The sequence below is a fragment of the Lycium ferocissimum genome, chromosome 3 (assembly GCF_029784015.1).
Source record: "Lycium ferocissimum isolate CSIRO_LF1 chromosome 3, AGI_CSIRO_Lferr_CH_V1, whole genome shotgun sequence".
In the NCBI taxonomy this organism is placed as follows: Eukaryota; Viridiplantae; Streptophyta; class Magnoliopsida; order Solanales; family Solanaceae; genus Lycium; species Lycium ferocissimum.
In genome coordinates this window covers 5,221,729-5,293,817 of record NC_081344.1, presented here as the reverse complement: position 1 = coordinate 5,293,817, position 72,089 = coordinate 5,221,729, and the positions used below count along the sequence as shown (strand labels likewise).

The following is a 72,089-nucleotide window of genomic DNA, read 5'->3' as shown; positions in this document are numbered from 1 at the left end:
AAATTATGGTATCGTCGGTTCTACATTTTTCTAGTACACCCTTATGATTTGATTATAAATGATTGAACATGGGATTAGTTAAACACTAAAAATTAAGAATTAGAAACGAATAATTTCTATCACTAAACGGTAAAAATCTTTCATTAATTTTATTTAACAAGGAATAATAAGAAAACCGGATTAGCAATTTGGCGAAAATTTTATAGCTTATTTTCTTTTGTAGTGACAACATTAAGAGAGAAGCTTTTTGAAAATAAAACAAAGAACAGTGAGATTGAGTTAGGCATATTTAAGAATTATATCACTATACAAGAAAATAGCCATTAGCGATGGATAACTTATGCCGCTAAACAACAAAAAAATCTTTACTAATCTTAATTAACGATGAATTATTGACATATTATCAGGAAAAAAAATATTAGACAGATTAGCAATAATTTCGATAATTCTTTGATAGTGTATGAAAGAAAAAATTTCCTTTAGAAAACAGAAAGAAATGAATAGAGGTAGTCTTGTAACTGGTAAGAGGTCCTAAATCAATAGACTCGAAATAGGCGATTTTTGTTTTCGTTCCTCTACTTTTATTCGTTTCGTTTTTACTAATGAAATATGGTATCCAAATTTATTAGGTAAAGATCGGTAGAGGAGAACAAGTTGGTGACAAAAATTCCTTAAAAATTAATTTTCATATATCTTGGACTACGAGGACTCCAATAGTGCTTCTAGTTTCCATTCCATTCTCTTACTATTTTTTGTCCTACTATATACACACTTAAGATTTAAAATAAAATATAAATTTATATCCAAATTCACTGATGAAAATTTTACACAAGGCACTTTAGAGACAGTAGGTTATTGTATATTATTCACTTACATTCACTAGAAACAATTACCTTCCGCTGTCTTTTTTAAGTAACTTAATTGTATAATAAAATTTCTGTTGCCATTGAATAAAAATTGAACTCGTAACATCCCTTACATATAAAGGAAGATTTAGAATTCTAAGACTCTAAGTTGATGGGTTCTTAAAGTTCGATCTATTATACTTTTGAATTTTTGAGTTCTACAATATCTAATACAGTATTATTTAGTAAAACTTTAATACTTTTTCACATATATTTATCTATATTTCGCGTCAAAAGTGTGCTTTATATCTGCCACGGCTTACATTCATATGAGCCATGGTGGAAAAATGAGGGGGCCTTTCAAGTTTAGTGTCACAAATTAGGTCATGTGTACTAATTTTAAGTACACATGAAGCTAGAAATCCCCTTGTTGATTTTGGAAAAGAAGAACTAATATTTTGTTGCTGGAAAAAGCAAGAAGCAGCACAGAGAAGCCCCCACAAATGCCATTTTAATGTTTTTTTTTTTTCTGGTGTCACTTAACAAATCTAAGGCCCCGTTTGTCCATAGATAAAAAAAAAAAAAAAATTACTTTTTTTTAAAATTTTGGAGTTGGAGTTGGAGTTGTGTTTGGCAATAGTTTTTGAAATTGTAGTTTTTTATGAAATATAGTTGTAAAAAAGTGAAAAAAGTGAATTTTTAAAAAAAATAAGTTTTTTGAGTTTGTGATATTTCGGAATACAACTTGAAGTTGTATTCAAAATTCTCATGATCAAACGCTGATTCCGAAAAAAAAGTGAAAAAAAATTTCGAAATAAAATAAATAATTCTTATGGCCAAACGGTGCTAAGTAAATGCGCAGTCCCCACAGGAATTTCATATACTTGACTTTATCATTGTAATGTCCAGATTCTAAAAGTAAAAAGGTTTACTTTTGGGTTCTGACACACACTGATTCACACATATTCCTTGGAAAATTTCAATTATTTGTAGTACTTGTAAGAGAACTTTAACAAACAACATCTTCGTCGAAGTTTGAGCTCTCTGATTATCATCATAGTATTACACACAAATTCAGAAATTTCCTTTAAAGTGTTGGCCATCTCATCCAATGTATGAGTTACACGTGATTCCAAGTAAGATTTTTCTTTTTCGTTTTCTTGACCTATTCTATTGGTGTACACTCTCTCGCAATTTATATGACACATTTTGTTTTAATCTGACACAAAAAGAATCTCAATGTCTCGTAATTTAAAAAAGAGTTAATTCTAAAATAATTTTTTATTTTGAATGAGATAATTTATTATCACATAAATATGATTTTAGATAATAAGTTTTAAAAGTCTCTTGTTCGTTTTTAACTTGGTGCACAATTAAACAGTGACCCATTAATTGGAACGGAAGGAATAATTTTCAACTCTCTTATTATCATTTCCTGTGGGGAAAAAAAAAGGGTGTGTGTGTGGTGGTGGTGGTGTGTGGGGGAGGGCGGCGAGGGGGGTGGATTTTGGGGAGGAAAAGACTGAGAAATGATGTGAAATGTCCAAACAAAGTCTAAGTTGGATGGCGAAAAAGTAGATATGGAAAATGAAAGGAAGGATAGAGGGGAATCAAATGTGAGTCATATAGGTGTACCTCATTAGTCTTTTTCACACATTTAGTGCCTTTCTGAGTCCATTAAGATAGCAGAAAAAAGGGCCCTTCTTTTTTGACATTTGAGGACTTTGAATCATATAATTAGGTGTTGTTAGATATCATGAAAAAGGAGACTTTACATAATACTCAATTAAAATGCATTGTAAAGTTATGTCAAATAACTTCATAACACGAAATGCGAATGTCTTTCTTTTTTCTTTTCTTTCTTAGCGTCCAATTTCAGAAGCTCACTATTGATAACACGATCAATCCAGATTTGCGCCAGCAAGAATCACAAAAGAAATAAACCGCTTTTTCCCTGTAAAATTGTTTATATTCAGCACTCGAACTCAAAGTTTCTTGCTAGTTGAGGGGAGATATTTTATTTATTAACCACTACACTCCACACTTCTAGGAGGGTGTGTGTGATCGATAAATTAGACAGTTGAGCTATTATTTTAGGGTTTGTTATTTTTCTCTTGTAGTTTTTGAAGCAGAATTGAGGGTGTGTTTGGTATATGACAGAAGATGTTTCCAAGAAAATATTTCTCGGGAATTAAGTGATTTTCCTATTATTATTTTTTTTATTTTTTTTTTGTGTGTGTGTTTGGAAGGCTAAGTTGGAAAATGTCATTTTAAGAGCATTTGATGTTCAAAGCAAAATACAATGAGGTTTTTGAATTCGGAGTGCGAACTTCATGGTGGTGGGGGTAGCAGGGGCAAGGGTAGAGGAGGTGAGGGTGTGGCTTTGGGATAGCTAGGGGGGTAAGGTGGTGGAGGAGGAGAGGGGGGGGGGGGGGTAGGGGGGTATGTGGGGGTGGGTGGATAGTGCAGGGGTGTGTTTGCCGATGTGTTGGTGTATTTTTATCGAAAATGTTTTCCCTCAAATTTCTAAGGAAAATATTTTTGTTGTTGTAAAGTTGTTGAATGGTCTTAGGGTTTGTTCATTGGGGGAAAATTACACTCTATGTCTATTGGGATAAAATATTTACATGCTTTATGTCACACCCCAACGAGAAGCATGACGGGCTCCATCCCATAGGCCGGAAACCACCTGGCATAACAGTTACCATAATTATCATATAATATGACTGACTCGCACGCAGAATATATATATATATATATATATATATATATATATACATAACACACACACACACACACAAAGTATCGCGCCGGCAAGGCTATCACGAGAATATCAAAACCAAAACAAGGCCGACAAGGCCAGACATAATATCTACCTACCCCACTATGTCTATGAGCCTCTAAGAGTGTACATATGAACATATATCATGCTAACATAAACGTACCAAAAGATAGCAAGTCCGGAGTAGTGGCGACTGCTAACACCGTGAAGCCGGGAAGTCCTCTGCGCGGCGCTCTCCAATAAATACGGGACCGCGGACGAAATGCGCGCGTCCGTGCAATGGACGATCGGTATGGATAAAAATACTGAGTATGTAAGGCAGGGAGGTAATGACATAAGCAAGACTTACTATAACATAAATGATGATAGGAGAAACCTGGACATCTAGAAATTTCACGAGATGCAATGCATGATAAAAAATCATTTTTATACATACATATGTATAGTATCACGCCAGGCCATTTAGGCTCGGTGTTATATATATAGTATCCTGCCCGACTATTAAGGCTTGGTGTTATCATCATATCGTCGTCATCCCGGCCCTTTCGGGACGGTGCCGGCCGGCCGACTATAGTGCGTGTATATATATATATATATATATATATATATATATATATATATATATATATATATATATACACACACACACACACACGCACACACGCACACACACACGCATGGGCCTTTCGGAGTGACATAAGGTCGGTAACCTCCGAATAAATTATATATATATATATATATATGTATGTATGTATGTATACACACACACACGCGAAGTGAGAGTCAATAAACTGACATTGGGCCTTTCGGAGTGACATAAGGTCGGTAACCTCCGAATAAATTATGGAATTCGTATCGAATCCAAAGAAATAACTTAATGATGATAAACATGATAATATTTCAAGAATCAATCAAATAATTAAGGCATTAAGATTGAAATACATAGCATAGGAATGGAGTGAATTTGTTATGGAATGCTCATGTTCATGTTCTAGTTGGATTCGTGCCAAAGAAAGAGGGAAACGAACACCTTACATACCTTATTCGTCAAGCCACCACTCAAAAGGATCCTTTATTTCGATGCTTGCCTTTCACCCGAACCTATATTCAAAAATATATCCTTAATCATACCTCCATTATGTTCATACATCAACTTAGATGAGTTGTATATCGAAGGATAATTCGGGTTACGAGAATTCGGGCAGCATTTCCCCTATATAATCTGCTTCCTCCACTCCTCAAAACAACTCCCAAAACCACAATAAAATACCATTATTATCCTCATAACAAGATTATGCTCAAAACATGCTAATAATTATAGCTCAAGTTAATTTACAACTCAAGATACCATCAAATGCATATTTGAACTTTTAATTCCTCCAATTTTCTTCTCCTCAAATCCTTACATAATTACCAAACAAACTCATAAACATGAAACTAAGATGAAATCTTACCTCAAAATTCAATAACACTTCAATTCTATGGTTACTTCACCATAACAATACTCACTCAAGCATCTTCAAGAAGAGGAGACAAGGATAGACCTTACTTGGAAACCCCAATCACTTTAATCTTCACTTTGATCTTTGATTTAGGCTTGGAAATATGTTTGAATATGTTTTGTTGCGGTTTCTAGAGCTCTTTAGAACTTGGAAGTGTGTTTAAAATGATTAAAATGAAGAGGGGTCATCATACTTAAATTCTGGAAATTTCCACCGACCTTGACTTATATGGTTCGTATAATATTATACGGTCCGTATTTCCGGTCGTATAATATTATATGGACCGTATAATCCGACTCGTATCTCAGGTTTGTAATCTACCAGTTGCATTGGAAAGGAGACTTTCTGAACTTCAATTTACATAGTTTATGGATTCCGTAATTCCTTATATTCTAGGAGATATGCCTCTCTCAAGTTGGACCAAAATTTCTGTCCAAAATCCTGCCAAGTTTTTCCAAAATTTCGACAAACTTAATTTCTTCGATTCGCTTGATCCCGAAACCTTTAGACATTTGCTTAGCACTTATTAAAAGTATTCCTTAACCTTATGAGGGTCCCATGACCCGTCCGAGTTCACGGTAGTTTACTTACGATGTAAGTGAGGCAAAAATGTCGAGGTGTAACACTTTAGCCCATAATTATATACTTCTATACAAGTTGATACACTATGTATAATGGTTTCCCCTAGGTATAATATTGTATAATACCATTGTATATTGGGGTATGTGGTGTAATATTTTATGTTGGGCCGTATATTTTTGAAAATTTCCCTATCTCTTTTCTCGTGTAACTTTGAAGCAGAATTGGAAGTTATTGCAATCTCTAGCGCTTTTGGTTGCTCGCTGCAAATTGAATGTATACTTGAGGAAAGTTTTAATTTTTGCAATGCTCCTATCTGCTATTGAGGTGGAAGTGTAGAAACTTTATTCGCAAAGAACTTAAGAAAATTTCTGGTCCTAGTTACAGATTAGGTGAATGTAGGTGTCGTGAATTTTGTTGGATTGATTCGTGTTGTAAATATTTTTGTATGTCAATTAATATCTTGGAGAGCAAGGAAGTTTCTTGGTCACCAAGTAAATTACTTGGCCACCAAGTTCACTAAACTTGGCCATCAAGGATTTCCTATTATAAATAGGAAGTTCATTTACTCATTTGTAGATCAATTGAAAGACAATAAAATATCTCTCTCTCTCCTAACTTTTATATATCTTTGTGAATATTATTTTTATAACGCGTTATGTGCGATTGTTTCTTTTCTTGAGGATTAATAGCTCCACCATGCACAATTCACTTTGGAACTTCTGCGTTTACCGTATAAGGTATTGTATTCAATTCTTTATATTAATTTAGATTATTAAAAGTGCAAGGATATTTCATGGTTGGACTCTTAAGAGGTCCACGATGTGCTCCAAATTTTCTCATCCATTACACAGACTTTGGATTATATAAGAACATGAGCACCATTATCAATATGCTCAAGGAAAAAATAACAAGCATTTTCAAAACAAAATTTCTTCAAAGACAGTTTAGTTTTTCCCTGTTATCCATGGCACAACGGTTTGAATTAAGCTTGCAAAGGAACCAAAATATATATGATACTACCTGACTATTTTGTGCCCACAAAATTTATTAATGGGAGAAGGTACAATTTGCAGTTTTTGTTTGCTCCCATTTGAGGTATATTATTGTTTTCTCTTTGTGATACTTTGGCCTAACTATAAAGTTTTCTTTGTCTGATTATTTGAGGTTGACATCTCCATATTAGCTATAGGAAGAGAATTAGAGAAAGGTATTTTATCTCATATAACCTTTCGCTAGTTATCGCTCAAAATTATTTACGCGAAATATTATTTTTCAACAATACAAGAATTGATGCAGTGGTGATACTTATATTTAGTCCATTGAATAACATTTTAGTGGTTATGCCTATAACAACATAATTGCTATACAAGTCAGACATGCATATTGTAAGGATAATAATCACTATTCTCCTTGAGTTCCGATGAAATTAACATTCCAAGCATATTAGAGATAAATGCTGTCGGTTTAAAAAAAAAAAATTGCTTTTCTAACTTGTAGTGTTTGGGTCACATGACTATGTCGGATATGTACCCATGTACCTTCTTGGAATTTAAATCACTTGTAAGCTTTATAAAAATATTGGGTTAGCATTAAATTGTTTAGATATTTGATATTATTTTGTTGAAGTATGAAAGAGATATTTTCTCTCTCTTATGTTCAATTTGTATCACTTATTTTCCTTTGTTACTGTGTCCATGAATGATTATTATTAACTTGAACTCTAATAGAGTTTATAAAAGTGTTGGACCCAAGAATGGTTATATTTCAAATGTCTTGGTGAAACTTAACTTAACTTACTTATGTATATAATCATGATGTGGTTGAGGGTAAGATGGTGGATTCAAGTTCCATCACAATAAGAGGGTAAGATATCGGGTTAGAGTCCTGGTGCACCATGATGATAAGATGTTGGGTTTAAGTCCCAGCGAATTATGGCCTAACACCCTTTATATGTGTAAGGCGTTGGTTTTGAGTCTCAACGTACCATATTGATGATATAATGATGATTGCGGAAAAATAATATATCCTTTTGATGAAACAAAATTATGAAGTCCATCCCACTGAATTTGCTCCATTTCCTGAAGAGAATGTGGTAGCAATATATGATAAGTATGAAAGATGACAAAATAATTATAGTGTCCGTATGAATGAACGTGGACCTGGCAAGGGACAAAATAATCGACATCATTATGATAATTATAAAAGGAAAAACACTATGGGTTCTCAAAATGATCCTTCAAAAGGTGAAGATGATATTTGCCTCACTGTCGTACGAAATGTCGTGAGCACGCAATTGTTGTGTGACCTAATTTGATAAATTATATAAATCCTCCATCAAAAGAAAGGAATACAAAGTGGAGGCGTACTTGACCCTTCAAAGCAATGTTGAGGTGGGTCATATAAATATGATAAATTCCCAGGCATGACATTAAGCTTATAATGAAAATTTATGAAGTACATATTCCTTGAAGACAATGTGACGTATGATAAGCATTGTGAATGCTGACCCATTCTTGAAAGTGAATGTGGCGAGATTTGATAAAAGATATGGATAAAGGCGTTCTTATGTATGGTTATGCTAATACCACAACTCACCTCTAGGGGAGGTTTGAGAGAAATCATTATTGTGGTATAAGTAATCATATCATCTTGTCGATAATGATCATTGAGGGGAAAAGGTTAAAGAGAAATGAGTCTTGCCTATAATAATTTGACCAAAAATGATATAAATTTCTCCTTTAAAGGCTATGTTCACCATATGGATGGTGTTATGAAATATGTCGTCTAGAAGAGCCAATTTATTACTACATTGGAGGAATTAAATTGATTATCAAGAAAACATTAAACTGTAGTAAGTCTCAAAGAAACTTATTCAGTTTCAAAGGTATTGGCCAAAGTGGGCATTCATATTGAGACTACAAATGATGGAAAGATTTAAATATCTTCATATTACTACAGTCATAGCGGGTAAGAAGTATAAATGTGAAAGATTACCCTGCTTCCCTCTTGTTTGTACTACACAAACATGAGCATGATGATGGAATAACATGCGATAGTAAACTAGAAGTTTATTGAAATAAATATCAGTTGGCATAATCGGTTGGCCATTCCGGTTCTAATGTGATACAAAAATAATTGAGAATTCACGTGATTATACATTGAAGAAATAAAAGATATTCTTTAAGAATTCTCTTGTGCTACTTGTTCTCATGATAAATTGAAAATTATACCAGCTAAAGTTGGGATTGAATCCCGCAATAATTCTGGAACATAAAAAGGTGAATGTGTGCCCGTTCACCTGCCATGTGGACCGTTTGCTATTATATGATTTTAATAGATGCATCTATGTTATGGTCACATGTGCATTTGGTATCAACTTGCAATTTAATTTTTGTGAGGTTATTTGCTCATATTATTAAATTAAGAGCATGATTCCAAACTATGAAATTATATTGATAATGCTGGTTTACATCCAAATTGGTTAAGAAGAAACTGCATGCCTCTAATGATAGCTAAACAATTGGTTATGAGAACAAACCTCCCAAATAGAGTTTTGATATGAGATGTGTTATTTAATATGTAGCAGCTTGTATGCATCAAACCAACAAGGTTCCCCTATTACAATTGGTTCAAGGTCAGGAACCAAATAATTCCCATCTAAAAATATGAATGTGTGGTATATGATTCAATTGCTCCACCATAACACACAAAGATGGGTCCCAAATAAGGTTGGGGGTAAATTTTAGATTTCCTAACATAGGGGGAGAGATGATAAGCAGCTGAAAATAAATAAATTATGTATAATGAATTATCACTAGTATGATCCTCGTTTCAAATATAATTCAAGTTAAGCTGACGCATTTGCTGACCAAAGTGAAAATCATATTCGGTACCAGTAAATTCTCCTAACTAGAATTAAAGTCCATGAAGGATAGAGTCTATGGCACGCCTAAAGCGTGATAGACCAATCGATTCCAAAGGTAAGTCTCCTTGAAGAAGGAGAGGAGCAAATGATCAATATGGCCATAATAATGAGGCAAGTGCTTTATGTCATGCCCTATTTTTAACGGATTAAAACTAGTTCACAACTTATAGGCTATGTTTTTCCTGGTTTTGCAAATTTTCGTAGTCGCCACCTAATTTTGGGAAATATTAGGAAATCATTTGAAAAATGTAAACTCCATTTTTAGTCTTTGAAACACTCAGTGAGATTCTAGATAAGGGTTTTATTTACCCCGAGGGGAAGGTGTTAAACATCCCTCAGAGCCTATCCGAGGACAGTCTTTAAACTTAGCTTAATTAACACTAGAGGGGGATTATTTAATTGTTTCTTATTTAATATTACCTATTTTAAATAACTGCTAAAGGAACTAATATCCAAAGATAATTTGTACAAATAGCATTTTTTTAAAGTCACGATCACGTAAATAAATATATGTGCGTGTACAAATGATTAGTGGGGAATATAGATGCACATATGTAAAAAATGATGTATGTGTATGTTTATTTGTAAAGTAAGTCGTTTAGTATGCATGAGATGTAAACATATATACATATTCATGACGTAATTTTGTATAAAATAGTGTAAAAATGGGAGGATTAGTATGTATATTTTTTGAGAAAATAATGTACATATAGGATATTTAATTCCTACGTAAGGTGGTATATAATGTTTCAAAAATAGTCATTTGTGATATGAGAGTATTATATGTGTATAAACGTGATGTAAAGATGATTAAAGAGTTAATAAAAGTAAGATAGAATAGATATATATGTGTGGAAAAATAAAGTATGTACCTTGGAGCTCTCGTAAAATAACTAGAATCACTATACGGGACTCTAATAAAAGTATTGTATAAACTTGAAAAAATTATTCCTGCTCACATGTTAGTATCAAAGAATGTAATTCTAAAGATGGTCAGTTTGCAACTACTGCTTTTACCCATAAAAATCTACATTTTTATCCCTTTAAAACTTGCGTTTTACACTTCCAAAAATTCACCTCTTAGCACTTTGCAAAAACCTATATTTGGAACTCTTATTTCTTCCGCAATCTTTTGAAAAGAAAAGAAAAGTATGTCTCTTCCTTTGTAAAAATAACTGGTTGCAACTTAAGAAAAGTTAACTAAAAGGAACTGAAGGACATTCATAAGCGTTATCAGAAATACACCTAAATTGAAAATTATACCAAAGGGGATGGGGGGTAAGCAACTAAACTTACTGTTATACTTAACCATTTTTTTTTTTCGCAAGTTCGTAAACAAACAAGAAATAAATATGCTACAAATACGATCCAAAAAAGGTGTTAGTCAATAATATATATATATAAACAAACAAGAAATAAATATGCTACAAATACGATCCAAAAAAGGTGTTAGTCAATAATATATATATATATATATATATATATATATATATATATATTAACACAAAGATAAGAAATTTAAAGAAGAGGAAGAAGGACGGGGACGCTTGACACGAACGGTTATTGTTAGGCAAAAGCACGCAAATGTAGCTACTGGACACCTTAGATCTGGGCAGAGGGCGAGTTGTATCACAACTCCAAGTGCACTCCCATGTGTGTTCATGAAAAACAAAAGAAGAAAAGGATAAGGAGTAGAAATTTAATTTCAAGCAATTGAAACAAAATCGTACCATGAAATTAGTATTGCACGGATGTATAGATATTTTTTCAGTAAAAAAAAAAAAAAAAATCATAAAAGCTAAAACACATATTCATGGATAGAAAAAAACAGAAAACCTCATAGAGGGACGGAAACATAGTCTAGGTCCTTGAATATTTGACCGATCTCTTAATAAAATGCCATACGTACCACTAGACCAATTATCCAGCTCCTATTTGTGGGGTGTAAAAGCTAAGAGAATGGCTCTATATACACTCATTAACATTTTTTTTTTTAGAACACATGAATGATTTTTTTTTTTCTTCCAGCAAAACACACAAGTCTAGGTCAATCAATGCACTTAAAATAACTTGAGGTGGATACAGTCATAATTCAAAACGAAATTCTTCCAAAGAACTTTAGCTAAAGTTTAAGACTAAAATCTGAAAGAGACTAAGATCTTAAATCATGGCAGATTATCCCATTTTAACACTAAGGTCTCTTTGAATATAAAGAAAGAAAAGCTCTTACTCCAAACAAGTTCTAGGACTTATATAAGAAAAGGTATACAAACAGAAAGAGATTCACACATGCCAGAAAATAGTGAAAAAGTTTCCATGGTTTTCATTACTCCTCATGTACCAATTAACATACGAAACTGATGTAGTAGATAAGAACAGTGAATCAAACACCAATATTCGCTTAACAAGGGGGTAAGCTATTGGTTGAATTATGACAGCTCCCTAAGCAAACTTTATTAAACTAAAGAGAAAATTGATGCATGAACTAGGGAAAAAAAAAACTAACACAAATGAATTGGAACGAGTCAATCAAGCCAATCTCTTTATGCTTACTGGAGAATTATACACAAAAATGAACTTTTGGTTCATGAGACATAAAGGAAACAGGGGAACTAACTTAAAGAAAGGCAAGCTAGTGAATTCATCAAGGGAGCAACATTTGTTTCTGGAAACTGAAACTGGAAATATGCTTGAACTGAAAATTTTAAGCATAACTTGATAAAAATCTATATAGCGATTAACATTTGTATAACTCTAACATGCTTGGAGAACAAAGAAAGTCACTCATTATATATAATTTCATGTTTTTGGAACTAAAAGGCTCAAAGGAAGAAGTAAAACGGGCTGACACATTAGGCAATACTCAATCTCATACTAATCTAAGCTTGAACATAAGCTAAATCTCATAACATAAACTTATCGATGAATGCACGAGGATTTCATTAACAATTACAAAGCTGGTATTTAACCAAACAAACATTTTCTATCGAGTTGAACACACTGGAAAAAAAACAGCAAAGGGAAATAAACTCATGCTTTTCACTCAAATTTAAAGGAAGCTAAACATCTAAACCTGTAAACTTAATCATGCTGAATTCCTACAAAAATCAGAACGACGCTAACAAACATGAAATCGAGTTCATTAACTCATACTCACACAGAATTTAAATAGGCAGAAAACTTAACTAGAAAATAGCCAAAAACGACACAGCCAAACAGAACCGGAAAAATTAAGAAAGAAGAAGGAGAATTTCTGCTCAAACAAGAACTTAAACACTCAGATTTTTAACACACACTAATTGACTAATAAACCAACTGACTTTTAGCGAGAAATGAAGAAAAGCTAAATATGGAAAAAAAAAGTGCAGGAAATGCTAATTAACTCATACTTTGCAATGGAGATGACAGGAGGAAATAAAATGGAAACTAACAAAGCATTAAATTAACTCATGTTTTCTATTCAAATGGAGTAACAACAGTGACATGAAAATAGGATAGACTAACCAGTGAACATATTCTCATGTTAAATAGCAGGTAAAACGCTCTATTCTACGGTCACGAAACAAAACACACATTCACATTTTAATATCTAATGAGCATGATATCTGCTAGTAGAGGAGAGACAGAGTCTCTTAATAATTTATTCGAGCATTTTATTTCTTCAAAATAACATGTAGACTAGGCTAAAAAAATAACTGGCAACATATTCTTGCATCTCAACACACTCAAAAAATCCAGATTTAAAAGAGTAGAGCAGAGAGCGAAAACACTAACCTCTTTTGGGCAATGAAGTAAAGACTTATAAGCGATAAGGTTGCCCCAACGACAACAAGTTTCAACTAATGCAAACTTATATAAATCAGTGGTTTCCTTCCTAAACGCCCTTAGTTTGTATTAGCCTTTTACATGATGATTTTCGTAATGGAATGGCAAATGCACAGATTATGATGAGCACACCAAACAGATATTTAGTTGCGATGCGATTATTCACATAGTCGATAGGTTACATAGTTATTACTATTAAGTGTCATTAGTTTACGTAACCATTTCATCTACTATTTTTGGAACAAGAACAAACCCAAAATGTGCAGAACACAAAATGAACTAGCACAGATAACCAAACGACTACATTTAAATTCTATAAACTGAGAATGAAATGAGGAGAAGTTTTCATATATGTCCAGATTCCAACTCAAAATATACTCAAACAAGAATTATCATATCACCTTAACGATGGTTTATTATAAATTTCTGTGAAAAAGAAGCAAAATCTCTTTAAAATATTTACATGAATATACGAGAAGACGACAACAAGCAAATACTAAATCAGCGTATAAACTCATATTACACTCTCACAAATCAGTAGACTTCTCTTATTAAATTGATAATTTCTATCAGTCATCCTTCCCACTGATTTATGTTAGAAATAGGATATCACTGATCAAAAAAATGACTAAAACAGAGGATCAGCCAAGCGACGAGGTTAAGCACATATTCGATGAAATTAGTCGTTTCACGCTAATTTTCAACAACAAGGAGAACGCATATTCCAGCAGCCAACTAAACCAAATAAATGACAAGAAATGGCAAAAACGACTACATTTCTACTTCTACTAAAATAAAGACGAAGAGAAGATAAGTGTGATTACCTTCTTCGGGACAGCGAACTGGGGCTATTATCGTCGTCGAGTCTTCGAATCCGCTCGAAGTTGTCCTTGCTCAGCCAAGAACTTTTCAGAGATGATTTCGACAATCAAAAAAACAAACTTAAGAGTAAAAAATAAGATTTTCTGAGAACCCAAGTTTTTTAGCAAAAGGAATTTTATGAGAAGGAAAACTATAAAAAAAAATAGAGATTTTTTGTGGTTCTTCAACCTTGTTCTAAAATGGCTCACTAAGGGTTCTGTTAGGTAACAAGCTGAGGGGGGTTTCAACATGCTTCTTCAAGAAGTTGAAAATTTGGATTTCAAAACAAAAAAAGAGGGAAAAGGTGACGGGGTGGCGGCAATGGCAGCGTTGGGGGTTGTGTTTAGTTGAAGAGGAGAAAGGGAGATGGGTGATGGGAGAAAAGGCGATTGATGAGGACAGTGGCGTCGCTGACCACTTTAATCCAGCGATCCGACGGCGTGGTGGTGGTGAAGTGACGGAAGAGGAGAAAGGGGCTGGTTTGGTTAGGGCTGTTGGTTGAAGGAGAAGGGGATTGTTTGGTTAGGGCTGTTTAGAGACTTAGGTGTAGGGGTTTGGGCCGGGTCGGGTAGTGGGGAATTGGGCTAGGGACATTTTTATGAAATTTTTAAACATTTCTGCCTTTTAACTCTTTCTAACAACCTATAACTACATATTCTATATTTACAATGTCGCAACTAAAATATGGTTCTCTATATTTATCTGGTAATATTCCGCATATGAATAATGGCATAAAAGGGGTTTTTAAATACGACAGCTAGTTTCTTGTGATCATATTTATGGGAAACAAAATGCTGTTTCAATTTTAATTAGAATCGGTTATATTGTTGTGATTCACGCAAATATCCTCCCATTCCATATCCGATTCCATATCTCATTCACAAAATAACAAATTCAAACAAATTAATTCGAAGCAGTCACAATCATATTTTTAACCAAAAATAAAAAGGTTGAAAAACCTTTGAAAAATAACAATATCAAAACGGTGGAACATAGCTCGATTATCGCACTTAATATATATTTGATTTCAAATGTTGAGTTCATAATTGAGGTAACGATTTTTTTCACCGTAAACTTTTTTTTTTTTTTGTTCGTCTTTTCCAAATTGCTTTTAGCTAAATTGAATTTAACACATTGCCGTATTCGAAAACAACAATGGGATAATGACAAAGCTGTGAATCACAAGCGTTGATCCGTCATTACTATTTTGGAACGATCAAAGGTAACTGCTTTTGTGAATTACAAAATTGATCTATTGTGTTCATTGATAATTGCAATTACGATGAGTTAGTTTGTACGATTATAAATCAATTAGGCGTGAATCTTTAGGAAAACTATTTCAATAAAATATACCGTTGAAGGCGATTAACCAATTGAAATACACAACGATATGGGAGTTCGTGTGTACGTTGAGCTTAAGAGAGAAACGAGTTTTGAGGATGTATCCCACGTGCGTTAGTATTAATGATTTGGATGTTGAGGATTGTGCAAACCGGTAATCGTATTATTGGAGATGATGTCTTGCAAATTGGATATAGCGAGAATCGGGATAGCAAGTTTGTGATTCTACCGTAAACACCGTTGTTTGTTTGGGAATGATAACAATTTGATAATTTCGAAACCCAAGCGAAAAGAGTTTTGTCGATCAAATTTACCAGGATAGGAAACTTTGAAAATTGCGGTGACGAAATACGCGATTCGTGAAAGATTCGATTTCAAAACAGAGAGATCGAATGCTATAAGGTATGATTTTCTAAACGTATACGGTATCGAAAGTGCGGATGTATTTTTGTTATATTTGTACCGTATTTATATGATGCGTTAACTTATTTGAAGATAATCGTTAATTTTAAAAATGTTTGATGCAATATATTACGATATATTTTTTATATATTTATCTTTATTTAATTGATTCAATATGTACTATTTGAATTGTATTATGTAGCTACACTCTGTCTTTGGTCGTAATGTAAATAAATTCAGAAAGGCCGAGAATCGGGGGATTCGAAATGTTCAGGTTATTTCGATGACGAACATACATGTCGGTTGAAGGATAAGGTGTATTCATGTGCTGTGCAACAAGTTGGTTTGTTCGAGAAGCGGTTGGAAGTGCTAAAATAACTAACCATAAAAAGGAAGGTCACGCTTGGGATATAATAGATGATGTTAAAAATGGTCGGCGTAGATGTTTCTTATATGATGGTACGATAGCCAGAGAAGGCTATAAAAGATTTCGCAGGTGATCCTACTTATCTTACAAGAAGTTGCCGCATATATATACATACTTGATAAAACGTATCCCGGGATCGTTTCGTTAAAATGCATAAATCACTTAAAACGAGTTTATGTATTTGTTCGTAGCACTCAAAGCATTCATAAAGGATTCGAGTGTTGTAGACCAAATAGTTGTGGATGGTGCACACCTTAAATCAACGTATAATGGTACATTTGTGCTTCCGCAAGTACTTTGGATGGAGCAGTATGTGTAATTCTATTCTACGAATGTTTTTTTTTATAAATACAACATTATGCATATTGATTTGCAAATAAAGTCGCTAAAAACATACACTGGATGTATTGTCGGGTGTAAATTCTCAGGAATATTATATGATGAAATACACTCGTAAATACGAGGTAAATATATTGTAAATATATACCGTTGTTTTATAACGTATGGTGCTAAAAATACAATAAGAGATCAAATTCAGCTTGAAATATGTTTTGAATATATATAAATATAAACTCGATTTTTGTAGGTAATATCCTACTACTCACCGTATGGTGTGATAGATTCGAGAATAATAAGTCGTGACGGGTTCTTGAACTGCTCAAGCAAAGCATGTGTTAGGCAAAATATGTGTGTCGTGTCCGATAGACATGAAAGCATAATACACGCAGCTTCTAAGGTGTATCCCATCGTTCCTCATTTGCCTGTACGTGCATTTGTGGAAAACGTGACAAAGCAATATACAACAATGTGCCGAGGTGTCGAGTCCTATATTTTATTCACTAGCGAAAGCATACAAACAAAGATGAGTTCAATAAATCACGGAGAAGATTGGGAATGTCGATATTCGGCAAAACGATACCTAGAAGATGCCGAAAGAGATAAATGGTCTAGGCTTTATTCAATTGTTAATAGGGATGATGGACAATGACTTCGAATATAGCCGAATGTATTAATGGAAAACTGTTGTGCAAGAGAGTTACATATTTTTGATTTCCTTGAAGAAGCGAGGAAGATGTTTAGATGGAATCGCACAAATAGAAATGGTACCTATACATTCACAACACCGATTTATGTATATCAAGAGACGTTGTCGATCAACGAGTACAAATCAATACGAATGAGGGTAACTTTGTTTGCAAATAATAAAATTTAATCTACATTTTTACTATATGTAATGTATATTTATATATATTCCTAATATGGTAAAACCGCCGTAATGCTTGTTTATTTGTTAAATGGTTCTCGGTGTCAAGCGTCAACCGAATACGTACACAAGGGAATCTACGGACCGAGGCGTTTCATAATAGATTTGAAGAAGAAAACTTTGGCATAGCCTAGGATGTTCCAACTAGACGAGATACCGTGTTCTCATGTACGTGCGTATCAAGAATAAAAATTTGACCGCCGATGTATATTGTTCGATTTATTCAAGCTTTAAAATGTCAGGGAACACATATGACGTGCCGCTGATCCTCTTCCCGCGAGACCGAGTGGAATATTCCTAAAAGTGTATCAGATGAAGTTGTTATGCCACCGATGTATAAGAGACCCCCTGGGAGGCCAAAAAAGAAGAGGGACAAGCCATTACAGGAGTTGATGATTGGTAAACGCAAATTCGGCGGTAAATGGGACGTCTTGGTCATAATAGGCGTTCGTGTGATAATCCGCCGCTCAATAAGAAGAATAAGTCCATTTTGATTTTATTTGTTAAGACAATTCTACTTTAAATTTCGCTAAAAAATAAAAATGAATTCATCTTCGAATTCATATCGTTCTAGTATGATTGTATTTCACATCGTCGAACATCCGATGTTTTTCAATGTAATGCTATATTGGTGGTTAAATGGTATTTGGAAAGTCTACTCTATGTTAACTTATTAGACCTTTGTTTTGGATTTATGATTTAATAGTTGTATTTCGTATATATTTTGGCTATATTTTAGTTTCTATTTTGTAGATCCGGTAGATAATACTTATTCGTTTCATCGTTAACTATATTTGATATATATTTTACATATATTTGAAGTGTATTTAGTTGAAATTTTAAATTTTGTAACAAATCGTAATTTTAAAAATGATCTTATGGAATATATCCTTCGTATATATCGTATTTAAAATGGTTATATATACTACTTTGTTAAATTAATACATTTCGATATATAATTTATGCATTGAAAAGTGATAGCATACGTATTATAAAACCATGGTTAATATTAATCATCCTAAAAAGATTGCCGCACATGAAACAACATATTTTTGTACCTGGGGTTAAATTTTGCCCCTCAATACATACCGAGGTTCGGGGTTCGAACCCCGAAATTTCTGTGCATAATAAAAAAATAATTTCGCAAGAATTTATGCAATCCTGAGGCAAAAAAGTAACATACTTGAACATTTTTTTTTTTTTTAACTTTTCAAGGCAACAATATAAAAGTATGCCCATAAGGCATAGTTCCTTAAGGAAAAATTTTGCCCCATAAGGCAAACTACAATTATGCCTCGAGGAAAAGTTATCCGGCATAAAAGACCTTGCCTCGAGACATTTTTTTTTTTTTTTTTTAACATGAAACTTTTGGTTATACCTTAATTAAAAGTCTTCATAAGGCGTAATTCCTTAAGGAAAAGTTTTGCAAAGGCAAAACTAAATTATGTCCCCTCCGGCATAACTTTAGTTTTTCCTTACTATGCTATTGTTGAGACATTTTTTTTTTTTTAAACTTTTCAAGGTACACTTTAGTTAAGGCATACTTTTGGTTATACCTTAATTAATGGCATAATTCCTTAAGGAAAAGTGGGCAAAACTAAATTATGCAAGATGCCCCCTCCGCATAACTTTAGTTTTTCCCTAAAGTTATGTCGTGAGGGGGCAAGACTTTGCCTCGAGACATTTTTTTTTTTTTTTAAACTTTTCAAGGCACACTTTTGGGGCTAAGCTGCACACACTTTTGGTTATGCCTTAATTAAAAAGTCCGTCCCCAAAAAGGCATAGTTCCTTAAGGAAAAGTTTTGCTCCATAAGGCATAACTAAACTATGTCTTGAGGAAAAGTTATGCCCTCCCAAGATAACTTTTAGTTTTTCGTTATCACTTGACGCACACTTGTTGTTATTTCTTTATTTTATGCTTGAGCGGGGTTCGAACCCAAAACCTCGTATCCAAGCTAAGGGCAAAACTTAAAGACCACAAATATGAGGGCAAAATTTAAAGACCGCAAATATGAGGGGAAAAATTTAAAGACCACCCCAAAAGAATGGCAGGCGAATCGGTGCCGTATCTGAAAAACATGAAGAACAAAGTCGCAACCAACTATGCTATTGTTCAACATGAAAATGAAAAAACACAAATGAATTGGTGGCCTAATCAAGATCTCTTTATCAACCGCATCATAATCAACCGAATTGGTCTTGGAGGTCGCTCGTTATCCCTTGACGGCATTGGTTTGACTTATCCCATGCATAGTCGCATAAAAGGGCGCCGTATCTCATACGGAGTAACTTTGCATCGAATTCGGTTGGGATGATCGCACTTCGAGCTCGAATTCGGCGAAGGGCGGCCACATACACACCACAATCCCCGGAACAAAAATGATCAAAAAATTTACTTATCAAAAAACCACGAAAAAAAAGATGTATTTATTGTGTTTTTTATCGAAGAGATTCTTACATGCTAGATGGAGCTTGTTGCGGGAGATCTACATTCACAATGTCAAAGTTGTTTCGGTTTGTTCTCTATTTCTCGTAAGAAGGATGTGTGCAAAATCTATATCCGCCTTCTTCTCATAGAAATCGGCCATTTGTATCGTGTGTCACCAGAGTAGCCAACATTTTCACTCCGACTCTAACGACAGCATCATGCCCCGTGTACTCGGTATGAGTTGTATACGTAGATGGACTCCGTTTGTAAAAAGAAAAAATAAGAAAAAAACAAACATATAAAATTTGTAGAAAAATGAATGATCTTTTCATTGGATGAGAAGACGTTTTTCGTTGAATGATATCACAACCAAAATCCGGGATTTTCCTCTTTATGTTGACGTGAATTAGTACGTTGTCAACGGTATACCATGGTACATTAGCCAACAACTGGTGCCGTTAATGTACTCACACGGATCATCTTCCTTACTGGGCGACACATGTGGATGAATCGTGTTTTCCAAGATTTGTAAATTTCAAAGAACTAAAGTGTGAAAATACAAATGCTGGTGAATCTATAGTTGTTGTTATTGTGATACTTCCTTCTTGCGTAGGTAGTAGAAAAATAACATCAATATGCTCGTAAAAACATCAATTCAAAGACTATAATCAACACTATGTTCAAAACAAATATTGCTGTATATATAGTAAATATAGTGCAATATACTCTTATATATAGTAAAAATACAATTAAATATACCGACAAGATCGTCGAACTAGTAAATTAATGTCTCAGATATTAAATATAGTGCAAGTATAATGATGACAATATTCTATAAATACAAGTTGTGACAATAAGTACCTCAACCTACTCCCTCAACTTAAAACTATAAAAACATGGTTCAAATGAATTTAAAGGCATCAAGAAAACAGATACACATATACACATATATAACATCGCTTTAAAAGTTAAAAAAGTTTCGATTAAATATAGAGAAAATATATGGTAAATATGTTCGGAAATATATTTTTAAAATATATGTCAAATATTGTAAAAAATATACTCTAGATACATCACATTGTAATTCTATTATAAAACATAAAAAAATTAGATAACAAGCGAAAAGATATCAAAACCTCATCACCCAAAGTTGCCCATCCATAGATAACAAGAGAACCAGTTTTTGTCGGCTACGGTTGTAACGCCTAAATGAAACCGAAGTTCGGCATCCGCAAGATCGAGTCCTTCCTTGTTCTTTCTGTAATGATTTTCATTTGGCTTCCTGTATATCAACAATGGAAAGAACATACGTTAAGTTTATTGATAATTGAATTCTGGCAAAATAAAAAAACAAGTTGTGACAATAAGTACCTTTTTTGTCATGCGATTTCAATAGATCGTTCTCAAGCCACTTTTGATATTCTCGAAGAAACGAAGTATCTAACGGGGCATTTATAGGTGGTCAACAAATGGGTGTTTTTTTCTCGATAAATGCAAGGATCGATATTTTGGCGAAGAACCCGCCGAGCTAAAATTGGGACAATAAGGGACAAAGTTATATTTGTTGGTTTCCTTTCTCGGCAAAGACTGATGGACAATGATGCGTTTTTCGAGCTCAAAAGCGTTAGCCTCACCACTTGAGCTTTGCCCGCATTTGGTCGTACGGAACTTGTTGTCCACGTTCATCACTTGAATCGTCAACCAACTATCGGTTGTACTCCAACTTGTTGTTCGCCATTAGTTGAACTTTTGTCCGGTTGTTGGTTGTACTCCAAGTTGGATTGGTATCCGAGAATCGGTGAATCATCCACCGAGACATGGTTACCGGTTATTGTCCACATTCCGAGGAGTCCTTAAACTTGACAAATCGGTTTGATCATCGCGTGGTACCGGAGGAGGACCGAGAGGAATAACACATGCTAAAGGGCAGCTGATTAGCAAGTCCGCTACCATTTCGATGCGGTAAATTCAAACATTAGCATTCTCCATATCGCCGATTTCCGAGATTCCGAAAATAAAAAAACAAAAAAAAAAACGACTGGTGTTTGTCAATTATTGCTTATCAAAACGACATTTCAGTACTTAAAAGCCACATTTCAGTACTTACATCAAAATTTAAATGGATTGGTGTTATGGGCACTCCATCCCGTTTTTGCGTCACTTTTAACTCCGATTTCTTTATCCACATCAACAAATAAACCGATCATTAATTGGCAACCCACTCCCCAACCTAAAACAATAAAAACATGGTTCAAATGAATTTAAAGGCATCAAGAAACGTAGATACATATATACACATATATAGTACCGCTTTAAAAGTTAAAAGTTTCGCTTAAATATAGAGAAAATATATGGTAAATATGTCCGAAATATAGTAAACGTAAAACCGTAATAAGTAATATGTTGAACATAATAATCAAAATACAATTAAAATACAACACAACATATATGAAAAACTAATATTAAAATATCAATCCAAAACAAATATATAATCGCTAGTATATATAAATACAATCATAACAAAAATAGCACAAATAGATACATCAAAAAGGACACTACTAACAAATCACCATGTGAAAACTATATATGTAAATACACTATAGGTAATACAAAACACAGCTAAAAATCCAATATTTTCACTTTGAATAATATCTTTAGCAAATATAGAAAAGTGAAAGAAAAAATGAGTACCACCGGATGACTCTCACGCGCTGTTGGCACCACCACCTTGATTCTTCGTTGAAAGCTTTACCGTACCGCCACTTTGATTGCCTTGATAAATCCCACCATCACTATGTAAGTCTGCCTTTTAACATCGTGTCACGACCTTTAAAATTTTCCAAAAGAAAATATAAAGTCTTCCAATAAATATATCAAAATAACTTAAAAGTAAATAATTTCCATTTTTAGTGTTGATTTTTACCTTATCTCGGTGTTTGATTGCCCTTTATTGCATCTAACAACTTTTTGAAGTAGTTATCCATGTAGTCAAACACCTAAGGCTTTGAAAGATAAAAAATAGAATTAGAATCGTTAATTACTTGACACAAGCAATATGAAGTAAAAAAAACATATTGAAAACAAAACGCCTACTTCTTTCTTGAAAATCCGAATCTCTTCCCTTATCGTTTAAACTCATCCGTTCGGTGCCGTAAGCGCATCTTGTTTCCTTGTCCCTTTTATCCCGCATTCCTTCCGTGATGGTTGTTTCACGTAAGGAGGAAATCGCAAACCGGAACCGCGTCCGTTTCTTGCCTCGCGGGGGAATCGAATTGGCACCCCGTCGTTCATTTGCCACCGGACGGACGCGGTGGTGTGGTACTAAAATCATCGTAATCCTTGTCTACCAAATCAGTATCATGTACACCATCAACTCCATGTTTGACGTCTGGTATGTCATGTGCAAACAGAGGCAATTTAAGAGTTTCCAACTCATGGGGTGTTGGCACAACTTCCTCAAATCTACGGAAATCGTGAACAACAAAATATAGAAACTATATTACCGTATATATCTACATTGGTAACATACTAAAAAAATGAGGAAAATATAGTCAAAATATATTGATCACAAATGACTTATTTCATAAATATAGACAAAATATAATCAAAATATAGCATGTAAAACAAACATATTAAAACAATTAAATGGTAAAAGACACAAAATTGTTAAAAGACCGTTTTACCGGATTTTTATCGTCTCCGAACATGCCATCCATCAATTTCTTGAATTCGGGTTTTCCTTCCGTAGTTCGCTTACCAAAATTCTAGAATTAAATTCCCGTCTTAACCGCAATGGTGGACGGGACTTTTGAGCAACATTCATACAACCATACTCGCATAGCAAGCCGCAAACCATGAATCCTATAATATTTCTTAAAAACCAAAGCATATTTCTCATTCGATGCTTACAACCAACTCTCTAAACGAATCTTTACCCCAAGGATACTCATTATATCTTCCGTCCTCTACAACATCAAAATGGATCCTTGGTATGTTTGTTGAGTTCGCCTCACCACAATGTACCCACGTATTTATGAAATACAATATTGCCATCTTGACCGCGTCATCCCCTTATCATCCCGCTTGTTGAAACACTCAATAAGCTCGTGTCTTTTAACCGGCAATTGATTCTCCCCGATTTCTACCAAAATAGTCCACCATAAGCCTATTCTTGGTTTTGAGTTATCATAAACAAAATCATTTTCATCAGACACAATCTAGCCCGTTGATCAGTGCAAATTCTCTAAGGCCAAAACGCAGAACTTTACCATTTATTTCAAATGTAAAGCACCTATATGTATTGCCCCTAAGTTCTTGACCATAAAGCACCGAAAAAAATCCGTGCTTGTACATCCAATTGCCGCATTCCGAGATATTTACCAAAACAAGAATTCCTAAACATATCCATCCGTGGATCTCGTTAGTTTGCCTCTAATATCTTGCATTACATTAACATTCGTGTATCTACACATAGATGGTGCCACAGCAGGGTGCTTGGTAACCAAAAATTTAGATACCTGAAACAACATGCCAAAAAACACGTACGATTAACATATATTGACTAAATGTACTTAAAAATATACACAAAATAATCAACAAAATAATAACCGAATGTACTTAAAAATCTTAAAAATCAACGTAATAATCGTCAACAAAATATACACAAAAATAACCGAATGTACTTAAAAATCTTAAAAATCACGAGTATGGTGAAGAAAAATACGCACGAAATAATAAGAAACAAGTGTAAAAAAAACACAGAAAATATACTTAAAATGCACACAAAATATAAATCTGTAATAACTGAACAAAAAAAAAAAAGAACTAAATATACTGAAAATACAACAAAAATATACCTCTTCATCATCATCCTCATCCACATTACGTTTGGCTTTAGCAATTTTCTTGCCCTTAACATTAACAACATTGTCACCAAACTTTTCTTCTTTGTTTCTTCATTTGAGAAACATTTTTCAATTTTTCTTGTTTGCTTACTCTTCGAATCAACATATTCCTTATAACGCCTAGGATCGTTAATTCTTTTTGAACGATTCTCGGCATAGACTCGCAATGGAAGTTTCATGTTGAGAAATTCCCAAAGAAAAATTAGGAATCGCACATTCGGGTTCTATACCCGTATTTCTCATCGGAGTAGCGGCTTTTAGTCATTCCAATTGAATCTAAGAAAAAAACAACCAAGAACAAACAACGATAGTTACTTACTTAGACTTGCATTCCCGATTCAAACGAAAAAAAAAAACACCCAAAAAATATAGGTTAAATACAAGGTAAAAAATAAAAATGTATAGAATCTTACTATTTTGGGAATTAGATTTGAAACGTGAGAGAAATCAATGAGTAGTTAATTAGAGATAAAAAAAGGAAGTTGAATAATTGAAAAAACTCGATTTGAAATTGGATGAAAGTAATGGATATGGTGAATAATGGCGTCTATTTAGGATGAAGGAGAGAGACACGTTTTTTTTTTTGCTTAAATTTAGGGAGTGGGAAGTTATCGGATGAGTGGTAAAAACATGGTAGGCTATGTGAAGTAAATATGATATATTTTAGCTATTAAATATAATTATTGAAAAGTTTAGTTATGTTCCATAAATAGGTAATAATGGAACCTATGCCAAGTAAATTTTACTTTTTTTTGAGCCACAGATTTTGTAGAAAGGGGAGAAGGGAATTGGCCCAATAATTCTTTGTCTTAATTAAATCCCACAAAATGCATACCTATATAAATTATGACACAAGTAATTTAATATACGTATTTATTTTAAAATAGAGTAAAAGATGATTAATACAGTAATAAGTAGGATTAAAGGAAAAATGCCAATGCTAATATTGATATACGAATATCAGCATTATTTTTTTTTTCAAATGATTTTAATTATATATATATAAAAAAAAATGATGTTTAGTCATTTTTAATTATAAAATATGATGTTTGGTCATTTTTAAGAAACAATAAGAATGTTCTCAACTTTAGAGAGATATCTCAAAAAATAGCATAATAATTAGTGCAAATATTCCTAACTCGTTTGGGGAATTTTTCAGGACTAAAAGCATAGTGAAATTAATTAAATGAAAAGGGAGGGCCAAAATTGGGTGTCAATACTTTAAAAGTGCACCACGACATAACACTTCATGAAACCTTGGAAAAGGTTCAGGTACCTGAAAATGATGAAAAAATGAAGAGATCTTGATAAGTTATGTCGCATTGGAACCGACCTCAAATGACCGTCGACGGTATCTTTGATAAAATGTAGCGCTCAACATTTAAATGGTGACGAGGATTTTGAATTCAAATTTGTCAAGAAATGCGGACAGATAGATGATTGGCCAAATGAAAATACGCAATTCAAGTAATTTGGTTTCACGTGGTAAATATGAAATATTTTGGATCTATAGTCCAAACATTTGAAGATATAATGTCAGTGGGGTATAAAGAAACTTTTGAGAAAAAAGTGAGATGAAAAATAAATCCACAAGATATAAAGTATGGCTCGTGCCTTGTGGTATAATGATTTTTCGCAAAAGTCCTGACATTATTGTATGGAGATGTGCTCGCGGTGGATGCAATGAGGTATGATGTAGTATGGCAGTGCATGAAAAAAGAATTGAATGCCTATAATGAAATATTTTCATGTCTAGCTAGACAGTGAAGTTTATATGAAAATTCTTAAAGGATTGAAAAGGTCTTAAAGCGATTCCATTGAGTGCCCCCTATGGCAATATGATCTCTTAACATAAAGAAAGATCAATTTTGGATCTCATGAAAATGGTTAGAAAGTATCATGTATTAGTGCAATTAATGCACTAATGTATCCTGCTATTACTATCCATGAGATAATGCTTTTATTAATTTGCATGCAAGATGTAGTCTCACTTTTACTCGTGGAGACATCAGGATGAATCAAATAATGATTTAAATTTATTCTAACCAATATTATCAAGATTTGTTGGTTATGAAATGCAGGGCATTCATATGATCTCTATAAAGCTAGATCTCAAATAAATTATGTGTGAGCATGTGAGGATGCTGCCATAATATGACGTTACACACATGACAGTCAATTATTGATACTTATTCAAGTCTGTCAAAATATCAGCAACTTGTAAAGCAAGTTAGGAATGTATCTGGCTGAGATCAATACCTCAACACATTTTGCAATCATGTGATATTTATTTGGAGATCAAGATCTGATAATATTATACGAAGCTTGCATAGCTCACTTGAAAGAAGGATATATCAAAGGAGACAGAATAAAGCATATCTCGTTAGATTTCTTTTTCAAACGCGATCTTCAACAGAAGTTGAAATAGATATTCAATAAATTTGCTCGATTGATAATTTGGCAGATCTGTCCATTAAGTTATTATCGACCTTAACATTTGAGAAGCAAGTATACAAGATTGAGATGCGTTGTCTCCAAGAAATAAAGTGATGTTATCATCAGGGGGAGTAAAATACGTGTTGTACTATTTTTCCCTTAGCTAAGGTTTTGTCCCATTGGGTTTTCCTTGCAAGGTTTTTAATGAGGCAACTATCAAAGCGTATTACTAGATATGTGTATTCTTTTTCCTTCACTGGAACTTTTTCCCACAGGATTTTTTCCTAGTAAGGTTTTAACGAGGCACATCATCTAATTAATGGACATCTAAGGGAGAGTGTTGTAAATATTTTTGTATGTCAATTAATATCTTGGAGAGCAAGGAAGTTTCTTGGTCTCCAAGTAAATTACTTGGCCACCAAGTTCACTAAACTTGGCCATCAAGGATTCCCTATTATAAATAGGAAGTTCATTTACTCATTTGTAGATCAATTGAAAGACAATAAAATCTCTTTCTCTCTCCCAACTTCTTTGACTATATCTCTTGTGTCATGTACTTTTAATATTATTTTATAACAATTCGCTTATTTTATGCTTCTTTTTCTCCTTTTTCTCTATCTCTGTACAAATGAAATGGAAAATGTTGAGAGAGAGAAGCAAAGGATGAGCCAAGGTGAAGAGAGAGAGATGTACAGCTGGCTTTGAAATTTCCTACTATTTAGGTAGTACTATAGAAAACTGTATATGGAAAAGAACATGGAGTCCGCAACTTAAATGGCTCAAAAAGTGGGGCTTGAGACCAAAATAACTCAGTAAAAAAAAAATTTAAAAAAAAAAAGTAACTGAACTACCCTTTGCGCACTAAATTAGTGCGCAATAGAGGCTATTTTTTTTTTTTTGTACAATCATAAAGTTCTCAAATTCACGTTTTTTTCATACTTTGACAAAAGATTAGTCATGTTTCAAAACTCCGAAATATCAATATTTTATATAGAACTTGATATCATTTTTTGCGGACAATAATGTTGGATCATTACATCAAGTATACCTAAATGTTTGGATCGTCATTTTAGGAGTTGTAAAGTGCTCCGAAGTAAGTTTTGTTTGTTTGAATCTTGTAAGTTTTGTTTGTTTGAATCTTGTTATCTTTAGGTTGAAGTGTTTATTTTATAAGATGTTGATTTAAGTGTTTTATTATTTAGTCAAGACATTACTTTATTTTAAATGTACAAAAAAATTAAATATTATATTCAAAAATAATTCATCCAATACGAGGGGTTCAAAATAATTCATTGCAATAACCAAATAATACATCATTATTTACAATAACAAAATATTTAAAACAATACATCAAGTATGAGATGCTCTTCCACTACGAGAGGTACTTGCACCACCACGGCCTCGTAGGCTACACAAACGTCTATCATGGCCAAACTCCTTACATGTAGAGCACCTGCGAGCGTATGTCCTATCATTGGCATCCATTTGATTGTGAATCCGAGTTCGTGCGTTAACACGAATTTTATGGATATACTCCTTGTTAGCAACCATTGAAAATGGTTCGTTTGGCCAAGAAGCTTGATCATCAAGTGGGTAGAAGTGGCCGGCATATGCTTTAAGGTAATTTTTGACGTTGTATTCCGATGCCACATAACTTGATACCATTTTTCCCATTGACTCGAAACATTTGACGGCATGAGAACACGGCATGTGGTATGTTTAACACTTACCACAACTACATGTTCTTGTGCCCTCATAAACGGTATGTAAGTTTCCTCCCTGACCTTCGTAATAACCTGTCATGACTTCATACACACGTTTAGCCAGGTTATACAGAGTCATCTTGTGCAGCTCACATTTTTTTCCTGTGATGCTTCATCATTATTTTTGGTTTTGGCATCCATCTCCCTCCCTCTGCTAATATGGCTTTGGCATGCTTTGCTCTTGTCACAAACCGCTCCACAACTTGCATGAAAGTCATTCTCACCATTGCGATGTGCAGTCCTCGAGCAAATTTTAGTAAACCATTGAATGACTGCCGAGTCGTTTTGTTGTAAAAATCCCCATCTCTCTTCTTTCGTTAGCAGTAGTCCATTTTTCAACTTTGATTTTCTTTGACCAAGTATATGCTTCTGGACTCACTGCCTTGATCGCCTCCATCCTTGCAAGCCATTTTTGTATGCCCCATTGCAGCTGCCCGCATCAATTTGTTGAGTGTGCTATTTTCAAATTTCGTTTGAAAATTTGTCTTAATGTGCCTTAAACAATAGCGATGGTAAGCAAAGGGAGGCTGCCACCCCTCCAAAGTAGACATACTGTGCAATATGCCTTGATGTCGATCAGATAGCATGCATATGCCCATACGATCCTTAATAATATGATGACTCAAATGTGTCAAAAATATCTCCCATGTCTCGTTGCTCTCGTTAGCTGTAATTGCGAAAGCAAAAGGGAATATCGACCCATTGGCATCCATTCCTATCTAATCGGTAGCTTGATGTCGTATACACCACGTATACATATGTGCCATCCATGGATATGAACCGTCGTGCAGAGAAACAAAACCATCAATATATGGTTTGAATGTCCAAAACATAAAGTTGAAAATATTTCCAGGCAGAAGCCTCCACTCTACAACAGTACCATCATTGAATTTTTATAGAGCTGCCATATACCTCGGCAACATTTGAAAAGAGCCCTCTCAATTTCCTTAAATCATCTCAAATGTACGTCTACGCCTAAGATATCTCTTTCTATTTCTTATCGTTTTATGATATATTGTCTTAACATTTCTAATGCAATTTTTGATGGGGATCTGTGACTACTGTTCAATATGCTTTGATTATCAATGGTGGTGTTACTCCTACTTTCAAAGCAAAAAAAGGACTAAGACAAAGTGACCCAATGTCACCTTATCTTTTTGTTCTAGCTATGGAATATTCACTACTAAAAAGCGCTAAAAATCGACGGATCAAAAAACCGACGGAAAACGGACTCACGCGTAGTTTTTTTTTGTATTTTTAATTATTTTAAATTATTTTAATCGGAAAACCGACGGACAACATCGGTTTTTTTTGGCGAATTTTGAAAATATAGTTGCCCCAAAATAAACCGAAACGTGGAACGTCGGTTTAATTAAAAAAAAAAATTAATATAAAACCGACGTCGTACGTCGGTTTTATTTTAAAAAATATTATAAATAATATACAATTCATTTTGTTTTTTAAAAAATAATAAACATTTTTTTTTTTTTGAAGAGGCAAACTTTACGATGTCGGTTTCGTTTTTTTTTTAATTTTTGGGGTCAAAATCCGGTCAAATGTGCGGAAAAAACAGACGGACGAGAGTCGGTTTTTGTCCCGTCGGTTTCCTATATATTGCTAACGGGATTCTTTCCCATTTCGCTATCCCCTCTTCAAAATTAAACCCACCCCTCCCCAAACCCTAGCCGCCGCCCCCTCCCTCCGCCCGACGCCGCCTCCCATTTCGCTCGCCCAACGCATTTGCTGTGACTCCCCCCCCCCCAAACCCGTTTTGAAGGTTAGTTTCTCTTAAATTAGGTAAGATTAAAATTCTTTTTAATCTTAGTTTTATTTGTAGATTTTAGGCCTAATGCTCGTCTATTTAGCTTTGTTCAACATCATTTGCAATGTTATTAATGTTGAATTTGTGAAAAAAAAAAAAAAGTAAACTTTATTTGCCTAGTTTAATTTACTTGTCATTTTTTTTTTTGGGTTGAGATTGCTATATTTCATATTCTTTGTCAATGTATTTGTGTTAGCTTAGTTATCATTCTTTGTAATATTGTTGATGTTGAATATGTGCAAAAATATATACTTTAATTATTTGACTAGTTTTTTGGTTGTTGTTGGATTGTGCTTTTTGTTAGAAACCCATAAGTTATTAGAATTGTTATTGATCATTCTAAATTAGAATGGATTGAGATTGTGCTTTTCAAAGTTAGAATTGTTAAGTTATAGTATTTCTATAACCTCAATACTAAAATGTAGATTTTATTTCTCTAGATTTACTTTTCAATTTTTAGAATTGGTTGGAATTGTGCTTTTCAAATTAAGTTAGAATTATTAAGTTATGTTAGAATTATTAAGTTATAATATTTCTATAACCTCAAAACTAAAATGTAGATTTTATTTGACTAGATTTACTTTTCAATTTTTAGAATTAAAGTTAGAATCCATAAGTTATTAAAGTTAGAATTGTTATTGAGAATTCAAAGTTAGAATTAGTTGGGATTGTGCTTTTCAAAATTATATTAAAGTTAGAATTTATAAATTATTAAAGTTAAAATTTATAAATTATTAAAGTTAAATTGTTATTGAGAATCCAAAGTTAGAAATGGTTGGGATTGTTTTCTTAAGTTATATTTTAAGTCAGAATTCTTAAGTTATAATATATTTCTATAACCTCAATAATTTGTGGGTATATTTTTGTAGATGGATCGTATGTGGATGTATAATATGAATAATAGTAATCGTGTGGGTGTACACGATGAATTTGTTGAAGGTGTTGATGGGTTTATCAAACATGCAATGACACTTTACTTTTCAAAATGAAGGGGTAATTAGGTGTCCTTGTTCTAGGTTAGGTGTATGAAGTATTTGAAACCGGAAGCGGTTAGGGTTCATTTATATAGTCGTGGGTTTAAGCGAAATATTATATTTTAGACCGATCATGGAGAGAAGCTGATGGGGTCAATGGTATATTTTACAATATTGTTGTCGGTGAAAGTAGTGTGTCGCGGAATATAGTCACGTCGATATGATAGAGTTAATGATATGGTTAATGATGTGTTTTGGCGTATGTGCGGGTTTGAACACGAGCAAAATTTTGAGGAACCTCACAATGAAGAAGCAATGCGCTATCAAGAATTAGAAGAAGGCTAGTCATCCACTTTGGGTAGGAGTCGGCATTAAGTTGTCTATTGCGGTTAGAATGATTAACATCAAATCAAATTGGACTATTCTTTAAGTCATGCATGGATTGATGATTAAGCTTGTAGGGAACTAGTTAGTCCTAATTCGACATACCTAAGAGTTACTATGAAGCAAAGAGATTGGTTTCCAAATTAGGATTGTCGTATGATAGAATTCATTGTTGTCCAAACGGTTGTATGTTGTTCTATAAGCAAGATGTTGATTTAAATGAATGTAAAATATGTGGACATGCGCGTTATAAGCGGACACCAAGTGGACATGCGCGTTATAATGGCACAAGTTAAAAGCCACATCGCACGTGGACGTTTTGGTGTGCCCCCTTCTCCCCCCCTCACGACCCGGAAGATGATGATGACGGTGATTTCGTGGCAGAGTCACGGGATGATCGATTATTGTAGTAGTTTGAATTTAATAATGGACTTATGTTAAAACTAGTTAATGGTACTTTTGGTTGGTCATTTAAATATTTCGAAACTTTGAAGGTTTATTTAGATCGTATTTGATGTGTTTTATTATTACTTAGGATGATTTTATGTGTTGTAGCTCTTTTAGAATTGATTTGGAGCATTTTAATGCTAGTTTTGAGCGACTTTTGTTATTGGTTTCAAAGCAGATTTTGAGTCTTGGTTTTGTGCGGGAGGTGTGGTTGCGAAAATGCATGATTTGCATCTTGAAAATTTTCAGAAAATTTTAAAATCGACTCTTCGTCCGTCGATTTTACTCGAAATTAATTTTGCTGATTTTCCGGCAAAACCGACTAAATCCGCTTTCTGAATTAATGCTTATATTTTACAAAAAAACCGACTCATTGTGTCGTTTTATAATTAAAAATAAAAAAATTATATAAAAAAAATAAATTGATGGCGTCGTTTTTTCATAAAATATATTATTTATATATAAGATAAAAAATCCGAATTTAATAAAACCGACCCCGTCCGTCGGTTTTTAATTTTTTTAAATTTTTAAAAATATTTGAATAAAACCCAGACACAACGTAACCGATCTTTCGTCGGTAAAAAACCGACGTTGTCCGTCGTTTTTAAAAGCGAGGCTATTAAAACCGACGGACGTTAAAATGTCGGTTTTCCGTCGTTTTAAAAAAAGCGACGCTAGACGTCGGTTTTTGTCAACGGTTTTTTCCGTTTTTTTAGTAGTGATTTAAACAGAACTTTGAAACAATTGAGACATGTTCCAGATTTCAATTACCACCCTAGATGTAAGATGATCTTTTGCTATGTTGCAGAGCTGATTGGGGGTCAATAAAATTGATAATGCAGGCTTTTGAGCATTTCTCCCAAGTTTCAGGCTTACAAGCCAACGTGGAGAAAAGTTCATTATATTTGGCTGGTATGGAACAGAGCTTTAGAGATCAAATCCTGGCAGATATGCACTTCTCGAAGGGTGAAATTCCCTTTAGATATTTGGGAGTGCCTCTTTCATCAAAGAAACTTAGTATTCAACAATGTATGCCTCTTGTAGAGAAGATGATTACCAGGGTAAAGTGTTGGACAACAAAATTCTTGTCATATAGTGGGAGACTGCAGTTAATTAAAAGTGTATTGTTTGAAATGCAAACCTACCGGGCATAGTTTTTCTCCTTCCTAAGAAGATCACTGAACTGGTCACAAGTATTTGCAGGACTTTTCTTTGGACAGGTAGTGTTGAGGCGTCAAAGAAAGCTTTAATTGCTTGGGAGAGAGTGTGCTTACCAAGGTCGGCAGGGGGACTAAATGTTATTGATGTGTATATATGGAATAAGGCAGTTGTCAGTTACTATGGTCCCTCGCTTCAAATAAGGAGGCCCTGTGGATAAAATGGGTACATACGTTTTACATTTAAAAAAAAAAAAAAAAAAAAAAAAAAGGATATCACTGATATGGTAGCTCCAAAACGAGCAGGTTGGACGCGAGAAGGCTGATGCGAAAATGGGCATTTTGAACAATGGTTCCCGATTAACACGATTCTGAGCTATTGCATAGGAGGGAAATTCAGCATAAAAAAGGCTTACATATCATTTATTTTGCAATGTACTAAGGTGCAATGGAAGAGTATTACCACAGGGTCAGGGCCTCTACCAAGACACCAGTTTATTACCTAGTCTATTAATGGGTGATTGCAAATGTGGACGACTTGCAAATAGGGGATCAATTTCTCCAAAGATTGTGTCCTGTGTAATGGAGGGGAAAATGAAACATTGGAACATCTTTTCTTTAACTGTCTATATTCCCAACAAATATGGAAATCCTTATTGCAATGGGTAGGGGAAGACAAGATAATCACTAGTTGGAATACAGAGGTTGCGTGGATGGCTAAAAGGGTGGAGAACAATGGAGTAAAGGCAAACATTTTGAAGTTCTCATTCTCAGCATCAATATATCATATTTGGAGCGAGCGGAATGACAGAAGGTTTCAGCACAAACAGAGAGATAGCATGGTTAGAGTTCGAGAGATCGTGGTCCAATTACACCTCAGAGGGACTCAACAACATAGATGGAAGACGATTTTAGGACAGTTAAACAGTTATCCTAGCTAGCTTTACATTATTTGCTGTTTGCTGTTTTAGTGTACCAAGAGACTATTTTTGAGGACCTGTTCTAAAGTACAAAGAACTGGCAGCTTTGTAAATATTTGGGAAAATACATAAAAAAAAACCCCAACGTATAGCCAGATTAATTATGACGCACGCAACCTTTGCGAGCGACCTATTACCCCCCCCCCCCCCTTAATTTTTCGTATTTTTGTATCATTTTTTGACCGACGTGGCAAAAACAAAAATTGAAACCCGAACAGAAAGAGAGAGTGTTGCACACTCTCCGCCATATTGGTGCCACGTCTTTACACATCACTGCCATTTTTCCTTCTTTTTTTTTCATTTGATTTTTCTTTTATTAATTATATTTACACTAATTAACCTCTAATTAACTATTAAACCATTAATTTTGTCTTCTTCATCACTAAACTCTTCTTCTTCATCACTAAACCCTTCTTCTTCTTCTTCATTTCAAGAAATCCATCAACCCATTTTCTTCCTCCATTAGCACACACACATTCAACCCATTTTCTTCCTCCATTAACACACACACACACACATTCAACCCATTTTCTTCCTCCATTAACAACACACATTCAACCCATTTTCTTCAACCCATTTTTCTTCCTCCATTAACACACATACATTCAACCCATTTTCTTCCTCCATTAACACACACATTCAATTTAATCATCAATCATAAAGAGCTTATTTTCAAGAAACATTCAACCCATTTTCTTCACCCATTTTAGCTTCAACCCATTTTCTTCCTCCATTAAAAAACCATTTTCTTTAACACACACCTCCATTAACACACACGCATTCAACCCATTTTCTTCCTCCATTAACACACACATTCATTTGAGGCAAATCAAACACCAAAATATCTCCTCCACCGAAATGGCATTATGTTTTAATGGGTCGACCCATTTTCATATATTGGTGTTGTTGCCGTTGCCCTCCCCCGTTGCTATTCTTCTTGCGTGTTATTTGTTGTATTCGGCGGCGCGTCATGGTATGGCGGCCGGTGGTTGAAAAAGGAGAAAGAAGAAGAAAGAGAAAATAAATTCCATTTAACAATTGAAAGGTGGAAGAGAGGGAGGGTAGGGTGGGTGAGAGGATAAAATATAAATAAATTTTTAAAAATTAATTTTTATTAAAATATAAAAAATATTTTTACTGCTTTCACTCGCCATAATTTTTTTTTTGCCACGTCGATCGAAAATGGTACCAAAATGCAAAAATTAAGACTGGGGTAATAGGTCGCCCGCAAGGTGGGAGTGCGTCATAATTAATCCTGCCATACGTTGGGGGGGGTTTTATGTATTTTCCCTAAGTATTTACTTGGTTGAAATAAAATTTTCCCACTTCGACCAAAAAAAAAAAAAAAAAAAAAAAAAGTACATAAAAATAATAAACTAAATAGAAAATACATAGAAAAATAAAATACATAGAAATATGATAATTAATAAATAAAATACATAGAAATAATAAACAACAACAACATAGCAGAAATAATCTTCCAAAATTGCAGTTTTTCTTTCAAACATTTTTCTCATGTTGAGTGTCTCTAAGGTTAGCCTTGAAAAAACTTTGTTTTTCTTTTATTCTTTTAGCAAGATCTCCAAAAGGTCAATTTTTTCTTGAGCTTCCATAAGCTTAAATTGCAAGTCAAACTTCACGGTATCTCTAGTGATACGTGACATCGGGGTATCTCTATCAACAGGAGGCTTTTTAATCTTTGCCGTCACTGTTTTATCCACGGGAATGCTATCTTCCCAACGAAATTGTTTGCAACCGTTCATATCTTATAAACATTACAAGAAAATCAGTTTTTAAAGTAAAATATGTAGATAATGTGAAAAAAAATTAAAACCTAAAAAATTGTAAAAACACTTACTTCGAGCTCTTTACAATGCCAAAAACGACGCCCCGGATTATCTTAGGTCCTTGATGTTCTTAGGTTACAATAATGACCACATTCACAAACATCGGGTTCTATAGCAAAGTTTGACATTTCAGAGCTTTGAGACATGATTTTAGGGAGGCTAAAGTATGATGAAAGAGTAAAAATGGAGGAGGCGATGAAGAGTACCTTGGAAAAATGAAGCTGGGAGAGTGAAAATGGAGGAGGTGAAGAAGAGTAACTTGGAAAAATGAAGCTGTGAGGGTTTTTATTAAACACCTATTGCGCGCTAATTTAGTGCGCAATAGGACTAAATTGTAAAATTGTAGTTTAGCCCTATTGCGCACTAATTTAGTGCGCAAAGGGTAGTTTGGTTACTTTTTTTTTTTTTACTGGGTTATTTTGGTCTCAAACACCACTTTTTGGGTCATTTAAGTTGCGGACTCAAAGACCATGAGTAGTTTTAGGTGAATGTAGGTGCAAAGAGGCTGCGCAAATGGGTATTGAGGATTGATATAGCCAACAGTAAAGTTTGTGATTGAGGCGTAGTTGAATGATTGGTTAATTGATATGGTTTTAGGTGAACATAGAAATGTTACTTTTGAATATATCTAAAATCAGAAGTTTTGGGTGGATTTTTAAGAATTCTGGAGAATCATTTATTTCAAATACCCCAATATTATTAATACAGTAGGAATAAATATTGATTAGTAACTGTAGAAATATTTAAATATTGATTAGTAACTGTAGAAATATTTGTGTTTCATTATACAAATTAGAATAAATGAGGGTACTTTAGGATGGGAGCCACATTTAACATTTAATTCAGAAAGGTATACAAAACTTTTTTAAGGTACATGTTTTGCATATATTGTAATTTTATTTTTAAAAGTTATGATGAAGTAGTAAGTACTTCTTCATGCTTAATTAGATATTTCGAGTTCGAGTCCTAGATATGAAATCATATTTGATAGGGAGCACTTTTTAACACGTACCCCTAAAGTGGGACTTCCTAGCGCAAATCCAAAGTACTGCGGGCCAAATGAGAATTACGAAACATCGAGTAGGAAATAAAAACTAGTATATCAAAAGAGGAAAAATATACAAGCCCCCCTCCCCTCCTCACATCACCTAACTTCCTACAACTGCCTAAAAAAGTTATTAAGAGCGAGAGAGAGAGAGAAGAAGTAACAAAAATTTAAGTTATATACATTGTGTGTACAAAAAGTTTTACATTATCAAGTTATCAAAGAATATTTACAGATATGCCTTCATAAGATCGTGAGATCTCTAATCTTGAAAATAAAGCAAGTTATCTGCTACAATGAGTAAACATAACCTAAAAATTGACACACTAATAGTGTATATAACTTAAACTATTTGTAAAATTCATGTCTATGCTTTATCACTCTAAGTCATGCGCTTGATACCTAGTATACTAGCTTAAGCATATCAATCTACTAAAAAAAGAAAAAGGACATGTTGCTGGTGAAAGAGGGTACGCATAGCAGCGCTTCGTGCCAAAAAGGAAGCGCTCCCCATTGTCAAGACTCAAAACTCGAGACTCTGCTTAAAGATGAAGAATCCATCTCACCATGTTCCTCGATGTTGTAAGATATGGTTAATAAGGTCACTTGTAGCCTCTCCTTGTTGAGGTGTACACCAATGAAATTTCACGAAGTTTACCATATGTAATCCCTTCAGTTAAAATGCAAAAGAGAAAGCTGTTAGGATGAGTAATTAAATAATAGACAAGTGAATGTGCCAAGAGTTAGATCAATTCTAAGAACATAGACGTATATACTTGACCCCTAAGAATTCAAAAAATTGTTCAGAATGCTGTCAATGTATTTCTTTTGAAAACAATAAAAATAAAAATAAAAAACTCCAACCATTTTACTACGGTAAACTTCTCTATAACAATGTTTCATTATAAGGGTCAAGCTTTTTTTAAAACTGACTTTTCATGTTACATTGTGTTATGAGATGTCATATGTTCTTAATAACAACATTTTATCATAACAGTCAAGATAACATTCAAATGAATGATTATGTTATAGAGAGGTATGACAATTGTATTTAATTCTAAGTATGGAAAAAAAATGGTAAAGGGGAGGGAGGGGGGGGGGGGCTCCTTTTTCTTACAACATTATCTTTCTTCTGAAAGAAGAGAGAGAGAGAGAGAGAGAGAGAGAGAGGGGAATTACCACCAATTGTCTTCGTAATCGCACTCATGTTTATATTTTTTTATAGAACCTACCCACTCTGGCAAGCTAGAAGAATTCTTGAACTTCAACATTAAATTTTCACATCTAACTTCCACCGTTCTTTTGGGGCTACCGTTGTTAGGTATATTCATTATTATACCTTCTATCCTCAGATCAATTAACAAGTTATGACCTTTTCTCCGATCTCGAGCCATATCCTTCACTACAAGACCTCCAATGTTCTTCTGATTCAAATTCGGAATATCAAAATCAACATGAAACTTAGCATTGCTTTTTCTTGCCACATTAATGGGCACGCTGAACGACGATTGCAGTAGTTGAAACTTGTACTCCAAGCTAGTTGCTATGTACTCGAAACTAATTTCCACTTTCTTATTTGGATTTATCACGTTCACGTCTATTTCCCAATCGGCTGTCAACTTATGGTAGTTTGATATGTTGAAAGAATGTACAACAAATGATGCAACCTCAAAGTCGGGGTACCATGCATAACGTGTCCACCATTGAACTACTAAATAAATAATGACACTCAAAATTAGAACAACTATAAGGCAAAAAAAGACTCTACAAAAAGTTATAATCTTTCTTTTTGGTGGGGCTACGTTGGATAATTGGGGTTGCGGGATATTGTTGTTGTTGTCGTCGTTATAGTAATTAGGTTGGCAATTCGGGTAGTAATAAAAGGGTTGTGGGTACTGATATGGATATTGATCATATGGTGGAGGATAGTGATAACCAGAATTAGAATAAGGCGGGGCAAAATTATGATCTGATTGAGGAAATTGTTCAGAATGTGGAAAACCTAAAACTGGTTTCGTTTCTTCTTTTTTATCATCGGCAGAAGAATCTGTCATGGTTATAATTTTGTCCCCTTCCCCCCTTTCTTATCAAAAAAGAAAGGGAGAAAGGACGATTGGTTTCTTTCCCGGAGATTCTAGGAGAGAATGGAAATTGAGAAAATACTTTGATATATTTTAGAAAAAAACCAAGGCGAAAATTTTGGTATTAAAATGTGGAAGAGAGAACTCAAGTAAGAAAATATTATTTAGGAACTTTTTTGGTCCATTTTAAAATCTTGTTACCAGGTTAATATATATAAAGCATTTTCTTCGGATCGAGATGAATTTGAATTCTCAATTTGTGAGGACTATAGAAGTGCTACAAAACCACTTGTTTTACACATATATTACTCGTTTAGGACACGCACTTCTAGAAGTTAGTTTAATCTTGACAGTTGGATATATTGTGGGTCTCAGGTTAAAAATGGTAAATGATTTTCACGATATTATTATTATTGTTTTGGTTAACATAGGAAATTGATACTACATATTCCCTCAGTCTCAAATTATTTATTGTTTTTTTGCTTTACACATCCCTTCAGAAATATTAATTGGAAAGGATATGACTAACTTTACGTTATTTATGTCTAAGTTATAATTTCTCTCCATTAAATGTTTACTCTATCTGTGTGTTATCTTCATTAACGAAAAAAATTTACTAAGGGTAAAATACGGAAAAATAATTAATTGTACTTAGACCTTTTAAAACGAAAAATAATTTAAGACAATTATTTTTAATAACCACGACATATAATTTGAAATGGATGGAGTAAATAGTTTATCCCTCTCTAGTTGATGTAAGCAAAATATAGGAAGAGATCTAGATAGTATGTACTCTCATGGATGGATAGGTTACTACTAAAAACAAGCGAATTTCCAACAAAAAAAATTTCAAGAGATATCCGTCGGCTGTCGGCATTTGGTTCGTCGGAAATTTTATATTTTCGAACGAACCTAAATTCCAATGAAATTTACACTATAAACCAAAAACAATGCAAATTCATAGGATCGGGGACTAGATCAAACACCCAACAAATCAAACTTGGGAGAAAGAGGAATTGCCCTCAATTGGTGCATGTGTGTATAAAATAATATCTAGATCGACACTTAAAAATATATAACAACGTGCACTGATTAAACATTCCAGATCAACTACGTATACATCGAATGAAATAATTTGTCACTTACAACGAAAATTGAGACAAGAAAAAACATTTGCCTAACATAAATTCTCGCACTATATATTAGCCTTGGATTTGTAAACCTTTGCTCGATCGTCAAGGGATGACGTGCAAAGTTTTTTGAAATGCCAAATAATTCTATTTGCAAATTTCAATGTCAAGAGGGGGATTACATTTTACATGTTGCATTTGTAGTAATGTGATTTTCACCTATAGAAAATATAGTTTGTTCGATGCATGAGTGTTGTATATTTACAAATTAAATGAATGTATATATTTAGAGATGTATATTATAAGCCTATTGTTTGTAACAAATTTTAATATGCGGAAATAAATTACAATCACAAACAAAATATGTTGAAACAGAGATTTTATTGATGAATATTGCGGGTACAAGATATGTTTACTCCCTTGATTCTTCTCTCCTAATATTTCTCCGTACGTAATTCGAGGGCTGTTAATAGCTTATTTCTCGAATGTAGGATGATTTGGATTTGGATATGTGGACTTTCTTGGGATGTATTTGATCTCCATGAAAGGATATTGTGGATCTTCTTGAAGTATTTGGTTGTCAAGAAATATCCGACAACATATTGACCTCTTCTTGAATACCTATGAGTTTATGGGATCTCTGAGATTTGATCTCTTTATGAATACCCATGAGTTTATGGAATATTCGAGATGCCTTTTCAAGGGAATATGTATCCTTTTATATAGGCGTGAGCTAGGTTTAGGAGTAGCACTTTCAAAATCCTAACATGATATAGGGCTCAACTTGTAAAGTCCCACAAAATTTCAATATCTACAAATGCCCCCTACTTCAAGGCTTGTCGGAGTGTAGACTTGCCGAAACTCAAAGACGAGACTTGAAGAACCCGTAAAAATGGAGTTTCCATCTTTGCGGTCTTGTGGCTCCATATTTTGTAGATCTGATTTGTGAGAGAAAAGATGAAGGGCAGATATGGTCCCACTGGGCGTGCCAATTCGTTTACAACAAATTTTAATATGCGAAAATAAATTACAACCACAAACAAAATATATTGAAACAGAGATTTTATTGATGAATATTGCGGGTACAAGATCTGTTACTCCCTTGATTCTTCTCTCCTAATATTTCTCTGTAATTCGAGGGCCGTTAGTAGCGTATTTCTCAAACGGATGATTTGGATTTGGATATGTGTGGACTTTCTTAGGATGTATTTGATCTCCATGAAAAGATATTGTGTATCTAAAGTATCTGGTTGTCAAGAAATATCTGGCTACATATTAACCTCTTTTTGAATACCCATGAATTTATGGGATATTTGAGATGCCTTTTTAAGAGAATATGTATCCTTTTATATAGGCGTGAGCTAGGGTTTAGGGTAGAGTGGCCTTCAAGAAATCCTAACAGATATTAGGCTCAACTTGTAAAGTCCCACAAAATTCCAATGCCTACACCTATTATTAGTGTAGTAGTCTAAACAAGCAGAGTACTTGACAACACGTATTTGTCACTGTTAACAAAACGCGATGAAAGTTTTCAATGGGGCCTAGCTGGCTAGCTCCCTCAAAAACATTCTGTTGGAAATTCGTGTGTTATTAATAGTGATATACTAAACGGCGTTAATTTACTATATAGCCAATCACCAAATTAAAATAAAAATACATATTAATTAAATCTCCTCCAATCCCGAATTATCCTTTTTTTCTTCTATTATACTTCTTCTTTTTTATACTTTTTCCTTTTTTCGCTTTCTTTCCGTTCATGGATCTATTAGAAATTTTAAGTTACTCCAGTAGGCATATACTTACTTGCATCATGAAAAGGGGGGGGGAAAAAAAAGTACCTATTTTTGTCCCATCTTTGTTATTAATTAAAACAATTCCTCATGCTTAATTTTTAATTGAAATATTCATCAGAAATTTCTGCAAATGAAGAAAAAGAATAATGTAACGAGATCGCTTTGGTTCTAACTTAAGCCTTCTTATAACATACCGCAAACGATGGGCGAGAAAGGGGAAAACAGATTGTAAGAGAATATCCAAAAATAAAATACTTTGTATTTCAAAAGCACTGTACAAATTATCAATACATACAAAAATGCATTTGATGGAGCTAAATACAAAGAATCTTCCCTGAAACCAGCCTCCCAGTTGGTGCAATATTTAGCTACATATTGCCCAAATCTTAGTCCAACTAATCAAAAACTTAAGAATACAATTTATTAGAAAAGAAGAGCCTTAGTAAAAAGACTACAATATTAATTTAGAATAGAAACTTAAGTAAATAAATTATCACAAAATCGTGTTGTAGCAAGCCACTGATTTGAAAGCGATTTCGGCCCGACAGGGATGCAAACGCTCCCCAAGCTTCCGCAGTCCGATACATATAGGTGGCTGACAAGGTCTGGATAGTAAAGACCCAGATCAGAAACGAACGGTTATACACATTTAATCGACCTCACGTATTTCTCACGCGCGCAGGAGGTGGGGGGGGGGGGGGGCGCAAATCGACTCGTTTTGCCTTGCAAAGCTAATTCTCATGTGCGCAAGGCCACTCTCTTTTGCTAGCTCTTTATTAGCTCAATAATACACAATTCAATATAAAGAGGAAGAAAGCGTTTCTCACTACCCATGTGGGAGAAAGTATATTTCACATCAGATAAAAATGAATAAAGAAAAGAGGACCCACAAGAATAAAGAGAGAAAAGAGAATTTTTTTTATTCTTTGCATTACTACTAGGTTTATTTCCAACAAAGAGTTACATATTCATGGTAGAAATAGAGTTCATTAGCCACTTTTCGTGTTCCTGTAATTGATGAGTTGACGATAGCCACTTAGGAGCCATATAAAATGGAACTCTTCCGAAAGAAATAGTTCCACGAGCATCCCTATTCTCTACTTAGTGCAGAGTTTACTAAAATAGGAGATGCCTCAAAAACTAAAACTAAGTTACCTTCGTCAGTGCTTGATCAATAAATAAGTCACACATGTGTTTGATCAATTTGTTCTCTCTTATGATTAGTACTCCACATTTGTACGTATAAAAATGAAGTAGTATATATTGTCGAAAGTATATGGACCAACTACCTTAAAATGTAAATTGGAGGATCAATTGATTCAACTCTCTGTGTCACATTCAAAGTAGTTGTCTTTATTTCAATCATGAAAATTATGTATATAACATTGCATTATACACTTTACACCCCAATTTATTTGATCAACCGTGCAATACATAAAAAATATCGAAACAAAAAAATATGCAGAAAAACTACTCTTATCAACTATATTCTTACATCTGTTTAAGGTCCTTTCCAGGTTTTTCCTTCAAAAAACTCAGCCAGCATTCGTTCAAGATCCTCGGGAGTGTATCTGATATACTTCTGGGGATTTTTGCCGCCCTCAATCATGGGCCTAATAACATAACATTAATCAAGAATTTAATGATTTGTGACAGTTATGTAGGCATGAAAACATCAGTGACATGAAAACTGAACAAATTTCATTCTTACAAAAAGGAAAATGGGAGATTACATGATCGGAAGTTATAAGTACGCTGGACTTCTTTAGTTGGATAGAATACAACTTGATCAAACAGAAAGCTACAATTAACAATACTAGGAAGTATGAAGACTGAAGAAACACGTCACAAAACAATAAATATGCAGTGACACGTATTTTTCAAGGGATGATGAGTGAACAGATCGTATATAACATTGGATAGACGCAATTACACATCAAGTACTACATTAGGCAAAAAGATATGCAGGGCATATAGTGGACTACACCCCATATGAAGAGTTTAGAAAATAATGCTTGAAGAGAGAAGATTTAGGAGTTGTACTATTCATTTCAAAAAAGTATAGTGTTAAGCAAGTCCAAGAAAGCATACCCGAAACGCTTTGCGAAAGACCTGTAGGCAGGCAATAGAACTTCGGCAACTGCCAGTCTTAGAGACTCGCGCAACTCACTGTCAGGAACTGTCCATTGAGATTGCCTCTGATGAATCTCCTCAAATAACATGTTGAAGGTCTTAAACCTATCTTTCACCGCAGACCTAGAGATACCAGTGTTGCTACTGACAACTTCACCAGTAAATGAAGCATTCCCCGCTGGAGAAGCACCTTGGACGGAGAGAGTCTGCAGAATCTGTAGCAAGGACCAGCAGGATCGTATAATGTTACTTTGTAACACACAAAGATAAAATATTTGGGATGACATAAAAAGTTGCAGTACTTCACATATACCCAACATGCATGACCAGGCTAACTAGAAGGTAACAATGAATTGAAAAGATGAAGCTGCGGAGCAAAATTTCAGAACAGGCTTCACATTCTAAACCGCATATTTGAAAAAGAAGAATACCAGAAAAAGAATAGTTCCTCAACGAGAACGTTAGAGAGGTCATGAGAACGGAAGAGGAAGAGAAGAGATTCCAGAGTCATCTTTATTCTGTATTCAATTGATCCGCGACTTGGAAATAGATAGGGTTCAGAACTAGACAAACTGATCAAAGGAAGCTATTTTAAACAATTATCTTGTCCTTAATCAGTATGATCATAACACGCCATTTTCCTGAAGAAAATATCAACCAGAATTAGATTATGTCCAACTTTTCACCAGAACTCTCAACAGGAATTTATTGAAAATCTTCCTTCGGATATTTTAGGAACCCAATCATCCTTCAGATGTTTTAGGAACCCTTCTTTACAGCTCAGACGCAAAACCAAATGTCTAACAGGTATAGTTCTTATTGAAGACGTCTCTCCAGGTGTTTTAGGCCTGTTTAAAGTTAAGAAGAACGACCACATGTCTAATGGGAGATCCATTCTAAGAAGAATCATAAGGAATCCAATTTTGTCAAAGATTAGAAGCTGCATTCTAGAAGTCCCAATCATGCTATTCAAATGAAGTCTATATCTTACCATATCAATACCATCACAGAATACCATTTCACAAGAAAGGAGAACCATAGCCCCACAAACCAAATAACCAAAGAAAACTCGGAGAAAATGTTCCAGAACACCAGTAGAAAGAATGTTGATCATCATGAGTGTAAAACTACAGAGGTTGCAAGCAAACCTTAGACCAAGAGATCCTCTTGTACTGATTTGCATGCTGCTGGACTACCCTTCTATGTATTTGTACCCAATCATCACCAAGCACGTCCTTTGCTTCTGACCTAGACCATCATAGAACGTGTAAAGATATTTGTAGTAAACTAAATAGCTCATCTCAAGTAACATTTTAACTTACCTGCGAACAGATCTTACAATATAGTGAATGTTATTCATCAGAAATAGTTGAGTCAATGCAGGATCTTTGTATTGCTTAGATTTCCCGTCCAAGTTACTCTGAAGAGCTTGCAATATTCGTGTGGTTATAACTCCCAACTGGTCTTTGGAATGACCATCATTGGCGTCTCCAAAAAGTTGCTTTAGAGTTGATTGATAGCTGTCCACAGTCAATAGATCAGACTGAGATATTGCAAAACTGTAAACACAAGCTTTAAACCGAAAAAGAAATGAATGTAAAGTTCCACTAGAACTGATAAACTAATTGTTTCAAGGGAAGTGATGCAATCAAAAGAGGAAGGAATACGAAGATGGAACACAAGACCAGACAGAGAACAGGGAAGATGGGGTTTATGATGTAAAGGAACTACAGGAAACAGTTCATGAAATGTAATACTTGCCATGCTTGGGAATGACCTGGAAAGAACAATTTCAGGAGGATATGAAATTCATAGAAATGGAAAGTAAGTAGCAAGTGTTGAGATCCTCAATAATGTACACTCTTAAAACATATTTCTTAAAACTATTTCAAGTAGTGAAGAACGAGGCATATAATTCACTTTGAAAATCAATATCAAGAATGACCAGCAACATCTGCCAAAGTGCAACATAAAACTCCTAACTCCGAACAAAAAATGAATGGGCGGAAAGGATTGGAGAGCATTTTGAAGACTTACTCAAATAAAAACTTAACATAATTAATCACATAACTAGTTAAAGGATGGACAGTTCCATCAAGAACAGAAGTCTTGGTTGCATCCTTTTCTACTGCTTCTTCAAAATCCACAAAGGTCTCTTGCGCTGTCTCAGCCAAACGATCAGTCAACACTTTAGCAGCTTCTCGCATTTCACTGCAATATTGGCTTCCAAAAATAATATCCATCTGTCACACAAACAAAATCCATGGAGGGAAATACCAAAATTAGTATTTATTGTTAAGAAATTGATGCAAGGTAACACATAGGTGAACCAATGGATACCAGGTAAGTTATTAAAGGTTCTACAATAAAATTGAAATGACAAATGGCTTTTTCTGCAAACCGCAACATGAAGAAAGGAAAGACAAAAAAATTTAAAAAGTAAAAAGAGAATGTTTGTTAATGTCAAGAATATAAATCTTATGGAGTAACACAAATACAACTATAATAAGGTAAAACTAGGATTTCCCAACTCGGAATTTCTTCAATTTTCCTACAGGTCTAGTCATTGCATGAATGCTCCTAAGTTAGCAGCAGAAGAAACAGGAAGTATAAGTTAAAACTAGGTTTATCCGAAAGCAAAGATAAGGAGACAGAGATATCTGCTGGATCATTTCCATACCTCTGACTGAAGTTCTCTCATTATCTCATACATATCTAGAAGGACAAATAGCTTTTCAGGGGAACGTTTGCTTTTGGCAATGGCTTCTCCAAAGCTAAGCAGCACCGCTACACTATTTCCAGTAACCTCTGCGAAACATTGATCTCTAAGACTATCCTGACCTTCAAAAATTTGATCAGAGACTTTCTTCTCTGCAGCAAATAAAAGTTTTACCTGTGTCAAAAATGATCAATAGGTTAATGAAAGGGGAAACAGAAAGCAAGGATCAATTAAAAATTGGATGATGAGACAGTGCTTACGGAAATCCGCATGAAGTGAATCCAATTTCCTATTTTTGCCTCTAAAACCTCCCACTGCATTTTCTGTACATCCTCTTTACCAAGTCTTTCCACACCTAGTTTTCTAAGACTCTGTTCAACGACTGCAGAACGTATTTCTCTGGATACAAACAGGATGTATGAGAAATGCAAATGACATGAGACAGAATAGCATATCCAGGGGGAAAAAACTACTTTGTCGGATAAAATATTATCATAGAAAATTAATCAAGAAAAAGCTTGGAAGTTATCAGTTCGTGAGTTCTCTCACAAATAAAAAGCCATGTTAAATATTGAGAGTTACAATTGCACAACTCTTAAGTAATATATGGGAAATGCTAGGTCAGTAGACAAGATATAGATGGAGGAAAACTAAGCAGGATTGCAACATAAGATATATTACAAAGCAGATATCGCGGGGCCACCAAAAAGAAAATCTTGGCAATGTACAGATTAAGATACTGCTGCAGTTTATAATTCTATAAATCCACCTCATCAATTCTATGACCATCAAAAAGTCAATTGAGCTTTATCTGGAAGCAAACAGGTCTCACAGAACAAAGTTCCCAGAATTGTTGCTTTTCAATTGTATAAGCTATTAAACAGGTCTAGTTAATCATTATCAACTTCAAACATTGAAGTGCTTCCTGCAAATATATATCCCGTGATTTAAGGGATAACTTACTTATAAATTGTATATAGTTGCTGTTGATGGCCAGCCTGAATCATCTGCTGAGCCAACTCATGTAACAAGGGCAGTATTCTAGGGGGGATGAGAGCTGGAGGGTGGTAAACTACTGTTTCTAAACTTCTTTGGTGCTCTTTCGTTCCAGTACCATCACCCTTACTAGGTGATCCTGTAGATGGTCTTAGAGATTGGGGGAGGCAATCGAAAAGACGATCAGGTTCCACAGGTTTACTGCAATCAATATAAGTCAAAATCAAGTTAGTTAAAATTAATACTTATCAAACAAAAGTTAACTCGAGTAGTGAACTTAAAAGGCTATAAAAGAGTTCTACTTTTACATGGATCAGGCAAGGTTTATCATCCATTGATCTTAGTGCAAGCAAACAATTACTTGTCAATGATAATGGCAGGCATTGCATAAGAAAGCCTCAATATCACAAAAAATGAAACGAATAGTAGTGTGTGCCTGTGTCCATGAGAGGTCAAATTCAAAAGTTCTGATAACCGACTTGTTACTTGTTGGATGCATGTGAAGAATTTTCTATCAGGCAATCCACAGTAGGTGATCACTCAAGCATCATCATTGCAGTTCAGTTGCTGGTGCAATTGCAAGCCAGATGAGAAGAGTAAGCAAAGAACTGTCCTTGTGCAAAAGAAAACTAATACACCTAAATCCCAAGCTAGTTGGTGCTTATGGAGAAAAGAAAAAGATAAAAAGGAAGATTTCCTATTCTCTACCAGCGCTATGAGGGAAAAAAAAATTAAGCAAGAAACTTTAAGAACAGCAAAAAAGGGTCAGCATTAGTTAAGCCAAATAAGATTCATATGCTAAATGACTTGTGTGCTTCTGTAATAAATCTAGCCTAGACATATACAAGAATAGGTAAAATTAATCCACTCAAACACCACAAAGTAAAACATATGAAGAAATTTAAAAAAAAAAAAAAAATCGTTGCACTGGGAAAAAGGAATGTGTCCTATATTAAATTACAGACCTGTACAAGGTTAGAAGCTGACGGAACTCTTCTTCAAGCTTAAGAACAGACTTTGCTAGTAAACTGGAAGCATGGTTAATCATACCAATACTACTCTTAAGGCCTTTGGTACTGCTGAAAAATTTAACAATACTCCTTAGCTGATTAACTGCTTCCAGATAACTTTCCAAATCTTCATGGGGTCCTCGCAATATTTTGGCCTCTGTCTGTAAAGTTCAAAGGGCATTTAAGCTGTAATATGATTATGCAGGTATTTAATCCAAGGGAATCAACCAATAAACCCACCCTATTTCAAATGTAATCCAAAATAAAACAAGAATTAATTCGATCGTATGATGAAGTCAAAAGCCTGTCTACATAAGTTTTTCGCTTACTCCTTTACTTGATTTTATCAACCAGTAAATCCAATCTATTTCATATGGAATCGCAACAAAATCCTTTTCGGCACAAGAGTGGAAGAACTAATTCAAGATATCAATGAAAAAGGACGACATTTTCTTGCTTTATAGTACTAGAGAATATTGACAAGTGCTTACATTTTCTTTATAGTACTAGAGAGCTTACATTTTCTTGCTCACTCTTTCACTTATATTTTCTTTTTAAAATGTGACTTGCTGCCACTACTTGATCATTGTCCCTTTGAACGGATTCACTTATACTCCCTCTGTCTCAGTTTATGTGGCACGGTTAGAATTTCGAGATTCAAACTTCTAAACTTTGACCCTGAATACGGACATAGAAGCTTTAAGCTTGTTGAAAAAAGTAGTATAAATCACAATAATTAACAACTTAAAATATTTAAAAAGGCATATAAAGAAATTTCGGTCAAGGAAAAACTTGGTCGCCGCTCAAAATTTCAACTGTGTCACATAAATTGAGACGAACTGAGTAAATACTGTGCATACTCACAGTGCAAGAAAGCAAAATCCAAAAGCTATTATACAACGAAATTTCAAGAACCGACTACAAAAAGCAATGTGTTAAAACTAAAAGAAAACGAACCTGACGTGCAAGATCAAATTGAGCCAATATAGACTCAGCTACCTTCAACGTCTTATCAATATTCTCATGTGCTTTCCTAATCGAATGCGTCCTTATCTTTTCTCATCAACCAAAAAAAAAAAAAAATCATCATTCAAATAAATATACAAAACAATCACATGCAAATAATCACGTACATTTACGTACCTGAGTTGGACGCATTGCGGTTTCAAGTGCAGATAGCCGATGATCAAAAGAACCAAGAATGGAGATCATATTATCTGTAATTGTTTGACTTTTTTGCATTGATTCGTTCATAAATTCTGCTCTTTCTTTTAGGTTTTCCATTACTACAGCATAAGCCGCCATTGTTGTTATCTGATTTGTTAACCAAAAAATGTAACGAATGTTGTTATGTATGGGAGATTATTTACATTACAGAGAAACGAAAAAGGAAACTGTATGGATTTTTATTATATTTGTATAATTGCCCCTAACTTCTTTACAAAAATTTCTCTTGAGCTTTTTTATTGAGTGTGAATTCCACCACCTTTTAATTTCATATTTTTAAGAAATAAGAACACTTAGACCCTGGTTGGATTAGCTAATTGTAAATTTGATTTTTTTGGGTAAAGAGTTACGCGTATGAATAGAACTGCTATGTGTATGAATAGAACTGCTAAAAATGTTAATAAGCACAAATTTGATTAAATTTGAAAGATTATAAATAAATATTTTTAAAAGGGAAGAATTATTTATAAGGATTATAAAGTAATTCCCAAGTTTACATACAATTAAGAATAGATATCGAGTACCCAGTCGATGTCTTGTCCATTTTCCTCTTTTACTACCTATTCTATCATTGTCTTCCAACTAATTGGTCCATTCCAGGACTAATTTTGGATCTGCTAATTTATAGAATTTACTTTGGTTCGAAGAAAGATTTAAAATATTAGTATTAGATTGGATGTCTGCATCAATAAGTCCAATATATAATTAGTCTGTAGAGTGTGCTTCCAAATTTATAGAGAAGCGTTAAAAACTACTACTCGTAATTAGTAGTGTGGTAGCATAGTACAGGACTATAGGAGACTTCAAGAAAATAAAATAATGATAGGAATTTGTTTTTGTTTGACCATATATTATTTTGAATGCTAAATATTGATCTGACTAATTTAAATTTGCATTAGGAACCCATTTTGCATTTAAGGGTGAAAGCGCTCCTTGTCGGAAATTTTTCAATTTCATCATTTGAACCGGAAAAACACATTGATTTAACTAATCCAAATTTGAACCGCACAAGATCCATTTAAGAGTGAAAGCATTCCTTATCAAAAGAGTCGCCATTCAAATTATTTGAACTTGAAACCTTTAGTTAAAGATGAGATATCTCATTTATTTCATTACCAAGATGGGTAAAACACGGGAAGTTTGCAGGATATAAGTTCTTTTAGGGGTCGTTTGGTATGCGGGATGGGATAAAATAATTCGGGGACTAATTAATACCTATAGCCAAATGCGAGATAAAATAATCGCACATCTTATCCTGAAATTATTATCCTTATCCCACCAACCAAACACCAGTATAAAGTGTTGTGTCAAAGCTACTTATGGGAAATTTGATCTGGCCCTTATTATTTTGTCAACGACAAAGAAAAATGTGAGTTAAACTTATGCACACCAATATAAATGGGCAAAAAGAGAAAATGATCACAATAAGCATAGCTCATAATAAGTCATAACGAAAACTTGCAGGTAAGTCCCCAGAGAATTACAATGCTTTCATTCCAGCTTCTCTACTCCAAATCCCAACTTACCAAAAATGGGGAAAACAAGATTATAGTGGCGAACTTGTACACCAATCCAAATGTATTTATCCAGAATCCATTTATGTAATTGACATTTTTCACGTCTGTAATTTCTATTTTATGCTACTCATTTCTAGCTTCCTATCCTTTATCTATTTAGCACTTCTTCTTTTTTCCGGGCTAAGTAACATATGGTACGTGTTGCTTACCATGTACCACAAAGCAACTGATCGTACCACTTCTGCCTAATTCTGTATTCCGTACACAAGGCCAACACGGAAATCTACTCTAATTAAATTTTACACAAGCTCTTTTATGGGAAATGTTGTTATGTGGCCTTTAATTCTTTTTGGCTTCTTTTTTGTATTCCTTTTAATTAAATTTGAGTAGTATAATTAAACAAGAAAGAAAATTATGAGCTAAACTTAAGCCACAATATAAATAGGTAAGGCAAAAGAGAAAATGCTCACAATAAGCATAATTTTTTAACCACTCAAACGTATTTTTATCCAAAGCCATTTATGTAATTGACATTTTTCATGTCCGTAATTTCTACATTTGATACCCATCTTCCTATCCTACATCCATTTAATTAGCTCCTATTTTAGAGCTAACTAATGGTACGTGTCCACTTACCATGTAGCCCAACACAACTGATCATACCACTTCTGCCTAATTCTGTACACAAGAAAGGCTAACCGATTTCACAGAAACACCATATTCATCCCATTAAACGTATTGATACAATGATGCAACACACGGGAAATAAAGTTGTGTTAGAGCTACTTATGGGAAATTTTATGTGCCCCTTATTCCTTTTTGTATTCGTTTTAATCAAACATTAATTTGAGTACACTATAATTTAACAACACACCTAGTATAATCTCATAAAGTGAGATCTTAGGGGAAGGTATAGTGTACGCATATCTTACCCCTAATTTGGGAGGTAAAGAGATTGTTTTCGATAGACGCTCAGCTCAAGAAAAGAAATTCAAGCAATCCAAGAAACGTACTATAATTAAACGAGAATAAAAATTATGAGTTAAACTTATGCACACTAATATAAATTGGCAAGGAAAGGGAGAAAATGCTCACAATAAGCATAGTAGTAATATTTTTGCACCACTCAAATGTATTTATCCAAAGCCATTTTTACTATGTAATCAACATTTCCCATGTCTGTAATTTCTACCACTTTTGATACTCATCTCTAGACTCTTCCTATCCTATATCTATTTAGCTCTTTTTTTAGGAGCTAACTAATGGGTACGTATTTCCTTATCATGTACCACACCACAATTGATCATACCACTTCTATACACAACAAAGCCGAACCGGTCTCATTTTGCTGGCCGGTTCACCGGTCCAGACCGGCTCCTAAACAAACCAACAATTACAGCATCATTCTTACAGTGATGAAACGCAGTCGTATTTTCACATTCATAGCATACTCCTTTCTTCTTCGGAAAAGTATCTTCAATCCTCGGAAACGAATTCGGACTATCCAAATACACCTGACCCGGATCCGGACCCGGTTTCTTCATCAACAGGTCAAAATTCTCCCTTTGAATATGCAAATTTTGTACTCGTTCATTCATACTCACCAATTCCTTATGCATAATTCTATTAAATTCATGTGGAAACAACACATTTTCCTTCACTTTTCTATTCCTTGCTTTTCTACTACGCTTCAAAATCACGAGGAAAAAACAATTCTTCTCACGTGAAATCAAAGCGAAATTCGCTTTACTTGTAACAGGTATTTTCCGATTACGATCACATAAGTAAATAGAAATCTGATTAGGCGAAATTCCGATTTTCTCACTGAGTATTAACTGAAATGGCTTGAAAACAAGTGTCGGTTGAATTCTAATGTTACCGATGTTGATTTCTCGTTCTCCATCAAAAAATATCACTGGAAACACCGACATTTGAAAACTTTATACTTTGATCTTATAATGTGTGGAAATTTGAAGTGTAGTTGAGAGAGTGTTGAAAATATTGTGGGGTTTAATACTAGTAGTGAAGAAGATGATAAAAGTGTGAGAGAGTGATTTTGAGAGGGTTTTTATGGTGAATTGGAAAGGGATGGGGCTGGTTGCTTGGGGGTCAAGTAATAAAACGTGAAGAAGAGAGTGTCAGAGCCTAACATGGGCAAGAAAAAACGTCTCTTTCTTATGTGAATTTTTTATTATTATTAGAGGATTTTAAGTAGTTTTACTTAGTATATATATTTTAAAAAAAAATTCATATTAACCAAAATAAAAGGCAATTTTACTTCTCACAAAATGTATATAAATTACATAAGAAATTTTTACACAAATGAAATTCTTATTAACATTATCGACTCTCATAATTCTTTATTAAATGAATGATGCTTAATAGTTTTTTTCATCTATAGAAATAAGACGATTGAAAGTAACTCAAATAACAAACTGTAGTATTGCATATTTATTATTTGACAACACTGTGAGGGTGAATATCACTTAACATTTCTTCTAAAAATACATAGCCAAATTTTGTCATTAATGTTCACGTTTTTGTTCGATGCCTCAAAATTGTCATAGTTTATTATTTTGCTATTTGAAAATAATTTTATTTTTGTCACGGAGGAGTGAGGTTTTAATCATAATATGATAAAGTTTTGATTATTTTCTTTTAGGGAGGTAAATTGCATAGTATATATGATAGTAGTATGCATTAAGAAATTGTGATTCTTTTATTGTTTGAAAGTTAAGAGGTTAGAGTTGGTTTGCATCTCATAATAACTTTTAAATCATTGCATTATTTATACTTGTTAAATCATGTTAGAAGTTTTGTTTTCTATGAAATTCATTAATCATGTGTTTTAATTTTTTTAAACTATCAATATATTTTATTTTTATTTTTTTGTGTTCTACATTATAAATTAAAAATTTTAAGATCCATGGAGCTTACATCTATTACGCCTCGCCCCGTAAAGAAAACGTCTTTTTAAAATAACTCAAAATAACCTAACAATACCTATTTAAGACTCTATATTACAAAATATTTATTATTTACAAAACATATCAACAAAATTATAAAGTATACCGAATATCACTTAACATTTTTAGGCTTTTAAAAAAATACATAGCCAAATTTTGTCATTAATGTTCAAAAATATTTCTCTCTCTCTCTCTCTCTGCCCCCCCCCCTAAAATTGTCATAGTTTATAAATTTTCAAACCAATATTACAAAGTATTTTTTATTACTTTGTGTATTAATTGTATATAAAAATTGAGGAGATATATATGATTTTGTGTGTTTTGAAAATCATAAATTATATATGATAAAAAATGTTGAAAACATATATACTTTCTTTCTATACATATTTTGAGGTATAAATTTATATATACTATATATAATCATAATATACATGCATTATATATATTTCATACATAGAAATTATAACGAATTTATTATTGCATACAACAATTAATATATATTTAGTTTTCTAAGAGTATGAACTTTGTATGGAATCTAGTTTGCATCTCATAATAACTTTTTTCTCAAAATTTAAATCAATTACATTTATTATATATTTTTCTCAAAATTTATACATACATGTTTTATAGAATTTATATGTTTTATAATAATCAAAATACACATACAATTTTTACATCTATAAAAATTATAAGATTAATCATGTGTTTTATACATATTTTTTAAACTTTTTATCAATATATTTTATTTTTATTTTTTTGTTGGAGAAAATTAGGTACATTCTAAATTAAAGAGATTTTAAATCCAAGCAAAAAGTTGAGAAAATGGGGCTTATCTCTAAATTTTGAATGGAGAGAGAACGTGGATAAAATAAGCCCCGTGTTTTATTTGCTTGTTTTTAATTTACCTAATTCGTATAGTAAAACGTCTATTGATATATTTTGTTAACTGAAAAATATCGCGCTCTCTTATCATGTACATATATGTTTTTTGCCCTTTAAAATATTGATATTAACTACTTAATTACACCTAATTATTATGTGTTGGAAAATGAATTGAAAACAACTATATTAGTTGTTTGGCCATAGGATTTGGAAGCATGATTTCATATTAGCATTTGTTTATGAAATTTGTACAAAATTTCAAGTTCAACTTCAAATCTCAAATTCTACAAAAAGTAGGATTTGAGATTCGAAATTGGGATTTCAATTTTTTATTTTTTTTTAAATATAAAAATTGACCAGTAAATTTATATTTTGTAGAAAAAGATCCATAAGTTGATAGATATATTTTTAGATGTAAAACTTGACTCAAAATAACAATATTGGTTCGTCTTCTCGGTCATTTAATCGAAAATGCATGCTCGACGTGAGAAGATTGTCCGTATCATGTGGAGGATTACATTAAAGAGTAGTTACACAACAATTTGTGTTCAATTTTCCTTTTTATTGAACTAAAGTTCAATCAATAAGTGTTGTAGTTTTTTTAAAAAAATAATTCTAGTAGCTTATTAACTTTGTCATGAACTATAGTTTGCTCATTTGGTAAGATTGTATAAGGACTTGGAAAGTTTTGATAGTTTTTACAACTTGTGGGGTTGTCATGCTTATCAGAAAAAATACAACTTAAGAAATTCAAATTGCATGTCCAAACAAAACTTCAACTTCAAATCAACTTGATTTCAAATTACTGGTTTCAAATCATGTCCAAATGGGGCCATAGTACTTAATAATTAGAATAAAATAGGCTTAAAGTAATAAATTATCTTTTAATTTTTTAAACTGAACAAGTAAAATTGAACGGAAAGAGTAGTTTAGTGGTGCCGAACTGGCTAAGAAAGGAAAGGGAAGGTGAAGCAGTGAAAACTATTATGAAATCATAGTAAAAAGTACACATTCCTCATCTATTTGAATAAAAACTTTATCTTGAATAATTCAGAAATTGAACCTGATGCCTTTTCCTGCCGAGGGTCTATGGGAAACTGTTTCTCTATCTTTACAAGGTAAAGGTGAGGTCTGCGTATATTCTACCCCTCTCAGACTCCACCTAGTGAAATTATACTGACTATGTTGTTGTTGTTGATCAAATGGGTTTACTTATTTTTGTGGGGAAAAAAAAATGTATAAACTGCCGCACTTGTTTTCAGAAAAATGTTGGAACAAATTTTTCGAAATTTATCGAAATTTTTCCAAAGAGGCTAAAATTTCAGCACTTTAGATTTATAAATTGGTACGGAGATGTAATTTGTATTTTGGAAGTCCTTTTACCATTACGTCATACGATAATTTTCCGAATTGCGGTTGGCATATATAGGTTCTTGAAATAATTCTGCTGATTAGTTCCTCACATATGATTTGTGGAGAAGTCTCCTAAGCATACTGGTTAATTTTGTATCCTTTTATGAACCCTGTTTTGAACATATTCAATCAAAATTCATTAAAATGCTGATGAAGTTCTTTTGTACCTAGTGTCCGGTATTGATTTTGGGCTTGATTAATTTGAATTAGAGCTGAGAAATTTCACCATAAGGGTAAAACGCTCCTTACTAAAGACGATTTTATTTTCAAGATTCAGACCCGAAATTCCTAATTAACATGTAGGAATACTTACCATCACTGTAATTTCAATAAATAGAAAAATTCTTAATATTACTCATAAACTTTTATATTTAGATCAAAGATTAAGGCCGAGAAACATTAATAAAAATATCAAAGCATTAAAATAAAATTCCAAATATTCAATGCCACAGTTCAAGTGCCTATATTTCTAAGTGTAAATTTTGCATAAAAAAGATAACGAAAGGTGATACAGATTTTGTAGGTGTTTGGATATGAATTTAAAATTATTGATTTGAAGTTAAAAAATTGTTTGGATATATTTGACTTTTAAGTTGTATTTTTTCCTTTTAAACATGAAAATTCCGAAATTTGTGAAAACTATCAAAAATTCCCCAACTCTTGTACGCTCTTAACAAATGAGTAAATCATAGTTCATAAGCAAGGTATCATAATACCTGACATATCTCTATCTTTTATATTATTGTTTACGATTACATGTTGTTACAAACATTCAAATACACATAATTTTATAAAGATTAGTTGGTCCACTAAATCAACAATAATTGTAAGTAGCTATTCTTCAATATAATCCTTCCACATGGTATGAATAATTTTTTCACATCGAGTATGGGTCTTTTTCATAAATTTTAAAATTTATGAGTTTATTTTTGCAAAATATAAACTCAAGCATTTAGTTTTAAATTTTTAGAAAATTAAAATCAAAAACTTGGAATTGAGACTCTACCCTTTGTGGGCTTTAGGTGAATCTAAATTTTGAAATCAAGATTTCAATTTAAAGTTGAAGTTTTGTTCAAATTTTATAAATAAATTTTAAATCAACAACATACTTAATGTGGTCCCACAAGCAGGGTATTGAAAGGGTGGTATGTACGCAGACCTTACCCATACTTTTGTGAGGTAAGGAGGTTGTTTTCGGTAGACCATCGCCTAAAACATGTTTTCCATAAAAGTTTTCAAAAAAATGCAATAGTAGAAAAATATGGTAAAAATATTGAAGACAGAAAATAATGACATCAAACTAATAAGGATAACTAAAGTAAAAGAAACAACAGTAGTAATAGAATTGAAGAATAAAATAATGTTAGCATAATAATGAAAATATAGGTAAGGGACCAGATGGGTATTTCATGCTAGAACAATGCTCTACACTGAGAAAAGAGAAATCACCCGACTACGTACTAACTGTCTATCCTAATTATTGACTTCCATGCTCTCCTTTTAGGGACCACGTCCTCGATGAGCTGAAGACATGTTATGTCTTGTCTAATTACCTCTCCCTAATTCTTCATCAATCTACCTCTACCTCTCATTAAACCTATCACTGCCAACCTCTCACACCTCATCACCAAACATTTGTGTTTCTCCTCTATACATGCCCAAATTATCTCAACTTCGCTTCCCGCATCTTATCTACCACGACGACCACTCTCATCTTGCCATGTCTATCTTTGTTCATAATCTTGTCTCTCCTAGTTTGCTCACACTTCCATCTAGGTATCCTCATTTCTGCTACCTTCGTCTCCTGAAAATATGAGAGTTCTTAACTGATCAATACTCAACCCTGTATAACATAATCGGTCTAACAACCACTTTATAAAACTTACCTTTAAGTTTCAATGATACATTCTTATCACATAGAACACCATATGTGAACATCTATTTCATCCAACCCGCTCCAATAATATGTGCGACATCCTCATCGAGCTCGCCATTTTTTTGGATTATAGACCCAAGATACTTGAAGCTTATTCTCTTAGGGATGACTTGAGTATTAATCCCCACTTCCCCATCCACCTCTTGTGATGTGTCACTAGACTTATGCTTCATGTACTCTATTTTAGTGTTGCTCAACCTGACGTCTTAATTAGGCTCTAAGGTTTACCTCTAGCTCTCCAGTCTATAGTTAACTCCGTCATGTGGCTCGTCGATCAATATTATGTCATTTGCAAATACCATACACCATAACACCTTCCCTTAAACATGTCGCATCAATTCATCCATCACCAATGCCATATAAACACAAATTTCAAATCAAAGCTTCAAATTTGAAGTCTAGATTGCATGGCCTAACAACCCCTTTTTATTTTCATATGAAGCTAATCAACAAATTTTTTGTAATATTTCTTTTTTCTTACTCCATCCGTCCCGAGATGTGACACTTTTCGCTTCACGAATGTGAATTTAATTAATTTTTGAGCCTAAAGTGGATTAGATCAACTTAACATTCTAAAATTAAAATTTAGATATTCAAAAATTATACAAAAATTACCATAAGTTGCATTTCTTCTTATATCGATATGATGAAAAAAATAAACTTTATATTAGGAGCCGTTTGGCCATGAGAATTTTTCACTTTTTTTGGAAATCAGCATTTGGGCGTGAAAATTCCAAATACAATCATACTGTATTTGAAATTTGAAAAACACCTAAAACCTTATTTTCACTTTTTTCACTTTCAATACATTCAAACAACCAATTATTATTTGCGAAATTATAATCAAATACAACTCTAACTCCAAACCCAAAATTTCAAATAAAGTGAAAAATATTTGATTTTCGTGACCAAACGCCTACTTAACATTGAGACATATGCAATGGACTGATGGAGTAATAATTAATTTTTTTTTTTCCCTAAGTTGTACTTGAGCTTTGTTCCAGACTCGTTGCATTACATTACAACATACATAACTCACTCTGCGGATCTCGCAGATCTGAGAAAGAACACCAAACTTTTCTCCTTAAAAACCCACAATTCCCACAACATCACCATTTTGATCCAACCATTTCTTCGATCAATCTGAGTAAGTCCTATTTGTTATCTAATCTTTATATTTCTGTTTCGATCAATCACTCTATTATATCCCATTCTAGATCTGTTATGTGTTCTAATTGTCTTCTTGCATTACCAAATTTTGATTATTAGGGCTATTTTTCTTGTTCAATTTAGTATTTAGAAGTGGTGTATGCTGTTATGTTTGTTTTTTAAAAATGTATATATGATCCGAGTTGAAAACAGAAGGGTTAGATCCGCCTATGTTAAGCTGAGCATTAATGATTTTGATTAATTTTTGGGTGATGTATTTAGGAAGAGTAGTTGTTTAATTAGATGAGTAAAATGTGTTTTTATGATCTTGTTACTGATATAGAGTGATGGGGTGGTTCAATTTTTATCATTTAGTTTGGTTTTGAAATAGAGTTCGATGGGTGTCCGATTTATATATAGTGTACTGTCTAATTTAGAATTGAGAAGCATTGTTGATATATTGATTAATTGATGATCACATTTTACTTGCAGCATTGTTGATATATTGATTAATTCATCACGTTTTACCTGCATTTTCGGCACTAGGTTGTAGTGATTGAATCGCATAACCCTCTCTTGTTCTGCTAGTAACATCTTTTATGAATCTAACAAACATTGGTTCTTTTATATGAGGTAATTTAAAAAACATTGTTAAAAGTTCAATCCTTGTTCCCAAAAAAAAAAAAAAGTGTTAACATTCCAAATTTTTTCTTTTGCAATTTCATTAACTTGTTCATTTTTTCTTATAAGGATTTTCATTTAGGTGTTCCTGTATTTTGGATAGCTTTGTGGTTTCAATCCCTCTTTTGCAAGGATTTATTCTTTTATAATCAAAGAATCGATGTTGCATAAATAGTTCTTTACATAGAACTGCTTAAGAGTAATTTAACTGCTTCAACTAAACAAAAGTTGGACTCTTTTTTTGTTGTTACCTTTAACAAAAAAAAGTTGGACTCTTTTTGTGATTGTTGCAACTTTGTTCTCTTTTGTCAAAGTTATAATATGTCATCTTGAAACTTATGGGAAAGTTTAAGTTTCAGGTAAGCTACCTTAGAATAAAATGGAGAAGTCCTGTTCTTTGCTGATACACTTTGATAAGGGCACACCAGCTCTTGCCAACGAGATCAAGGAATCCCTTGAAGGGAGCGATGTTCCTGCCAAGATTGATGCCATGAAGAAAGCTGTCATGCTTTTGTTGAATGGTGAAACCCTACCCCAACTGTTTATTACTATTATTAGATATGTTTTGCCCTCTGAAGATCACACGATTCAAAAGCTGCTACTTCTGTATTTGGAGATTATTGAGAAGACCGATTCTAAGGGGCGTGTGCTTCCTGAAATGATCCTAATTTGTCAGAACTTGAGGAATAATTTGCAGCATTCAAATGAGTACATTCGTGGAGTTACTTTGAGATTCCTTTGCCGGCTGAATGAGGCTGATATAATTGAACCTCTAATTCCATCTATTATGAGTAACTTGGAGCACCGGCATCCGTATGTTCGCCGGAATGCAATTCTTGCTGTGATGGCTGTTTACAAGCTTCCACAGGGCGAGCAGCTCCTGGCAGATGCACCAGAAAAGATTGAGAACGTTCTTACCACGGAGCAGGATCCGTCAGCTAAAAGGAATGCATTTTTGATGCTTTTCCAATGTGCTCAGGAACGTGCTGTCAAGTATCTCTTGACCCATGTTGAAAGAGTATCTGATTGGAGTGACTTACTTCAAATGGTTGTCTTGGATTTGGTCCGCAAAGTTTGCAGGACAAACAAAGGGGAGAAAGGGAAGTACATCAAGATAATTATATCCCTGCTCAATGCTCCTTCTGCTGGTGTTGTCTATGAATGTGCTGGAACTCTTGTTTCTTTGTCTTCTGCCCCAACTGCCATAAGAGCTGCAGCCAATACCTATTGTCAACTTCTACAATCTCAGAGTGACAACAATGTGAAGCTTATCGTGCTTGATAGACTGAATGAATTGAAATCTTCTCATAGGGAGATCATGGTTGATATGATAATGGATGTCCTCAGAGCGCTTTCAAGCCCCAATCTTGATATCAGGAGAAAAACACTTGACATTGTTCTTGAGTTGATCACCCCCCGGAATATCAATGAGGTTGTTCTCACACTTAAGAAAGAAGTTATGAAAACCCAGAGCGGTGAACTTGAGAAGAATGGTGAGTACCGTCAAATGCTTATCCAAGCCATCCATTCATGTGCCGTGAAGTTCCCTGAGGTCGCAAGCACAGTTGTTCATCTGTTGATGGACTTCTTGGGAGATAACAATGTCGCTTCTGCAATTGATGTGGTTGTTTTTGTCCGTGAGATTATTGAAACAAATCCAAAATTAAGGGTTTCCATTGTTACAAGGCTACTGGATACGTTCTACCAAATTCGAGCGGCACGTGTTTGTTCATGTGCCCTTTGGATTATTGGAGAGTATTGTCTATCTCTTTCTGAAGTTGAGAGTGGCATTGCAACTATCAAGCAGTGCCTTGGAGACCTACCATTTTATTCAGCTTCTGAGGAAGGCGAAGCTAATGATTCTTCGAAAAAGTCTCAGCCAATAAACTCCACTACTGTTTCGTCTAGAAGACCTGCTGTCCTTGCTGATGGGACATATGCTACTCAAAGTGCTGCCTCTGAAACTGCTTTTTCACCCCCGACCGTAGTTCAAGGATCTTTGACTGCTGGAAATCTGAGATCCCTCCTGCTGACTGGTGATTTCTTCCTTGGGGCAGTTGTTGCTTGCACCCTGACTAAGCTCATTTTGAGATTGGAAGAAGTTCAACCATCCAAAGCTGAAGTGAACAAAGCAACAACTAATGCATTACTGATCATGGTCTCAATGATACAGCTAGGGCAGTCTTCAGCTCTTCCACACCCAATTGATAACGATTCCTATGATAGGATAGTTCTGTGCGTAAGATTGCTCTGTAACACTGGCAACGAGGTCAGGAAGATCTGGTTGAACTCTTGCCATGAGAGTTTTGTTAAAATGCTTTCTGATAAGCAGATGCGAGAGACAGAAGAGATCAAAGCAAAGGCTCAAATTTCTCACTCTCAGCCAGATGACCTCATTGATTTCTACCATTTGAAGAGTAGGAGGGTAAGAACCTTCAATCTGAACATTTCATTACATTTTCATAAATAGAAAGAAAGAATCTTCTATCTGAACATTATGTGTTTTGATTAACAAGGAGGTCGCCTCTAGCTCTTTTCTTATACTTCAGTTAATATATTTGTGAGAACTATCTTAACTGACCATGAAATGTTTTATGAGGGTTTTATGTGTAATCCCAATGGTGTCTTCATTGTGCTGCACGGGCCTTGCATGGATGCAGGTTTCTTTGCTATTTTATCTCAGCTTCCCACCTTCCTGTCTCAGGCCTTCTGAGAAATGTGCTTTAGGTGCTATTTTCACCATCCAAGAACGGCCATAGCTTATTCCAGCTTTTCCACAGCTTTCAAGTTTGACTTTTTGTTTCTTTGACTACTGTTTCAATCTACATTAAGAGAGTCATGCAAATTACATTGCATAAGTTTCTTTAAGCATTCAATGTCAATTTTTTTATTAAATATGAATACTAGCTCGGATTTCAATTTTTCGTGAAAGACTATAGTCGAGTGCAGATCACTCCAAACAAAATTAGCTTGTTGTTTTTCGGGGAAAAGGGGGCGGGGGTTGACGACGTACCAAAAGGAACAACAATGAGTTTAACTCGAACATTTGCATTTGAATTTTTTCTGTTTTCCTCAATTATATGTTTCTTAAGTAGTGTTTACATAATGCCAGAGCTCGTCAATTAGAGCTGTTGTTCGGTTCTTTGGTGCTTCAATGCAGGGAGAAATTTGCTCTTCCATGTCCTAAATTTTTTCTGTTTGCCAGGGCATGAGCCAGCTGGAGTTGGAAGATGCAGTCCAAGATGATTTGAAACGTGCCACTGGAGAATTTGTCAAGGATGAGACTGATGCTAATAAACTAAACCGGGTTCTGCAACTCACAGGATTTAGTGACCCTGTTTATGCTGAAGCATACGTGACAGTTCATCATTATGATATTGTCCTAGATGTGACAGTTATTAATAGAACTAAAGAGACCCTCCAGAATTTATGTTTGGAATTGGCAACGATGGGTGATCTTAAACTTGTTGAGCGTCCACAGAATTATACTCTTGGTCCTGAATCAAGCAAACAGATAAAAGCAAACATCAAGGTGTCCTCAACTGAGACTGGCGTCATTTTTGGGAACATTGTTTATGAGACTTCGAATGTGTTTGACCGGATGGTGGTTGTGCTAAATGACATCCATATTGACATCATGGATTATATATCCCCTGCAGTGTGCAGTGATGCTGCTTTTAGAACCATGTGGGCAGAATTTGAGTGGGAAAACAAGGTATTCTATTCCTTGACTGTTTACCACCATCGAATAGTTCTTCCTGTCCTAGCATTCTACTCATTTTGAGTTGGAGAATTGAAAGCTAAGATTTGGTATAGCTTTTTGTTGTTTTGATGACTTCCAATCTTATGGCGTGGTTTTTGTGGCATCAAACTTTAGGTTACACATAGGTTTTCTAAAAACTTCTATAGGTTATTAATGTTTTGAAAACAATCTAGTTCTCAAGCTAATGGGTCTTGTTAATGTTGTAGATCTTAATTTGTTTATGGAGTTAATTTATTTAATCAATGCTCTGTTTGGCCTCTAAACTTTGGAGTAGACTCTTGTATGTCTTACCATCAAAATAGTGGAGCAATGACTGCATGAGTTATATTTATAAGTACTTGCGAGTGAGCCACTAACATTCTAAATTGCAGGTTGCTGTCAACACTGTCATTCAAGATGAAAAAGAATTCCTTGACCATATAATCATATCAACCAACATGAAGTGCCTCACTGCGCTGTAAGTTATCCGCTTGCCTAAAAGTGTGGACAGTTGGTGTTTGGTTGTTATGTCTGCCTTTACTGATTTTTGATGTTATTATTGATATCCATACCATCTTGTTCTAGATTATTGGCATTTTCTATTTTGTAGAGTCCAAAGTTGTGATACAGGAAACTTGTTTTGCGACAATTTTGGAGACTAGATTTTTAAAAGAAAAGGAAAAAAAAAAAAAAAGCAAGGTAATATCGGTTATAACAAGACTTGTTGCTGCAGGATTACTCTGCTGAGCAAAACTTAGAACTTCGTTATCGATGACAAACAAATTTTGTTTGACTTGGTGTTTATTATTTGCCATGACAGATAAATTGATGTACTTTGATGTATACGAACTACGAAGAATGCGTTTGACCTGCATGAAAATGTGGAAGTACTTGAATTGATTCTTCATGTCTGTGGTGGTGTTTGCATAAGACTGGGTTTTGATTGGATTAGGAGTACTCTTCTTAGCGGCCTTTAGGATGTAAGTACCATTAGTATCATGGTTGCTGACTTGCTGTTTAGACCTAGGAGCTTTCCAAATGATACCTAGTGTCATAACTCAAAAGTCGTTAGAACCGTGTATCAGGGAAATCTGGCTATTCCACTTATTACATGTTTTATGTTTGGCACCCCGAAAATGTTGGTATTGGTGTATATTCAGAAATCATGAAAGAATATTAAGTTGGATAGGACAAGTTACTTTATCACGGGGAAATTGGTAAGCTGTTTCAAATTGGATGGGACAAGTTACTATTTAGGGGAAATAGTAGTTTAGTTTAGTTTCTTTATTGTACCATTGTTTTCTTTTACTGTTGAATGTAATTGAACTGCTTCATATGAGTTTTGCTAAAATAATGGATTCAAGATCCAGAATGGCCTTTCAGTTCATGTTCTGTTACGCATTTGGATATATCGAGCAATATCATTTGTCCTAGTGATGCATGGTTCTATTGACACTGTATATGCATGCATAATATTGTCCTAGTGATGCATGGTTTTATTGACACTGTATATGCTGCATAATTCCAGGTCTGCTTTGGAAGGGGAATGCGGGTTTCTTGCTGCTAACTTGTACGCAAAGAGTGTGTTTGGCGAGGATGCTTTGGTGAATGTAAGCATCGAGAAACAAGCAGATAGTAAGCTGAGTGGTTACATTAGGATAAGGAGCAAAACCCAAGGAATTGCTCTTAGCTTGGGAGACAAGATAACACTCAAGCAGAAGGGAGGCAGTTGATCAGGTCAACTTGAATTTAGTATCACCTAGATATGCTGGTATCTTATGCTCTCCATCTTTACAGAGATTTTGCAACTTTATTTTGTTTTACCTTATATTTTTCTCGTGATGGTTAAAATTAGGTGGCTTTTTCTTGTGTGTTTTTAGGACAAACTAATTCTATGGTACCTATTAGATGACATGGCTTTTGCAAGGCATAGAGACTGAAGTAAAAACGAAGTGTCTAAGTATTTGCTGTAAAAGAAAATATTGAAGTGTTGTTATTATTATCCATTGGATGGGGACTCTTGATACTTTTGAAAGTTGTATAGAACACTTTCAAAACGGTTGTACTTGGATGCGTTGATCCTTTTCAATAAACAAAATACTTGGAAGCATTGATAGCTAAATACCTGTGTGTATGTCTTTTTTGTTTTATCCCTTTTTGGGTGGTGGTGTATTCTGCTGATCATAATTATTCCAGTAGCAGCAATAGCTAAAATACATGTGCATGGGTGTCATTTTTGTAGAAACCCTGGTTGGGTGGTGCAATATTCTCCAGATCATTTTATTTTACTAGCAGTGACTAACGCATGAACTCTTACACTTTTAGTTGTAATGGTGTCTCTAAAGTTGAAAATTTTAAGTTACCAATTTCCAAAAAAAAGAAAAAAGAAGTTGAAAATTTTAGGAATTCAGCATTGATCACTTCTTTAAGTCTTCAAAAGGCTTTTGGTATGCCTTGGAATATGTTTTTTTTTTCTGGACATGGCAACCTTTTCACAGATATTGTACTGCAAAGCTTTTGCCTCCCCCGTTCTTAACTAACTCCTTAGTGTAGATAGGAAAATCCTTTTCGATCCTGGTACACTTTACTTAAAGCTGCTCGGATTCTTTGTGATGTTTCACTGATTAGATGGTCACTGGTCACAGATATTTAGCTGTGGGTGTAGCTTTGTAGCAGAATATGCAGGGGCACAACACGGGTTCACCCACTTCGTATTGTCACAAAGTATTAGTGGGTACAGTGACTAGGGTAAAGTGGGCTGGCCTTTGCAGATTCTTGAATGTGATGGAAACTTACGGATTGTATCGTTTGTAGATAGTTATATAGATAATAATACGTGAATTTTTGTTATAGTGTGCATAATAATATAGGGTTTTGTTATGCATATATTGCTGCTGAAGTCAAGAATTATCTCATTTTGGTATTTCTAATATACATTCTTATAAAATAATACTTAGATTTTTCACATAAGTTTTACAAGTATTAGTTATGAGGAGTCTATACAAGAAATCAATGACTGATGCAGAGGTTTGTATCAGAAACCAGGACGTTGTGTTGATAATGCAAAGTTAAATGCCGGGTTGATTTTCTTTTGCATACACACAAGTCACCTCTTCAATATGTGGACAGCATTCTCTGTATATGCGGCCTCATTAGTTCCTCATTATTTGCAGATTGTTACACTTGAATTTGAGGCTCCTCCAAATCCCCCATTTGCAGCTTGGAGGAGTGCTGGGGTTATTGAAAGACCTTGTAGAGATTATAATACTGCACTTATTCTTAGTTTCGGATATAAAAGATTCAAGTATTTTATTATCTGTGAGGACAATTTTTGTAGAGAAAGATGGGAAGAAATATTGCTCTTCTTTTTGGCATGTTTTGAGCAGGAGTTTTTGTTGAGGTTAAATTCATTTTTTCTGTTGAATTATTTACCCAACATTTTTACTTTATCTTCTTGTTAAACTAATCTCCTTTTCTTTCTTTACCAATCTTCTTTTACTTTGACAACCTACTTGAAATTGAGGCATTGTTGTTGGTTATAAACAAACTACTTTATACTTACTATCCAGTAGTACAAGTTATTAGTGGAATCAATTTATCTCCTTAGCAAATTTGCTACTCCGCCGTCTCTTCCTCTTATTCGATGTGTTTAGTTGGGGTGGCAAAATCAGTTCATAAACCTTATCAAAATATTTAAATAAAAAATTATACTTGATTTGCTTAATATGTTATACATAATTATTGTAAATGAAAAAACTTTTATTAGTCTTGTTTGGTTAATTAAATAAATTATAAGTGAACAAATAAAGAAATTACAGTAAAATTTAGTAAGAGTTAGATGACCTGGGCTATAATTCATTGTAGAGAAAATCTCATAAAGCACTATAGTTTGGAGCTTAATTACCATAGGTAACTATAGTTTGCCTAATTACCAATGTTCTATTTTTTTTCGCTTGTATCACCTATACGCGTTCGCTCAATTTTATCGTATCAAAGCATACCGTCTCGCTAGATGCACTCATGATAGGATGTATGTGTTCACTCAATTTCGCTGCATCAAACGCATACAATCGCGCTGGATACAGTCACGATAGGCTGTATGTGCGTGCCTAACAACCTGTATGGTGCATACAATCGCGAGGATACGCAAAAATCACGGGATAATTTTACATCTATACAACATACAGTTGTCCGCCATTAATGGTACGCCTAAATATAGTGAAAAGACATACTTAAATATACAAATGCAACCCATCGTCTGCTATTGAAGATACAAGCAACATACAGTTGAAGAAGACAACGATGTCCTCATACAACGAAATACAATGAACATACATACAAAAAAGAAGAAGTCGACGATCTAGATCTATACATACAACATACAATACAATCATTTGCCACTAAAGATGCATACAACGATGCAGGACTATGCTATTCTCCGTACGTACACATAAAACCCCTCTCTGTATTTCACATTTATATTTTATATACATACAAGACGCAAACCTTTAAAACTTTGTTTATACATTCAACAATCTATTCCTCAAAATAAGTCCCACATCCACGTGAATGCATATATAGTTTTAATCCCAAATGCGTACAAATTAACAAACTTAAGAGACTAAAGATGCTCAAAAGTAGACATATAAGGGATGAAAACGAACCTAGGTACAACTTTGGTTAATGACCTGCAATTTTATATAAAAGTTTCTTTCTATTTATATCTCGCCTTTAGTCCACAATTTTGCATCTCACAAAACTAGGGTTTCTTTCACTCAGCCGCCACCCCATCTTATGTTATCCTTATCTCTTTATTCATTTTTTGAATAGAGCTATTTTTGCTATGTTTATTTACATTGAAGCTAATATCTGAAGCTTGCTTTTTTATTTTTCCATAATTTTTCATTGTTATCCTTGTTTATTTTGTTTAATGGAGTTATATTTGCTATGTTTATTTACATTTAAGCTAATATCTAAACCATGCTTTCATTATTTTTCATTGTTGTTGGTTGCTGGAGAAAGTGATCCTTCATTTTGTTTAATGGAACTATATTTGCTATATGCTTATTTAGATTATATCTGGAGCATTCTATCTTTTTTTTTTTCCTCATAATTTTCATTGTTGTTGGTTGCTGGAGGAAGTTATAGTTCTTGATTTTTATAATAGAGCTAGTGTTGCTATGTTTATTTAGATTTTGGCAGATTATCTGGAACATGCTTTCTATACTTTTTCAGAATTTTTACGTGGTTATGGGTAGCAGAAGGATTAATGCAAATAATCTAAAGAAGTCATTGTGGAGAAATGAAGGAAACACTTGTATGCTTCTCGTGAATCCCTCGGCTATCCATAACCATGTTTATTTTGGGACTTGAATTTTCTTGTCCTCATAAATACAGAAGGCATGTTTTTAGATAAATGGTAAATCTTTGAGTATGCTCAGATATAACAATAATATACCCAGTGTCGTAGACCTTACCCCTACCTTTGCATGTTTTCAGTGCTCACATGCTGTAACATATTTGCCTTAGTCACATTGTTATTGAGTTGACAGTTTCATGGTTGTTAAGTGCATCTAACGGTCCAATTGATATAAGTGCAAGGAGGGGTTATTCTTAAAAAATAATTTTAAAATCCAACTTCTCATGTTGCAATATTCAATACATTGTTTGCATAAAGAAGTTAGTTTACACCATATATTATGCAAGATAATTAGCTAGTCTTTTCTTGTTCTCATTTTGTTTGTTTACGTATTAGCTAAAGAGCATTGATTAGAAAAAGGTATGAGCTGAAGAGCTAATTGAGATTTTAGTTAACAAGTTTCTCTATATGCTTGCTAATATTAAGGTAAAGTAATATACTATCAATGTTCCATTGGATCAACTCTTATTGAGTCTATTCATTATCTGTTTCTGTTTGATCTTTGGAATTAGCCGTTATATGGTCAATGTTTGGGTACTTTGCTTGCTGTGAGATAGAATTAAATGCTTGGAATGTCTATTTGTTTGGCACAAAGTGTTGTGTGAGTTTCCATGACCTTTGAAATATGCTACCTTTATTTCTTTATTTTGGCAGTTTATCTAGAGCGTGCTTGCTTTATTTTCTCTTCATTTTGCATGGTTGTGGGTCGCTGAAGGATTGATGTGAAACCAAGAGGTGATGTGCGAAGAATCTTTAAAATGCTTGTGGAGAAGAGAAGGTCCACTAGGCTTGGAGTAAAACGCGATTGTTGTCGGATAAACTTAACGGAAGAAAACACTTTATGTTTCACACAAATCCCTCTGCGATCCATAACCATGTTAATGTTGGGACTTGAATTTTCTTGTTCTCGAGTGGTGCAAAATAAAGCAAGCACGGCTTTAGGTAATTGCTAAAATTTTGAGTATCCATACATATTTGCTTTTGTTATGATGTTATTCTATGTTCAATATACTATGAACACCCTCTTTGTTTATCAATTATGTAAGATAGCTCAACATACCTGTAATAATGTGTCAGCTTCTCTTGTCTTGCTCCTCACTATTTGTTAGTTATTGTTATTAGTCAAGAGCTAACTCAGAATTTGGTTGGCAAGTTTCTCTCATATAGGTCTAGTTGCATGCATATAGGTCTAGTTGTTATTTGTTAGAAGCATTATCTTGCTTAGTCCAAACATTCCTACAATTGGTATGTCATCTCATTGTTTTGAGTTTTAGTGAATTTTTTCATATTATCTGTTCTTTGATTGCTAGAACCCGCCATTATATTATCATGTTTGGGGTGCAAGATTCAGA

At 33.9% G+C, this 72,089-nt stretch overlaps 3 protein-coding genes across 5 annotated transcripts; 1 reads left to right on the top strand and 2 right to left on the bottom strand.

Moving 5' to 3' along the window:
- Positions 1–38,089: 38,089 nt before the first annotated feature.
- On the bottom strand, positions 38,090–40,201 carry LOC132050855 (uncharacterized). Its single transcript, XM_059442200.1, has 2 exons — positions 39,123–40,201; positions 38,090–38,613 (listed from the first exon to the last, which is right to left on the bottom strand). The coding sequence occupies exons 1-2, from the start codon at positions 39,995–39,997 to the stop codon at positions 38,598–38,600; spliced, it is 891 nt and encodes a 296-aa protein (XP_059298183.1). The 5' UTR covers positions 39,998–40,201; the 3' UTR covers positions 38,090–38,597.
- Positions 40,202–44,400: 4,199 nt separating this feature from the next.
- On the bottom strand, positions 44,401–51,244 carry LOC132050853 (exocyst complex component EXO70A1-like). Its single transcript, XM_059442199.1, has 11 exons — positions 50,949–51,244; positions 50,763–50,858; positions 49,761–49,966; positions 48,763–48,996; positions 48,060–48,198; positions 47,761–47,973; positions 47,118–47,323; positions 46,403–46,600; positions 46,229–46,328; positions 45,039–45,295; positions 44,401–44,560 (listed from the first exon to the last, which is right to left on the bottom strand). The coding sequence occupies exons 1-11, from the start codon at positions 51,108–51,110 to the stop codon at positions 44,449–44,451; spliced, it is 1,923 nt and encodes a 640-aa protein (XP_059298182.1). The 5' UTR covers positions 51,111–51,244; the 3' UTR covers positions 44,401–44,448.
- Positions 51,245–60,729: 9,485 nt separating this feature from the next.
- On the top strand, positions 60,730–68,745 carry LOC132049416 (coatomer subunit beta-1). Of its 3 annotated transcripts, none has more exons than XM_059440214.1 (6): positions 60,730–60,893; positions 61,936–64,001; positions 64,782–65,291; positions 65,711–65,796; positions 66,847–67,055; positions 68,492–68,745. In XM_059440214.1, the coding sequence occupies exons 2-5, from the start codon at positions 61,956–61,958 to the stop codon at positions 67,049–67,051; spliced, it is 2,847 nt and encodes a 948-aa protein (XP_059296197.1). In that variant the 5' UTR covers positions 60,730–60,893; positions 61,936–61,955; the 3' UTR covers positions 67,052–67,055; positions 68,492–68,745. The 3 variants fall into 3 exon arrangements, with proteins under 3 accessions (XP_059296197.1, XP_059296196.1, XP_059296195.1); XM_059440213.1 differs by having other exon boundaries at positions 61,930–64,001; positions 66,847–67,089; XM_059440212.1 differs by having other exon boundaries at positions 60,731–60,893; positions 66,847–67,089.
- Positions 68,746–72,089: the final 3,344 nt, after the last annotated feature.

Coding starts and splice junctions, on each gene's coding strand:
- LOC132050855 (XM_059442200.1), bottom strand. CDS start 39,997: ATGACAGATTCTTCTGCCGATGATAAAAAAGAAGAAACGAAACCAGTT.
- LOC132050853 (XM_059442199.1), bottom strand. CDS start 51,110: ATGGCGGCTTATGCTGTAGTAATGGAAAACCTAAAAGAAAGAGCAGAA. Junction 47,974..48,059: donor TTCACTTCATGCGGATTTCC/GTAAGCACTGTC, acceptor TTTTTGACACAG/GTAAAACTTTTATTTGCTGC. Junction 45,296..46,228: donor AGAGGATCTCTTGGTCTAAG/GTTTGCTTGCAA, acceptor TCCTTGCTACAG/ATTCTGCAGACTCTCTCCGT.
- LOC132049416 (XM_059440214.1), top strand. CDS start 61,956: ATGGAGAAGTCCTGTTCTTTGCTGATACACTTTGATAAGGGCACACCA. Junction 65,292..65,710: donor AATTTGAGTGGGAAAACAAG/GTATTCTATTCC, acceptor TCTAAATTGCAG/GTTGCTGTCAACACTGTCAT. Junction 65,797..66,846: donor ATGAAGTGCCTCACTGCGCT/GTAAGTTATCCG, acceptor GCATAATTCCAG/GTCTGCTTTGGAAGGGGAAT.